Source organism: Ambystoma mexicanum, chromosome 10 (assembly GCF_040938575.1).
Source record: "Ambystoma mexicanum isolate Mex_15411 chromosome 10, UKY_AmexF1_1, whole genome shotgun sequence".
NCBI lineage: Eukaryota > Metazoa > Chordata > Amphibia > Caudata > Ambystomatidae > Ambystoma > Ambystoma mexicanum.
Genome location: NC_090932.1, coordinates 44,216,465 through 44,288,553, shown reverse-complemented (window position 1 = coordinate 44,288,553; position 72,089 = coordinate 44,216,465).

Here is a 72,089-nt window from a genome sequence, read left to right as displayed (position 1 = left end):
CTTGGGCATATGAGGCTAGCCAAGTAAGGTGATACTTGGGCATGTGAGGCTATCCAAGTAAGGTGGCACTTGGGCATGTGAGGCTAGCCAAGTAAGGCGATACTTGGGCATGTGAGGTTAGCCAAGTGAGGTGATACTTGGGCATGTGAGGCTAGCCAAGTAAGGCGATACTTGGGCATGTGAGGTTAGCCAAGTGAGGTGATACTTGGGCATGTGAGGCTAGCGAAGTAAGGCGACACTTGGGCATGTGAGGCTAGCCAAGTGAGGTAATACTTGGGCATGTGAGGCTAGCCAAGTAGGGTGATATTTGGGCATGTGAGGCTAGCCAATTAAGGTGATACTTGGGCATGTGAGGCGAGCCAAGTAAGGTAATACTTGGGCCTGTGAGGCTAGCTGAATAAGGTGATATTTGGACATGTGAGGCTAGCCAATTAAGGTGATACTTGGGCATGTGAGGCGAGCCAAGTAAGGTGATACTTGGCCATGTGAGGCTTGCCAAGTGAGGTGATACTTGGGCATGTGAAGCTACCTAAGTAAGGTTAAACTTGGGCATGTGAGACTTGCCAAGTAAGGTGACACTTGGGCATGTGAGGCTAGCCAAGTAAGGTGACACTTGGGCATGTGAGGCTAGCCAAGTAAGGTGACACTTGGGCATGTGAGGCTAGCCAAGTAAGGTGATACTTGGGCATGAGGCTAGCCGAGTAAGGTGATACCTGGGTATGTGAGTGTGCACTATCCAAGTGAGGTGATGCCTGGACATGTGAGGCTAGCCAAGTAAGGTGATACTTGGGCATGTGAGGCTAGCCAAGTAAGGTGATACTTGGGTATGTGAGTGTGCACTATCCAAGTAAGGTGAAACTTGGACAGGTGAGACTTGCCAAGTAAGGTGACACTTGGGCATGTGAGGCTAGCCAAGTAAGGTGATACTTGGGCATGTGAGGCTAGCCAAGTAAGGTGATACTTGGGCATGTGAGGCTATCCAAGTAAGGTGGCACTTGGGCATGTGAGGCTAGCCAAGAAAGGTGATACTTGGGTATGTGAGGCTAGCCAAGTAAGGTGATACTTGGGTATGTGAGTCTGCACTATCCAAGTAAGGTGATGCCTGGAAATGTGAGGCTAGCCAAGTAAGGTGATATTTGGGCATGTGAGGCTACCCAAGTAATGTGATACTTGGGCATGTGAGGCTAGATAAGTAATGTGATACTTGGGGCATGTGAAGATAGCCAAGTAAGGTGATACTTGGGCATTTAAGTCTGCACTATCCAAGTAAGGTGACACTTGGGCATGTGAGGCTAGCCAAGTAAGGTGATACTTTGGCATGTGAAGATAGCCAAGTAAGGTGATACTTGGGCATGTGAGGCTACCCAAGTAAGGTGATACTTGGGCATGTAAGTCTGCACTATCCAAGTAAGGTGACACTTGGGCATGTGAGGCTAGCCAAGTAAGGTGATACTTTGGCATGTGAGGCTATCCAAGTAAGGTGACACTTGGGCATGTGAGGCTAGCCAAGTAAGGTGATACTTTGGCATGTGAGGCTAGCCAAGTAAGGTGATGCTTTGGCATGTGAGGCTAGCCAAGTAAGGTGATACTTGGGCATGTGAGGCTAGCCAAGTAAGTTGATACTTGGGCATGTGAGGCTAGCCAAGTAAGGTGATACTTGGGCATGACGCTAGCCAAGTAAGGTGATACTTGGGTATGTGAGTGTGCACTATCCAAGTAAGGTGATGCCTGGACATGTGAGGCTAGCCAAGTAAGGTGACACTTGGGCATGTGAGGCTAGCCAAGTAAGGTGATACTTGGGCATGTGAGGCTAGCCAAGTAAGGTGATACTTGGGCATGTGAGTGTGCACTATCCAAGTAAGGTGAAACTTGCGCATGTGAGACTTGCCAAGTAAGGTGACACTTGGGCATGTGAGACTAGCCAAGTAAGGTGATACTTGGGCATGTGAGGCTATCCAAGTAAGGTGACACTTGGGCATGTGAGGCTAGCCAAGTAAGGTGACACTTGGGCATGTGAGGCTCGCCAAGTAAGGTGATACTTGGGCATGTGAGGCTAGCCAAGTAAGGTGATACTTGGGTATGTGAGTCTGCACTATCCAAGTAAGGTGATGCCTGGACATGTGAGGCTAGCCAAGTAAGGTGATATTTGGGCATGTGAGGCTACCCAAGTAATGTGATACTTGGGCATGTGAGGCTAGCCAAGTAATGTGATACTTGGGCATTTGAGGCTAGCCAAGTAAGGTGATACTTGGGGCATGTGAAGGTAGCCAAGTAAGGTGATACGTGGGCATGTGAGGCTAGCCAAGTAAGGTGATACTTGGGTATGTGAGTGTGCACTATCCAAGTAAGGTGATACTTGGGTTTGTGAGACTTGCCAAGTAAGGTGATACTTGGGCATGTGAGGCTAGCCAAGTAAGGTGATACTTGGGCATGTGAGGCTATCCAAGTAAGGTGACACTTGGGCATGTAAGGCTAGCCAAGTAAGATGACACTTGGGCATGTGAGGCTAGCCAAGTAAGGTGACACTTGGGCATGTGAGGCTAGCCACGTAAGGTGATACTTGGGTATGTGAGTCTGCACTATCCAAGTAAGGTGATGCCTGGACATGTGAGGCTAGCCAAGTAAGGTGATATTTGGGCATGTGAGGCTACCCAAGTAATGTGATACTTGGGCATGTGAGGCTAGCCAAGTAATGTGATACTTGGGCATGTGAGGCTAGCCAAGTAAGGTGATACTTGGGGCATGTGAAGCTAGCCGAGTAAGGTGATACCTGGGTATGTGAGTGTGCACTATCTAAGTGAGGTGATGCCTGGACATGTGAGGCTAGCCAAGTAAGGTGATACTTTGGCATGTGAGGCTAACCAAGTAAGGTGATACTTTGGCATGTGAGGCTAGCCAAGTAAGGTGATACTTGGGCATGACGCTAGCCAAGTAAGGTGATACTTGGGTATGTAAGTGTGCACTATCCAAGTAAGGTGATGCCTGGACATGTGAGGCTAGCCAAGTAAGGTGACACTTGGGCATGTGAGGCTAGCCAAGTAAGGTGACACTTGGGCATGTGAGACTAGCCAAGTAAGGTGATACTTGGGCATGTGAGGCTAGCCAAGTAAGGTGATACTTGGGCATGTGAGGCTATCCAAGTAAGGTGACACTTGGGCATGTGGGGCTAGCCAAGTAAGGTGACACTTGGGCATGTGAGGCTAGCCAAGTAAGGTGATACTTGGGCATGTGAGGCTAGCCAAGTAAGGTGATACTTGGGTATGTGAGTCTGCACTATCCAAGTAAGGTGATGCCTGGACATGTGAGGCTAGCCAAGTAAGGTGATATTTGGGCATGTGAGGCTACCCAAGTAATGTGATACTTGGGCATGTGAGGCTAGCCAAGTAATGTGATACTTGGGCATTTGAGGCTAGCCAAGTAAGGTGATACTTGGGGCATGTGAAGGTAGCCAAGTAAGGTGATACGAGGGCATGTGAGGCTAGCCAAGTAAGGTGATACTTTGGCATGTGAAGATAGCCAAGTAAGGTGATACTTGGGCATGTGAGGCTACCCAAGTAAGGTGATACTTGGGCATGTGAGGCTATCCAAGTAAGGTGACACTTGGGCATGTAAGGCTAGCCAAGTAAGATGACACTTGGGCATGTGAGGCTAGCCAAGTAAGGTGACACTTGGGCATGTGAGGCTAGCCAAGTAAGGTGATACTTGGGCATGTGAGGCTAGCCACGTAAGGTGATACTTGGGTATGTGAGTCTGCACTATCCAAGTAAGGTGATGCCTGGACATGTGAGGCTAGCCAAGTAAGGTGATATTTGGGCATGTGAGGCTACCCAAGTAATGTGATACTTGGGCATGTGAGGCTAGCCAAGTAAGGTGATACTTGGGGCATGTGAAGCTAGCCAAGTAAGGTGACACTTGGGCATGAGGCTAGCCGAGTAAGGTGATACCTGGGTATGTGAGTGTGCACTATCTAAGTGAGGTGATGCCTGGACATGTGAGGCTAGCCAAGTAAGGTGATACTTTGGCATGTGAGGCTAACCAAGTAAGGTGATACTTTGGCATGTGAGGCTAGCCAAGTAAGGTGATGCTTGGGCATGTGAGGCTAGCCAAGTAAGGTGATACTTGGGCATGTGAGGCTAGCCAAGTAAGGTGATACTTGGGCATGTGAGGCTAGCCAAGTAAGTTGATACTTGGGCTTGTGAGGCTAGCCAAGTAAGGTGATGCCTGGACATGTGAGGCTAGCCAAGTAAGGTGACACTTGGGCATGTGAGGCTAGCCAAGTAAGGTGATACTTGGGCATGTGAGGCTAGCCAAGTAAGGTGATACTTGGGCATGTGAGTGTGCACTATCCAAGTAAGGTGAAACTTGGGCATGTGAGACTTGCCAAGTAAGGTGATACTTGGGCATGTGAGGCTAGCCAAGTAAGGTTATACTTGGCCATGTGAGGCTATCCAAGTAAGGTGACACTTGGGCATGTGAGGCTAGCCAAGTAAGGTGATTCTTGGGCATGTGAGGCTAGCCAAGTAAGGTGATACTTGGACATGTGAGGCTAGCCAAGTAAGGTGATACTTGGGCATGAGGCTAGCCGAGTAAGGTGATACCAGGGTATGTGACTGTGCACTATCCAAGTGAGGTGATGCCTGGACATGTGAGCCTAGCCAAGTAAGGTGATACTTGGGGATGTGATTCTGCACTATCCAAGTAAGGTGATACTTGGGCATGTGATTCTGCACTATCCAAGTGAGGTGATACTTGGGCATGTGATTCTGCACTATCCAAATAAGGTGATACTTGGGCATGTGAGCCTAGCCAAGTACGGTGATACTTGGGGATGTGAGGCTAGCCAAGTAAGGCGATACCTGGGTATGTGAGTGTGCACTATCCAAGTGAGGTGATGCCTGGACATGTGAGCCTAGCCAAGTAAGGTGATACTTGGGCATGTGATTCTGCACTATCCAAGTAAGGTGATACTTGGGCATGTGATTCTGCACTATCCAAGTAAGGTGATACTTGGGCATGTGATTCTGCACTATCCAAGTAAGGTGATACTTGGGCATGTGAGCCTAGCCAAGTAAGGTGATACTTGGGGATGTGAGGCTAGCCAAGTAAGGTGATACTTGGGCATGTGAGGCTAGCCAAGTAAGGTGATACTTGGGCATGTGAAGCTACCTAAGTAAGGTGAAACTTGGGCATGTGAGACTTGCCAAGTAAGGTGATACTTGGGCATGTGAGGCTAGCCAAGTAAGGTGACACTTGGGCATGTGAGGCTAGCCAAGTAAGGTGATACTTGGGCATGTGAGGCTAGCCAAGTAAGGTGACACTTGGGCATGTGAGGCTTGCCAAGTAAGGTGATACTTGGGCATGTGAAGCTTCTTAAGTAAGGTGAAACTTGGGCATGTGAGACTTGCCAAGTAAGGTGACACTTGGGCATATGAGGCTAGCCAAGTAAGGTGATACTTGGGCATGTGAGGCTATCCAAGTAAGGTGATACTTGGGCATGTGAAGCTTCTTAAGTAAGGTGAAACTTGGGCATGTGAGACTTGCCAAGTAAGGTGACACTTGGGCATGTGAGGCTAGCCAAGTAAGGCGATACTTGGGCATGTGAGGTTAGCCAAGTGAGGTGATACTTGGGCATGTGAGGCTAGCCAAGTAAGGCGATACTTGGGCATGTGAGGTTAGCCAAGTGAGGTGATACTTGGGGATGTGAGGCTAGCCAAGTAAGGTGATACTTGAGCATGTGAGGCTAGCCAAGTAAGGTGATACTTGGGCATGTGAAGCTACCTAAGTAAGGTGAAACTTGGGCATGTGAGACTTGCCAAGTAAGGTGATACTTGGGCATGTGAGGCTAGCCAAGTAAGGTGACACTTGGGCATGTGAGGCTAGCCAAGTAAGGTGATACTTGGGCATGTGAGGCTAGCCAAGTAAGGTGACACTTGGGCATGTGAGGCTTGCCAAGTAAGGTGATACTTGGGCATGTGAGGCTATCCAAGTAAGGTGATACTTGGGCATGTGATTCTGCACTATCCAAGTAAGGTGATACTTGGGCATGTGCTTCTGCACTATCCAAGTAAGGTGATACTTGGGCATGTGAGCCTAGCCAAGTAAGGTGATACTTGGGGATGTGAGGCTAGCCAAGTAAGGTGATACTTGGGCATGTGAGGCTAGCCAAGTAAGGTGATACTTGGGCATGTGAAGCTACCTAAGTAAGGTGAAACTTGGGCATGTGAGACTTGCCAAGTAAGGTGATACTTGGGCATGTGAGGCTAGCCAAGTAAGGTGACACTTGGGCATGTGAGGCTAGCCAAGTAAGGTGATACTTGGGCATGTGAGGCTAGCCAAGTAAGGTGACACTTGGGCATGTGAGGCTTGCCAAGTAAGGTGATACTTGGGCATGTGAAGCTTCTTAAATAAGGTGAAACTTGGGCATGTGAGACTTGCCAAGTAAGGTGACACTTGGGCATATGAGGCTAGCCAAGTAAGGTGATACTTGAGCATGTGAGGCTATCCAAGTAAGGTGGCACTTGGGCATGTGAGGCTAGCCAAGTAAGGCGATACTTGGGCATGTGAGGTTAGCCAAGTGAGGTGATACTTGGGCATGTGAGGCTAGCCAAGTAAGGCGATACTTGGGCATGTGAGGTTAGCCAAGTGAGGTGATACTTGGCCATGTGAGGCTAGCGAAGTAAGGCGACACTTGGGCATGTGAGGCTAGCCAAGTGAGGTAATACTTGGGCATGTGAGGCTAGCCAAGTAGGGTGATATTTGGGCATGTGAAGCTACCTAAGTAAGGTTAAACTTGGGCATGTGAGACTTGCCAAGTAAGGTGACACTTGGGCATGTGAGGCTAGCCAAGTAAGGTGACACTTGGGCATGTGAGGCTAGCCAAGTAAGGTGACACTTGGGCATGTGAGGCTAGCCAAGTAAGGTGATACTTGGGCATGAGGCTAGCCGAGTAAGGTGATACCTGGGTATGTGAGTGTGCACTATCCAAGTGAGGTGATGCCTGGACATGTGAGGCTAGCCAAGTAAGGTGATACTTGGGCATGTGAGGCTAGCCAAGTAAGGTGATACTTGGGTATGTGAGTGTGCACTATCCAAGTAAGGTGAAACTTGGACAGGTGAGACTTGCCAAGTAAGGTGACACTTGGGCATGTGAGGCTAGCCAAGTAAGGTGATACTTGGGCATGTGAGGCTAGCCAAGTAAGGTGATACTTGGGCATGTGAGGCTATCCAAGTAAGGTGACACTTGGGCATGTGAGGCTAGCCAAGTAAGGTGACACTTGGGCATGTGAGGCTAGCCAAGTAAGGTGATGCTTTGGCATGTGAGGCTAGCCAAGTAAGGTGATACTTGGGCATGTGAGGCTAGCCAAGTAAGGTGATACTTGGGCATGACGCTAGCCAAGTAAGTTGATACTTGGGTATGTGAGTGTGCACTATCCAAGTAAGGTGATGCCTGGACATGTGAGGCTAGCCAAGTAAGGTGACACTTGGGCATGTGAGGCTAGCCAAGTAAGGTGATACTTGGGCATGTGAGGCTAGCCAAGTAAGGTGATACTTGGGCATGTGAGTGTGCACTATCCAAGTAAGGTGAAACTTGGGCATGTGAGACTTGCCAAGTAAGGTGACACTTGGGCATGTGAGACTAGCCAAGTAAGGTGATACTTGGGCATGTGAGGCTAGCCAAGTAAGGTGATACTTGGGCATGTGAGGCTATCCAAGTAAGGTGACACTTGGGCATGTGAGGCTAGCCAAGTAAGGTGACACTTGGGCATGTGAGGCTAGCCAAGTAAGGTGATACTTGGGCATGTGAGGCTAGCCAAGTAAGGTGATACTTGGGTATGTGAGTCTGCACTATCCAAGTAAGGTGATGCCTGGACATGTGAGGCTAGCCAAGTAAGGTGATATTTGGGCATGTGAGGCTACCCAAGTAATGTGATACTTGGGCATGTGAGGCTAGCCAAGTAATGTGATACTTGGGCATTTGAGGCTAGCCAAGTAAGGTGATACTTGGGGCATGTGAAGGTAGCCAAGTAAGGTGATACGTGGGCATGTGAGGCTAGCCAAGTAAGGTGATACTTGGGTATGTGAGTGTGCACTATCCAAGTAAGGTGATACTTGGGTTTGTGAGACTTGCCAAGTAAGGTGACACTTGGGCATGTGAGGCTAGCCAAGTAAGGTGATACTTGGGCATGTGAGGCTAGCCAAGTAAGGTGATACTTGGGCATGTGAGGCTATCCAAGTAAGGTGACACTTGGGCATGTAAGGCTAGCCAAGTAAGATGACACTTGGGCATGTGAGGCTAGCCAAGTAAGGTGACACTTGGGCATGTGAGGCTAGCCAAGTAAGGTGATACTTGGGCATGTGAGGCTAGCCACGTAAGGTGATACTTGGGTATGTGAGTCTGCACTATCCAAGTAAGGTGATGCCTGGACATGTGAGGCTAGCCAAGTAAGGTGATATTTGGGCATGTGAGGCTACCCAAGTAATGTGATACTTGGGCATGTGAGGCTAGCCAAGTAATGTGATACTTGGGCATGTGAGGCTAGCCAAGTAAGGTGATACTTGGGGCATGTGAAGCTAGCCAAGTAAGGTGACACTTGGGCATGAGGCTAGCCGAGTAAGGTGATACCTGGGTATGTGAGTGTGCACTATCTAAGTGAGGTGATGCCTGGACATGTGAGGCTAGCCAAGTAAGGTGATACTTTGGCATGTGAGGCTAACCAAGTAAGGTGATACTTTGGCATGTGAGGCTAGCCAAGTAAGGTGATGCTTGGGCATGTGAGGCTAGCCAAGTAAGGTGATACTTGGGCATGTGCGGCTAGCCAAGTAAGGTGATGCTTGGGCATGTGAGGCTAGCCAAGTAAGGTGATACTTGGGCATGTGAGGCTAGCCAATTAAGTTGATACTTGGGCTTGTGAGGCTAGCCAAGTAAGGTGATACTTGGGCATGACGCTAGCCAAGTAAGGTGATACTTGGGTATGTAAGTGTGCACTATCCAAGTAAGGTGATGCCTGGACATGTGAGGCTAGCCAAGTAAGGTGACACTTGGGCATGTGAGGCTAGCCAAGTAAGGTGATACTTGGGCATGTGAGGCTAGCCAAGTAAGGTGACACTTGGGCATGTGAGTGTGCACTATCCAAGTAAGGTGAAACTTGGGCATGTGAGACTTGCCAAGTAAGGTGACACTTGGGCATGTGAGGCTAGCCAAGTAAGGTGATACTTGGGCATGTGAGGCTAGCCAAGTAAGGTGATACTTGGGCATGTGAGGCTAGCCAAGTAAGGTGATACTTGGGCATGTGAGGCTATCCAAGTAAGGTGACACTTGGGCATGTGAGGCTAGCCAAGTAAGGTGACACTTGGGCATGTGAGGCTAGCCAAGTAAGGTGATACTTGGGCATGTGAGGCTAGCCAAGTAAGCTGATACTTGGGTATGTGAGTCTGCACTATCCAAGTAAGGTGATGCCTCGACATGTGAGGCTAGCCAAGTAAGGTGATATTTGGGCATGTGAGGCTACCCAAGTAATGTGATACTTGGGCATGTGAGGCTAGCCAAGTAACGTGATACTTGGGCATGTGAGGCTAGCCAAGTAAGGTGATACTTGGGGCATGTGAAGGTAGCCAAGTAAGGTGATACGTGGGCATGTGAGGCTAGCCAAGTAAGGTGATACTTGGGTATGTGAGTGTGCACTAGCCAAGTAAGGTGATACTTGGGGCATGTGAAGGTAGCCAAGTAAGGTGATACGTGGGCATGTGAGGCTAGCCAAGTAATGTGATACTTGGGCATGTGAGGCTAGCCAAGTAACGTGATACTTGGGCATGTGAGGCTAGCCAAGTAAGGTGACACTTGGGCATGTGAAGCTAGCCAAGTAAGGTGATAGTTGGGCATGCGAGGCTAGCCAAGTAAGGTGATAATTGGGCATGTGAGGCTATCCAAGTAAGGTGACAGTTGGGCATGTAAGGCTAGCCAAGTAAGGTGACACTTGGGCATGTGAGGCTAGCCAAGTAAGGTGACACTTGGGCATGTGAGGCTAGCCAAGTAAGGTGATACTTGGGCATGTGAGTCTAGCCAAGTAAGGTGATACTTGGGTATGTGAGTCTGCACTATCCAAGTAAGGTGATGCCTGGACATGTGAGGCTACCCAAGTAATGTGATACTTGGGCATGTGAGGCTACCCAAGTAATGTGATACTTGGGCATGTGAGGCTAGCCAAGTAATGTGATACTTGGGCATGTGAGGCTAGCCAAGTAAGGTGATACTTGGGGCATGTGAAGCTAGCCAAGTAAGGTGACACTTGGGCATGAGGCTAGCCAAGTAAGGTGATACCTGGGTATGTGAGTGTGCACTATCCAAGTGAGGTGATGCCTGGACATGTGAGGCTAGCCAAGTAAGGTGATACTTTGGCATGTGAGGCTAGCCAAGTAAGGTGATGCTTGGGCATGTGAGGCTAGCCAAGTAAGGTGATGCCTGGACATGTGAGGCTAGCCAAGTAAGGTGACACTTGGGCATGTGAGGCTAGCCAAGTAAGGTGATACTTGGGCATGTGAGGCTAGCCAAGTAAGGTGATACTTGGGTATGTGAATGTGCACTATCCAAGTAAGGTGAAACTTGGGCATGTGAGACTTGCCAAGTAAGGTGACACTTGGGCATGTGAGGCTAGCCAAGTAAGGTGATACTTGGGCATGTGAGGCTAGCCAAGTAAGGTGATACTTGGGCATGTGAGGCTATCCAAGTATGGTGACACTTGGGCATGTGAGGCTAGCCAAGTAAGGTGACACTTGGGCATGTGAGGCTAGCCAAGTAAGGTGATACTTGGGCATGTGAGGCTAGCCAAGTAAGGTGATACTTGGGTATGTGAGTCTGTACTATCCAAGTAAGGTGATGCCTGGACATGTGAGGCTAGCAAAGTAAGGTGATATTTGGGCATGTGAGGCTACCCAAGTAATGTGATACTTGGGCATGTGAGGCTAGCCAAGAAATTTGATACTTGGGCATGTGAGGCTAGCCAAGTAAGGTGATACTTGGGACATGTGAGGCTAGCCAAGTAAGGTGATACTTGGGCATGTGAGGCTAGCCAAGTAAGGTGACACTTGGGCATGTGAGGCTTGCCAAGTAAGGTGATACTTGGGCATGTGAAGCTTCTTAAGTAAGGTGAAACTTGGGCATGTGAGACTTGCCAAGTAAGGTGACACTTGGGCATATGAGGCTAGCCAAGTAAGGTGATACTTGGGCATGTGAGGCTATCCAAGTAAGGTGGCACTTGGGCATGTGAGGCTAGCCAAGTAAGGCGATACTTGGGCATGTGAGGTTAGCCAAGTGAGGTGATACTTGGGCATGTGAGGCTAGCCAAGTAAGGCGATACTTGGGCATGTGAGGTTAGCCAAGTGAGGTGATACTTGGGGATGTGAGGCTAGCCAAGTAAGGTGACACTTGGGCATGTGAGGCTAGCCAAGTAAGGTGATACTTGGGCATGTGAGGCTAGCCAAGTAAGGTGATACTTGGGTATGTGAGTCTGCACTATCCAAGTAAGGTGATGCCTGGACATGTGAGGCTAGCCAAGTAAGGTGATATTTGGGCATGTGAGGCTACCCAAGTAATGTGATACTTGGGCATGTGAGGCTAGCCAAGTAATGTGATACTTGGGCATGTGAGGCTAGCCAAGTAAGGTGATACTTGGGGCATGTGAAGCTAGCCAAGTAAGGTGACACTTGGGCATGAGGCTAGCCAAGTAAGGTGATACCTGGGTATGTGAGTGTGCACTATCCAAGTGAGGTGATGCCTGGACATGTGAGGCTAGCCAAGTAAGGTGATACTTTGGCATGTGAGGCTAGCCAAGTAAGGTGATGCTTGGGCATGTGAGGCTAGCCAAGTAAGGTGATACTTGGGCATGTGAGGCTAGCCAAGTAAGTTGATACTTGGGCATGTGAGGCTAGCCAAGTAAGGTGATACTTGGGAATGAGGCTAGCCAAGTAAGGTGATACTTGGGTATGTGAGTGTGCACTATCCAAGTAAGGTGATGCCTGGACATGTGAGGCTAGCCAAGTAAGGTGACACTTGGGCATGTGAGGCTAGCCAAGTAAGGTGATACTTGGGCATGTGAGGCTAGCCAAGTAAGGTGATACTTGGGTATGTGAATGTGCACTATCCAAGTAAGGTGAAACTTGGGCATGTGAGACTTGCCAAGTAAGGTGACACTTGGGCATGTGAGGCTAGCCAAGTAAGGTGATACTTGGGCATGTGAGGCTAGCCAAGTAAGGTGATACTTGGGCATGTGAGGCTATCCAAGTATGGTGACACTTGGGCATGTGAGGCTAGCCAAGTAAGGTGACACTTGGGCATGTGAGGCTAGCCAAGTAAGGTGATACTTGGGCATGTGAGGCTAGCCAAGTAAGGTGATACTTGGGTATGTGAGTCTGTACTATCCAAGTAAGGTGATGCCTGGACATGTGAGGCTAGCAAAGTAAGGTGATATTTGGGCATGTGAGGCTACCCAAGTAATGTGATACTTGGGCATGTGAGGCTAGCCAAGAAATTTGATACTTGGGCATGTGAGGCTAGCCAAGTAAGGTGATACTTGGGACATGTGAAGGTAGCCAAGTAAGGTGATACGTGGGCATGTGAGGCTAGCCAAGTAAGGTGATACTTGGGTATGTGAGTGTGCACTATCCAAGTAAGGTGAAACTTGGGCACGTGAGACTTGCCAAGTAAGGTGACACTTGGGCATGTGAGGCTAGCCAAGTAAGGTGATACTTGGGCATGTGAGGCTAGCCAAGTAAGGTGATACTTGGGCATGTGAGGCTATCCAAGTAAGGTGACACTTGGGCATGTGAGGCTAGCCAAGTTAGGTGACACTTGGGCATGTGAGGCTAGCCAAGTAAGGTGACACTTGGGCATGTGAGGCTAGCCAAGTAAGGTGATACTTGGGCATGTGAGGCTAGCTAAGTAAGGTGATACTTGGGTATGTGAGTCTGCACTATCCAAGTAAGGTGATGCCTGGACATGTGAGGCTAGCCAAGTAAGGTGATATTTGGGCATATGAGGCTACCCAAGTAATGTGATACTTGGGCATGTGAGGCTAGCCAAGTAATGTGATACTTGGGCATGTGAGGCTAGCCAAGTAAGGTGATACTTGGGGCATGTGAGGCTAGCCAAGTAAGGTGACACTTGGGCATGTGAGGCTAGCCAAGTAAGGTGATACTTGGGCATGTGAGGCTAGCCAAGTAAGGTGATATTTGGATATGTGAGTGTGCACTATCCAAGTAAGGTGAAACTTGGGAATGTGAGACTTTCCAAGTAAGGTGACACTTGGGCATGTGAGGCTAGCCTAGTAAGGTGATACTTGGGCATGTGAGGCTAGCCAAGTAAGGTGATACTTGGGCATGTGAGGCTATCCAAGTAAGGTGACACTTGGGCATGTGAGGCTAGCCAAGTAAGGTGACACTTGGCATGTGAGGCTAGCCAAGTAAGGTGATACTTGGGACATGTGAAGCTAGCCAAGTAAGGTGATACTTGGGCATGTGAGTCTGCACTATCCAAGTAAGGTGATACCTGGGCATGTGAGGCTAGCCAATTAAGGTGATACTTGGGCATGTGAGGCTAGCCAAGTAAGGTGATACTTGGGCATGTGAGGCTAGCCAAGTAAGGTGATACTTGGGAATGTGAGTGTGCACTATCCAAGCAAGGTGATACTTGGGCATGTGAGGCTGGCCAAGTAAGGTGATATTGGGCATGTGAGTCTGCACTATCCAAGTAAGGTGAAACTTGGGCATGTGAGGCTAGCCAAGTAAGGTAATACCTGGGCATGTGAGGCTAGCCAAGTAAGGTGATACTTGGGCATGTGAGGCTACCCAAGTAATGTGATACTTGGGCATGTGAGGCTAGCCAAGTAAGGTGATACTTGGGGCATGTGAGGCTAGCCAAATAAGGTGACACTTGGGCATGTGAGGCTAGCCAAGTAAGGTGATACTTGGGCATGTCAGGTAAGCCAAGTAAGGTGATACTTGGGTATGTGAGTGTGCACTATCCAAGTAAGGTGATACTTGGGTATGTGAGGCTGGCCAAGTAAGGTAATATTGGGCATGTGAGTCTGCACTATGCACGTAAGGTGATACTTGGGCATGTGAGGCTAGCCAAGTAAGGTGATGCCTGGACATGTGAGGCTAGCCAAGTAAGGTGATATATGGGCATGTGAGGCTACCCACGTAATGTGACACTTGGGCATGTGAGGCTAGTCAAATAAGGTGATACTTGGGGCATGTGAAGATAGCCAAGTAAGGTGATACTTGGGCATGTGAGGCTACCCAAGAAAGGTGATACTTGGGCATGTGAGTCTGCACTATCCAAGTAAGGTGACACTTGGGCATGTGAGTCTGCACTATCCAAGTAAGATGATACTTGGGCATGTGAGGCTAGCCAAGTAAGGTGATACTTGAGCATGTGAGGCTAGCCAAGTAAGGTGCTACTTGGGCATGTGAAGCTACCCAAGTAAAGTGATACTTGGGCATGTGAGGCTAGCCAAGTAAGGTGATATTTGGGCATGTGAGGCTAGCCAAGTAAGGTGATACTTGGGTATGTGAGTGTGCACTATCCTAGCAAGGTGATACTTGGGCATGTGAGGCTGGCCAAGTAAAGTGATGTTGGGCATGTGAGTCTGCACTATCCAAGTAAGGTGATGCTTGGGCATGTGAAGCTAGCCAAGTAAGGTAATACCTGGGCATGTGAAGCTAGCCAAGTAAGGTGATACTTGGGCATGTGAGGCTACCCAAGTAATGTGATACCTGGGCATGTGAGGCTAGCCAAGTAAGGTGATACGTGGGGCATGTGAGGCTAGCCAACTAAGGTGATACTTGGGCATGTGAGGCTGCCCAAGTAAGGTGATACTTGGGCATGTGAATCTGCACTATCCAAGTAAGGTGACACTTGGGCATGTGAGTCTGCACTATCCATGTAAGTTGATACTTGGGCATGTGAGGCTAGCCAAGTAATGTGATACTTGGGATTGTGAGGCTAGCCAAGTAAGGTCATACTTGAGCATGTGAGGCTAGCCAAGTAAGGTGCTACTTGGGCATGTGAAGCTACCCAAGTAAAGTGATACTTGGGCATGTGAGGCTAGCCAAGTAAGGTGATACTTGGGCATGTGAGGCTTGCCAAGTAAGGTGACACTTGGGCATGTGAAGCTACCCAAGTAAGGTGAAACTTGGGCATGTGAAGCTTGCCAAGTAAGGTGACACGTGGGCATGTGAGGTTAGCCAAGTAAGGTGATACTTGGGCATGTGATTCTGCACTATCCAAGTAAGGTGATACTTGGGCATGTGAGCCTAGCCAAGTAAGGTGATACTTGGGGATGTGAGGCGAGCCAAGTAAGGTGATACTTGGGCATGTGAGGCAAGCCAAGTAAGGTGATACTTGGCCATGTGTGGTTAGCCAAGTAAGGTGATACATGGGCATGTGAGGGTTGCCAAGTAAGGTGACACTTGGGCATGTGAGGCTATCCAAGTAAGGTGATACTTGGGCATGTGAGTCTGCACTGACCAAGTAAGGTGGTACTTGGGCATGTGAGTCTGCACTATCCAAGTAAGGTGATACCTGGGCATGTGAGGCTAGCCAAGTAAGGTGATACTTGGGTATGTGAGGCTAGCCAAGTAAGGTGATACTTGGGCATGTGAGGCTAGCCAAGTAAGGTGATACTTGGGTATGTGAGTGTGCACCGTCCAAGCAAGGTGATACTTGGGCATGTGAGGCTGGCCAAGTAAGGTGACACTTGGGCATGTGAAGCTACCCAAGTAAGGTGAAACCTGGGCATGTGAAGCTTGCCAAGTAAGGTGACATGTGGGCATGTGAGGCTAGCCAAGTAAGGTGATACTTAGCAATGTGAGCATAGCCAAGTAAGGTGATACTTGGGGATGTGAGACGAGCCAAGTAAGGTGATATTGGGCATGTGAGGCAAGCCAAGTAAGGTGATACTTGGGCATGTGCGGTTAGCCAAGTAAGGTGATACTTGGGCATGTGAGGCTACCCAAGTAAGGTGAAACTTGGGCATGTGAGGCTTGCCAAGTAAGGTGACACTTGGGCATGTGAGGCTATCCAAGTAAGGTGATACTTGGGCATGTGAGTCTGCACTGACCAAGTAAGGTGATACTTGGGCATGTGAGTCTGCACTATCCAAATAAGGTGATACCTGGGCATGTGAGGCTAGCCGAGTAAGGTGATACTTGGGCATGTGAGGCTAGCCAAGTAAGGTGATGCTTGGGCATGTGAGGCTAGCCAAGTAAGGTGATACTTGAGTTTGTGAGTGTGCACTATCCAAGCAAGGTGATAGTTGGGCATGTGAGGCTGACCAAGTAAGGTGATATTGGGCATGCGAGTCTGCACTATCCAAGTAAGGTGATACTTGGGCATGTGAGGCTAGCCAAGTAAGGTAATACCTGGGCTGTGAGGCTAGCCAAGTAAGAGGATACTTGGGCATGTGAGGCTACCCAAGTAATGTGATACTTGGGCATGTGAGGCTAGCCAAGTAAGGTGATACTTGGGGCATGTGAGGTCGCCAAATAAGGTGACACTTGGGCATGTGAGGCTAGCCAAGTAAGGTGATACTTGGGCATGTCAGGTTAGCCAAGTAAGGTGATACTTGGGTATGTGAGTGTGCACTATTCAAGTAAGGTAATATTGGGCATGTGAGTCTGCACTATCCACGTAAGGTGATACTTGGGCATGTGAGGCTAGCCAAGTAAGGTGATGCCTGGACATGTGAGGCTAGCCAAGTAAGGTGATATTTGGGCATGTGAGGCTACCCACGTAATGTGACACTTGGGCAGGTGAGGCTAGCCAAATAAGGTGATACTTGGGGCATGTGAAGATAGCCAAGTAAGGTGATACTTGGGCATGTGAGGCTACCCAAGTAAGGTGATACTTGGGCATGTGAGTCTGCACTATCCAAGTAAGGTGACACTTGGGCATGTGAGTCTGCACTATCCAAGTAAGATGATGATACTTGGGCATGTGAGGCTAGCCAAGTAAGGTGATACTTGAGCATGTGAGGCTAGCCAAGTAAGGTGCTACTTGGGCATGTGAAGCTACCCAAGTAAAGTGATACTTGGGCATGTGAGGCTAGCCAAGTAAGGTGATACTTGGGCATGTGAGGCTTGCCAAGTAAGGTGACACTTGGGCATGTGAAGCTACCCAAGTAAGGTGAAACTTGGGCATGTGAAGCTTGCCAAGTAAGGTGACACGTGGGCATGTGAGGTTAGCCAAGTAAGGTGATACTTGGGCATGTGATTCTGCACTATCCAAGTAAGGTGATACTTGGGCATGTGAGCCTAGCCAAGTAAGGTGATACTTGGGGATGTGAGGCGAGCCAAGTAAGGTGATACTTGGGCATGTGAGGCAAGCCAAGTAAGGTGATACTTGGGCATGTGCGGTTAGCCAAGTAAGGTGATACTTGGGCATGTGAGGCTACCCAAGTAAAGTGAAACTTGGGCATGTGAGGCATGCCAAGTAAGGTGACACTTGGGCATGTGAGGCTATCCAAGTAAGGTGATACTTGGGCATGTGAGTCTGCACTGACCAAGTAAGGTGATACTTGGGCATGTGAGTCTGCACTATCCAAGTAAGGTGATACCTGGGCATGTGAGGCTAGCCAAGTAAGGTGATACTTGGGCATGTGAGGCTAGCCAAGTAAGGTGATACTTGGGTATGTGAGTGTGCACTATCCAAGCAAGGTGATACTTGGGCATGTGAGGCTGGCCAAGTAAGGTGATATTGGGCATGTGAGTCTGCACTATCCAAGTAAGGTGATGCTTGGGCAATTTGAGGCTTGCCAAGTAAGGTGACACTTGGGCATGTGAAGCTACCCAAGTAAGGTGAAACTTGGGCATGTGAAGCTTGCCAAGTAAGGTGATATGTGGGCATGTGAGGCTAGCCAAGTAAGGTGATACTTGGCAATGTGATTCTGCACTATCCAAGTAAGGTGATACTTGGGCATGTGAGCCTAGCCAAGTAAGGTGATACTTGGGGATGTGAGGCGAGCCAAGTAAGGTGATACTTGGGCATGTGAGGCAAGCCAAGTAAGGTGATACTTGGGCATGTGCGGTTAGCCAAGTAAGGTAATACTTGAGCATGTGAGGCTACCCAAGTAAGGTGAAACTTGGGCATGTGAGGCTTGCCAAGTAAGGTGACACTTGGGCATGTGAGGCTATCCAAGTAAGGTGATACTTGTGCATGTGAGTCTGCACTGACCAAGTAAGGTGATACTTGGGCATGTGAGTCTGCACTATCCAAGTAAGGTGATACCTGGGCATGTGAGGCTAGCCAAGTAAGGTGATACTTGGGCATGTGAGGCTAGCCAAGTAAGGTGATACTTGGGCATGTGAGGCTAGCCAAGTAAGGTGATACTTGGGAATGTGAGTGTGCACTATCCAAGCAAGGTGATACTTGGGCATGTGAGGCTGGCAAAGTAGGGTGATATTGGGCATGTGAGTCTGCACTATCCAAGTCAGGTGATACTTGGGCATCTGAGGCTAGCCAAGTAAGGTAATACCTGGGCATGTGAGGCTAGCCAAGTAAGGTGATACTTGGGCATGTGAGGCCACCCAAGTAATGTGATACTTGGGCATGTGAGGCTAGCCAAGTAAGGTGATACTTGGGGCATGTGAGGCTAGCCAAATAAGGTGACACTTGGGCATGTGAGGCTAGCCAAGTAAGGTGATACTTGGGCATGTCAGGTTAGCCAAGTAAGGTGATATTGGGCATGTGAGTCTGCACTATCCACGCAAGGTGATACTTGGGCATGTGAGGCTAGCCAAGTAAGGTGATGCCTGGACATGTGAACTAGCCAAGTAAGGTGATATTTGGGCATGTGAGGCTACCCACGTAATGTGACACTTGGGCATGTGAGGCTAGCCAAATAAGGTGATACTTGGGGCATGTGAAGATAGCCAAGTAAGGTGATACTTGGGCATGTGAGGCAACCCAAGTAAGGTGATACTTGGGCATGTGAGTCTGCACTATCCAAGTAAGGTGACACTTGGGCATGTGAGTCTGCACTATCCAAGTAAGATGATACTTGGGCATGTGAGGCTAGCCAAGTAAGGTGATACTTGAGCATGTGAGGCTAGCCAAGTAAGGTGCTACTTGGGCATGTGAAGCTACCCAAGTAAAGTGATACTATGGCATGTGAGGCTAGCCAAGTAAGGTGATACTTGGGCATGTGAGGCTAGCCAATTAAGGTGATACTTGGGTATGTGAGTGTGTACTATCCAAGCAAGGTGATACTTGGGCATGTGAGGCTGGCCAAGTAAGGTGATGTTGGGCATGTGAGTCAGCACTATCCAAGTAAGGTGATGCTTGGGCATGTGAGGCTAGCCAAGTAAGGTAATACCGGGCATGTGAGGCTAGCCAAGTAAGGTGATACTTGGGCATGTGAGGCTACCCAAGTAATGTGATACTTGGGCATGTGAGGCTAGCCAAGTAAGGTGATACTTGGGGCATGTGAGGCTAGCCAACTAAGGTGATACTTGGGCATGTGAGGCTGCCCAAGTAAGGTGATACTTGGGCATGTGAATCTGCACTATCCAAGTAAGCTGACACTTGGGCATGTGAGTCTGCACTATCCATGTAAGTTGATACTTGGGCATGTTAGGCTAGCCAAGTAATGTGATACTTGGGATTGTGAGGCTAGCCAAGTAAGGTGTTACTTGGGGCATGTGAAGATAGCCAAGTAAGGTGATACTTGGGCATGTGAGACTACCCAAGTAAGGTGATACTTGGGCATGTGAGTCTGCACTACCCAAGTAAGATGATACTTGGCCATGTGAGGCTAGCCAAGTAAGGTGATACTTGAGCATGTGAGGCTAGCCAAGTAAGGTGCTACTTGGGCATGTGAAGCTACCCAAGTAAAGTGATACTTGGGCATGTGAGGCTAGCCAAGTAAGGTCATACTTGGGCATGTGAGGCTTGCCAAGTAAGGTGACACTTGGGCATGTGAAGCTACCCAAGTAAGGTGAAACTTGGGCATGTGAAGCTTGCCAACTAAGGTGACACTTGGGCATGTGAGTCTGCACTATCCAAGTAAGATGATACTTGGCCATGTGAGGCTAGCCAAGTAAGGTGATACTTGAGCATGTGAGGCTAGCCAAGTAAGGTGCTACTTGGGCATGTGAAGCTACCCAAGTAAAGTGATACTTGGGCATGTGCGGCTAGCCAAGTAAGGTGATACTTGGGCATGTGAGGCTTGCCAAGTAATGTGACACTTGGGCATGTGAAGCTACCCAAGTAAGGTGAAACTTGGGCATGTGAAGCTTGCCAAGTAAGGTGACACGTGGGCATGTGAGGTTAGCCAATTAAGGTGATACTTGGGCATGTGATTCTGCACTATCCAAGTAAGGTGATACTTGGGCATGTGAGCCTAGCCAAGTAAGGTGATACTTGGGGATGTGAGGCGAGCCAAGTAAGGTGATACTTGGGCTTGTGAGGCAAGCCAAGTAAGGTGATTCTTGGCCATGTGCGGTTAGCAAAGTAAGGTGATACTTGGGCATGTGAGGCTTGCCAAGTAAGGTGACACTTGGGCATGTGAGGCTATCCAAGTAAGGTGATACTTGGGCATGTGAGTCTGCACTATCCAAGTAAGGTAATACCTGGGCATGTGAGGCTAGCCAAGTAAGGTGATACTTGGGCATGTGAGGCTAGCCAAGTAAGGTGATACTTGGGCATGTGAGGCTAGCCAAGTAAGGTGATACTTGGGTATGTGAGTGTGCACTATCCAAGTAAGGTGATACTTGGGCATGTGAGTCTGCACTATCCAAGTAAGGTAATACCTGGGCATGTGAGGCTAGCCAAGTAAGGTGATACTTGGGGATGTGAGGCGAGCCAAGTAAGGTGATGCTTGGGCATGTGAGGCTTGCCAAGTAAGGTGACACTTGGGCATGTGAAGCTACCCAAGTAAGGTGAAACTTGGGCATGTGAAGCTTGCCAAGTAAGGTGACACTTGGGCATGTGAGGCTAGCCAAGTAAGGTGATACTTGGCAATGTGATTCTGCACTATCCAAGTAAGGTGATACTTGGGCATGTGAGCCTAGCCAAGTAAGGTGATACTTGGGGATGTGAGGCGAGCCAAGTAAGGTGATACTTGGGCATGTGAGGCAAGCCAAGTAAGGTGATACTTGGGCATGTGCGGTTAGCCAAGTAAGGTGATACTTGGGCATGTGAGGCTACCCAAGTAAGGTGAAACTTGGGCATGTGAGGCTTGCCAAGTAAGGTGACACTTGGGCATGTGAGGCTATCCAAGTAAGGTGATACTTGGGCATTTGAGTCTGCACTGACCAAGTAAGGTGATACTTGGGCATGTGAGTCTGCACTATTCAAGTAAGGTGATACCTGGGCATGTGAGGCTAGCCAAGTAAGGTGATACTTGGGCATGTGAGGCTAGCCAAGTAAGGTGATACTTGGGCATGTGTGTCTGCACTATCCAAGTAAGGTGATACTTGGGAATGTGAGGCTAGCCAAGTAAGGTAATACCTGGGCGTGTGAGGCTAGCCAAGTAAGGTGATACTTGGGCATGTGAGGCTACCCAAGTAAGGTGATACTTGGGAATGTGAGGCTAGCCAAGTAAGGTAATACCTGGGCGTGTGAGGCTAGCCAAGTAAGGTGATACTTGGGCATGTGAGGCTACCCAAGTAATGTGATACTTGGGCATGTGAGGCTAGCCAAGTAAGGTGATACTTGGGGCATGTCAGGCTAGCCAAATAAGGTGACACTTGGGCATGTGAGGCTAGCCAAGTAAGGTGATACTTGGGCATGTCAGGTTAGCCAAGTAAGGTGATACTTGGGTATGTGAGTGTGCACTATCCAAGTAAGGTGATACTTGGGTATGTGAGGCTGGCCAAGTAAGGTAATATTGGGCATGTGAGTCTGCACTATCCACGTAAGGTGATACTTGGGCATGTGAGGCTAGCCAAGTAAGGTGATGCCTGGACATGTGAGGCTAGCCAAGTAAGGTGATATTTGGGCATGTGAGGCTACCCACGTAATGTGACACTTGGGCATGTGAGGCTAGCCAAATAAGGTGATACTTGGGGCATGTGAAGATAGCTAAGTAAGGTGATACTTGGGCATGTGAGGCTACCCAAGTAAGGTGATACTTGGGCATGTGAGTCTGCACTATCCAAGTAAGGTGACACTTGGGCATGTGAGTCTGCACTATCCAAGTAAGATGATACTTGGGCATGTGAGGCTAGCCAAGTAAGGTGATACTTGAGCATGTGAGGCTAGCCAAGTAAGGTGCTACTTGGGCATGTGAAGCTACCCAAGTAAAGTGATACTTGGGCATGTGAGGCTAGCCAAGTAAGGTGATACTTGGGCATGTGAGGCTTGCCAAGTAAGGGGACACTTGGGCATGTGAAGCTACCCAAGTAAGGTGAAACCTGGGCATGTGAAGCTTGCCAAGTAAGGTGACACGTGGGCATGTGAGGTTAGCCAAGTAAGGTGATACTTGGGCATGTGATTCTGCACTATCCAAGTAAGGTGATACTTGGGCATGAGAGCCTAGCCAAGTAAGGTGATACTTGGGGATGTGAGGCGAGCCAAGTAAGGTGATACTTGGGCATGTGAGGCAAGCCAAGTAAGGTGATACTTGGGCATGTGCGGTTAGCCAAGTAAGGTGATACCTGGGCATGTGAGGCTACCCAAGTAAGGTGAAACGTGGGCATGTGAGGCTTGCCAAGTAAGGTGACACTTGGGCATGTGAGGTTATCCAAGTAAGGTGATACTTGGGCATGTGAGTCTGCACTGACCAAGTAAGGTGATACTTGTGCATGTGAGTCTGCACTATCCAAATAAGGTGATACCTGGGCATGTGAGGCTAGCCAAGTAAGGTGATACTTGGGCATGTGAGGCTAGCCAAGTAAGGTGATACTTGGGCATGTGAGGCTAGCCAAGTAAGGTGATACTTGGGTATGTGAGTGTGCACTATCCAAGCAAGGTGATACTTGGGCATGTGAGGCTGGCCAAGTAAGGTGATATTGGGCATGTGAGTCTGCACTATCCAAGTAAGGTGATGCTTGGGCATGTGAGGCTTGCCAAGTAAGGGGACACTTGGGCATGTGAAGCTACCCAAGTAAGGTGAAACTTGGGCATGTGAAGCTTGCCAAGTAAGGTGACACCTGGGCATGTGAGGCTAGCCAAGTAAGGTGATACTTGGCAATGTGATTCTGCACTATCCAAGTAAGGTGATACTTTGGCATTAGAGCCTAGCCAACTAAGGTGATACTTGGGCATGTGAGGCAAGCCAAGTAAGGTGATACTTGGGCATGTGCGGTTAGCCAAGTAAGTTGATACTTGGGCATGTGAGGCTACCCAAGTAAGGTGAAACTTGGGCATGTGAGGCTTGCCAAGTAAGGTGACACTTGGGCATGTGAGGCTATCCAAGTAAGGTGATACTTGGGCATGTGAGTCTGCACTGACCAAGTAAGGTGATACTTGGGCATGTGAGTCTGCACTATCCAAGTAAGGTAATACCTGGGCATGTGAGGCTAGCCAAATAAGGTGATAGCTGGGCATGTTAGGCTAGCCAAGTAAGGTGATACTTGGGCATGTGAGGCTAGCCAAGTAAGGTGATATTTGGGAATGTGAGTGTGCACTATCCAAGCAAGGTGATACTTGGGCATGTGAGGCTGGCCAAGTAAGGTGATATTGGGCATGTGAGTCTGCACTATCCAAGTAAGGTGATACCTGGGCATGTGAGGCTAGCCAAGTAAGGTAATACCTGGGCATGTGAGGCTAGCCAAGTAAGGTGATACTTGGGCATGTGAGGCTACCCAAGTAATGTGATACTTGGGCATGTGAGGCTAGCCAAGTAAGGTGATACTTGGGGCATGTGAGGCTAGCCAAATAAGGAGACACTTGGGCATGTGAGGCTAGCCAAGTAAGGTGATACTTGGGCATGTCAGGTTAGCCAAGTAAGGTGATACTTGGGTATGTGAGTGTGCACTATCCAAGTAAGGTGATACTTGGGTATGTGAGGCTGGCCAAGTAAGGTAATATTGGGCATGTGAGTCTGCACTATCCACGCAAGGTGATACTTGGGCATGTGAGGCTAGCCAAGTAAGGTGATGCCTGGACATGTGAGGCTAGCCAAGTAAGGTGATATTTGGGCATATGAGGCTACCCACGTAATGTGACACTTGGGCATGTGAGGCTAGCCAAATAAGGTGATACTTGGGGCATGTGAAGATAGCCAAGTAAGGTGATACTTGGGCATGTGAGGCTACCCAAGTAAGGTGATACTTGGGCATGTGAGTCTGCACTATCGAAGTAAGGTGACACTTGGGCATGTGAGTCTGCACTATCCAAGTAAGGTGATACTTGGGCATGTCAGCCTAGCCAAGTAAGGTGATACTTGGGGATGTGAGGCTAGCCAAGTAAGGTGACACTTGGGCATGTGAGGCTAGCCAAGTAAGGTGATACTTGGGCATGTGAGGCTAGCCAAGTAAGGTGATACTTGGGCATGTGAGTGTGCACTATCCAAGTAAGGTGAAACTTGGGCATGTGAGACTTGCCAAGTAAGGTGATACTTGGGCATGTGAGGCTAGCCAAGTAAGGTTATACTTGGCCATGTGAGGCTATCCAAGTAAGGTGACACTTGGGCATGTGAGGCTAGCCAAGTAAGGTGATTCTTGGGCATGTGAGGCTAGCCAAGTAAGGTGATACTTGGACATGTGAGGCTAGCCAAGTAAGGTGATACTTGGGCATGAGGCTAGCCGAGTAAGGTGATACCTGGGTATGTGACTGTGCACTATCCAAGTGAGGTGATGCCTGGACATGTGAGCCTAGCCAAGTAAGGTGATACTTGGGGATGTGATTCTGCACTATCCAAGTAAGGTGATACTTGGGCATGTGATTCTGCACTATCCAAGTGAGGTGATACTTGGGCATGTGATTCTGCACTATCCAAGTAAGGTGATACTTGGGCATGTGATTCTGCACTATCCAAGTAAGGCGATACTTGGGCATGTGAGCCTAGCCAAGTAAGGTGATACTTGGGGATGTGAGGCTAGCCAAGTAAGGTGATACTTGGGCATGTGAGGCTAGCCAAGTAAGGTGATACTTGGGCATGTGAAGCTACCTAAGTAAGGTGAAACTTGGGCATGTGAGACTTGCCAAGTAAGGTGATACTTGGGCATGTGAGGCTAGCCAAGTAAGGTGACACTTGGGCATGTGAGGCTAGCCAAGTATGGTGATACTTGGGCATGTGAGGCTAGCCAAGTAAGGTGACACTTGGGCATGTGAGGCTTGCCAAGTAAGGTGATATTTGGGCATGTGAAGCTTCTTAAGTAAGGTGAAACTTGGGCATGTGAGACTTGCCAAGTAAGGTGACACTTGGGCATATGAGGCTAGCCAAGTAAGGTGATACTTGGGCATGTGAGGCTATCCAAGTAAGGTGGCACTTGGGCATGTGAGGCTAGCCAAGTAAGGCGATACTTGGGCATGTGAGGTTAGCCAAGTGAGGTGATACTTGGGCATGTGAGGCTAGCCAAGTAAGGCGATACTTGGGCATGTGAGGTTAGCCAAGTGAGGTGATACTTGGGGATGTGAGGCTAGCCAAGTAAGGTGATACTTGGGCATGTGAGGCTAGCCAAGTAAGGTGATACTTGGGCATGTGAAGCTACCTAAGTAAGGTGAAACGTGGGCATGTGAGACTTGCCAAGTAAGGTGATACTTGGGCATGTGAGGCTAGCCAAGTAAGGTGACACTTGGGCATGTGAGGCTAGCCAAGTAAGGTGATACTTGGGCATGTGAGGCTAGCCAAGTAAGGTGACACTTGGGCATGTGAGGCTTGCCAAGTAAGGTGATACTTGGGCATGTGAGGCTATCCAAGTAAGGTGATACTTGGGCATGTGATTCTGCACTATCCAAGTAAGGTGATACTTGGGCATGTGCTTCTGCACTATCCAAGTAAGGTGATACTTGGGCATGTGAGCCTAGCCAAGTAAGGTGATACTTGGGGATGTGAGGCTAGCCAAGTAAGGTGATACTTGGGCATGTGAGGCTAGCCAAGTAAGGTGATACTTGGGCATGTGAAGCTACCTAAGTAAGGTGAAACTTGGGCATGTGAGACTTGCCAAGTAAGGTGATACTTGGGCATGTGAGGCTAGCCAAGTAAGGTGACACTTGGGCATGTGAGGCTAGCCAAGTAAGGTGATACTTGGGCATGTGAGGCTAGCCAAGTAAGGTGACACTTGGGCATGTGAGGCTTGCCAAGTAAGGTGATACTTGGGCATGTGAAGCTTCTTAAGTAAGGTGAAACTTGGGCATGTGAGACTTGCCAAGTAAGGTGACACTTGGGCATATGAGGCTAGCCAAGTAAGGTGATACTTGGGCATGTGAGGCTATCCAAGTAAGGTGGCACTTGGGCATGTGAGGCTAGCCAAGTAAGGCGATACTTGGGCATGTGAGGTTAGCCAAGTGAGGTGATACTTGGGCATGTGAGGCTAGCCAAGTAAGGCGATACTTGGGCATGTGAGGTTAGCCAAGTGAGGTGATACTTGGGCATGTGAGGCTGGCGAAGTAAGGCGACACTTGGGCATGTGAGGCTAGCCAAGTGAGGTAATACTTGGGCATGTGAGGCTAGCCAAGTAGGGTGATATTTGGGCATGTGAGGCTAGCCAATTAAGGTGATACTTGGGCATGTGAGGCGAGCCAAGTAAGGTAATACTTGGGCCTGTGAGGCTAGCCGAGTAAGGTGATATTTGGACATGTGAGGCTAGCCAATTAAGGTGATACTTGGGCATGTGAGGCGAGCCAAGTAAGGTGATACTTGGCCATGTGAGGCTTGCCAAGTGAGGTGATACTTGGGCATGTGAAGCTACCTAAGTAAGGTTAAACTTGGGCATGTGAGACTTGCCAAGTAAGGTGACACTTGGGCATGTGAGGCTAGCCAAGTAAGGTGACACTTGGGCATGTGAGGCTAGCCAAGTAAGGTGACACTTGGGCATGTGAGGCTAGCCAAGTAAGGTGATACTTGGGCATGAGGCTAGCCGAGTAAGGTGATACCTGGGTATGTGAGTGTGCACTATCCAAGTGAGGTGATGCCTGGACATGTGAGGCTATCCAAGTAAGGTGACACTTGGGCATGTGAGGCTAGCCAAGTAAGGTGATACTTGGGCATGAGGCTAGCCGAGTAAGGTGATACTTGGGTATGTGAGTGTGCACTATCCAAGTAAGGTGAAACTTGGGCATGTGAGGCTATCCAAGTAAGGTGACACTTGGGCATGTGAGGCTAGCCAAGTAAGGTGACACTTGGGCATGTGAGGCTAGCCAAGTAAGGTGATGCTTTGGCATGTGAGGCTAGCCAAGTAAGGTGAGACTTGGGCATGTGAGGCTAGCCAAGTAAGGTGATACTTGGGAATGATGCTAGCCAAGTAAGGTGATACTTGGGTATGTGAGTGTGCACTATCCAAGTAAGGTGATGCCTGGACATGTGAGGCTAGCCAAGTAAGGTGACACTTGGGCATGTGAGGCTAGCCAAGTAAGGTGATACTTGGGCATGTGAGGCTACCCAAGTAAGGTGATACTTGGGCATGTGAGTGTGCACTATCCAAGTAAGGTGAAACTTGGGCATGTGAGACTTGCCAAGTAAGGTGACACTTGGGCATGTGAGACTAGCCAAGTAAGGTGATACTTGGGCATGTGAGGCTAGCCAAGTAAGGTGATACTTGGGCATGTGAGGCTATCCAAGTAAGGTGACACTTGGGCATGTGAGGCTAGCCAAGTAAGGTGACACTTGGGCATGTGAGGCTAGCCAAGTAAGGTGATACTTGGGCATGTGAGGCTAGCCAAGTAAGGTGATACTTGGGCATGTGAGGCTAGCCAAGTAAGGTGATACTTGGGTATGTGAGTCTGCACTATCCAAGTAAGGTGATGCCTGGACATGTGAGGCTAGCCAAGTAAGGTGATATTTGGGCATGTGAGGCTACCCAAGTAATGTGATACTTGGGCATGATGCTAGCCAAGTAAGGTGATACTTGGGTATGTGAGTGTGCACTATCCAAGTAAGGTGATGCCTGGACATGTGAGGCTATCCAAGTAAGGTGACACTTGGGCATGTGAGGCTAGCCAAGTAAGGTGATACTTGGGCATGAGGCTAGCCGAGTAAGGTGATACTTGGGTATGTGAGGCTAGCCAAGTAAGGTGACACTTGGGCATGTGAGGCTAGCCAAGTAAGGTGATGCTTTGGCATGTGAGGCTAGCCAAGTAAGGTGATACTTGGGCATGTGAGGCTAGCCAAGTAAGGTGATACTTGGGCATGATGCTAGCCAAGTAAGGTGATACTTGGGTATGTGAGTGTGCACTATCCAAGTAAGGTGATGCCTGGACATGTGAGGCTAGCCAAGTAAGGTGATACTTGGGCATGAGGCTAGCCGAGTAAGGTGATACCTGGGTATGTGAGTGTGCACTATCCAAGTGAGGTGATGCCTGGATATGTGAGGCTATCCAAGTAAGGTGACACTTGGGCATGTGAGGCTAGCCAAGTAAGGTGATACTTGGGCATGAGGCTAGCCGAGTAAGGTGATACTTGGGTATGTGAGTGTGCACTATCCAAGTAAGGTGAAACTTGGGCATGTGAGGCTATCCAAGTAAGGTGACACTTGGGCATGTGAGGCTAGCCAAGTAAGGTGACACTTGGGCATGTGAGGCTAGCCAAGTAAGGTGATGCTTTGGCATGTGAGGCTAGCCAAGTAAGGTGATACTTGGGCATGTGAGGCTAGCCAAGTAAGGTGATACTTGGGCATGATGCTAGCCAAGTAAGGTGATACTTGGGTATGTGAGTGTGCACTATCCAAGTAAGGTGATGCCTGGACATGTGAGGCTAGCCAAGTAAGGTGACACTTGGGCATGTGAGGCTAGCCAAGTAAGGTGATACTTGGGCATGTGAGGCTACCCAAGTAAGGTGATACTTGGGCATGTGAGTGTGCACTATCCAAGTAAGGTGAAACTTGGGCATGTGAGACTTGCCAAGTAAGGTGACACTTGGGCATGTGAGACTAGCCAAGTAAGGTGATACTTGGGCATGTGAGGCTAGCCAAGTAAGGTGATACTTGGGCATGTGAGGCTATCCAAGTAAGGTGACACTTGGGCATGTGAGGCTAGCCAAGTAAGGTGACACTTGGGCATGTGAGGCTAGCCAAGTAAGGTGATACTTGGGCATGTGAGGCTAGCCAAGTAAGGTGATACTTGGGTATGTGAGTCTGCACTATCCAAGTAAGGTGATGCCTGGACATGTGAGGCTAGCCAAGTAAGGTGATATTTGGGCATGTGAGGCTACCCAAGTAATGTGATACTTGGGCATGTGAGGCTAGCCAAGTAATGTGATACTTGGGCATTTGAGGCTAGCCAAGTAAGGTGATACTTGGGGCATGTGAAGGTAGCCAAGTAAGGTGATACGTGGGCATGTGAGGCTAGCCAAGTAAGGTGATACTTGGGTATGTGAATGTGCACTATCCAAGTAAGGTGATACTTGGGTTTGTGAGACTTGCCAAGTAAGGTGACACTTGGGCATGTGAGGCTAGCCAAGTAAGGTGATACTTGGGCATATGAGGCTAGCCAAGTAAGGTGATACTTGGGCATGTGAGGCTATCCAAGTAAGGTGACACTTGGGCATGTAAGGCTAGCCAAGTAAGATGACACTTGGGCATGTGAGGCTAGCCAAGTAAGGTGACACTTGGGCATGTGAGGCTAGCCAAGTAAGGTGATACTTGGGCATGTGAGGCTAGCCATGTAAGGTGATACTTGGGTATGTGAGTCTGCACTATCCAAGTAAGGTGATGCCTGGACATGTGAGGCTAGCCAAGTAAGGTGATATTTGGGCATGTGAGGCTACCCAAGTAATGTGATACTTGGGCATGTGAGGCTAGCCAAGTAATGTGATACTTGGGCATGTGAGGCTAGCCAAGTAAGGTGATACTTGGGGCATGTGAAGCTAGCCAAGTAAGGTGACACTTGGGCATGAGGCTAGCCGAGTAAGGTGATACCTGGGTATGTGAGTGTGCACTATCTAAGTGAGGTGATGCCTGGACATGTGAGGCTAGCCAAGTAAGGTGATACTTTGGCATGTGAGGCTAACCAAGTAAGGTGATACTTTGGCATGTGAGGCTAGCCAAGTAAGGTGATGCTTGGGCATGTGAGGCTAGCCAAGTAAGGTGATACTTGGGCATGTGCGGCTAGCCAAGTAAGGTGATGCTTGGGCATGTGAGGCTAGCCAAGTAAGGTGATACTTGGGCATGTGAGGCTAGCCAAGTAAGTGGATACTTGGGCTTGTGAGGCTAGCCAAGTAAGGTGATACTTGGGCATGACGCTAGCCAAGTAAGGTGATACTTGGGTATGTAAGTGTGCACTATCCAAGTAAGGTGAAACTTGGGCATGTGAGACTTGCCAAGTAAGGTGACACTTGGGCATGTGAGGCTAGCCAAGTAAGGTGATACTTGGGCATGTGAGGCTAGCCAAGTAAGGTGATACTTGGGCATGTGAGGCTAGCCAAGTAAGGTGATACTTGGGCATGTGAGGCTAGCCAAGTAAGGTGACACTTGGGCATGTGAGGCTAGCCAAGTAAGGTGACACTTGGGCATGTGAGGCTAGCCAAGTAAGGTGATACTTGGGCATGTGAGGCTAGCAAGTAAGGTGATACTTGGGTATGTGAGTCTGCACTATCCAAGTAAGGTGATGCCTGGACATGTGAGGCTAGCCAAGTAAGGTGATATTTGGGCATGTGAGGCTACCCAAGTAATGTGATACTTGGGCATGTGAGGCTAGCCAAGTAACGTGATACTTGGGCATGTGAGGCTAGCCAAGTAAGGTGATACTTGGGCATGTGAGGCTAGCCAAGTAAGGTGACAGTTGGGCATGTAAGGCTAGCCAAGTAAGGTGACACTTGGGCATGTGAGGCTAGCCAAGTAAGGTGACACTTGGGCATGTGAGGCTAGCCAAGTAAGGTGATACTTGGGCATGTGAGGCTAGCCAAGTAAGGTGATACTTGGGTATGTGAGTCTGCACTATCCAAGTAAGGTGATGCCTGGACATGTGAGGCTAGCCAAGTAAGGTGATATTTGGGCATGTGAGGCTACCCAAGTAATGTGATACTTGGGCATGTGAGGCTAGCCAAGTAATGTGATACTTGGGCATGTGAGGCTAGCCAAGTAAGGTGATACTTGGGGCATGTGAAGCTAGCCAAGTAAGGTGACACTTGGGCATGAGGCTAGCCAAGTAAGGTGATACCTGGGTATGTGAGTGTGCACTATCCAAGTGAGGTGATGCCTGGACATGTGAGGCTAGCCACGTAAGGTGATACTTTGGCATGTGAGGCTAGCCAAGTAAGGTGATGCTTGGGCATGTGAGGCTAGCCAAGTAAGGTGATACTTGGGCATGTGAGGCTATCCAAGTAAGTTGATACTTGGGCATGTGAGGCTAGCCAAGTAAGGTGATACTTGGGAATGAGGCTAGCCAAGTAAGGTGATACTTGGGTATGTGAGTGTGCACTATCCAAGTAAGGTGATGCCTGGACATGTGAGGCTAGCCAAGTAAGGTGACACTTGGGCATGTGAGGCTAGCCAAGTAAGGTGATACTTGGGCATGTGAGGCTAGCCAAGTAAGGTGATACTTGGGTATGTGAATGTGCACTATCCAAGTAAGGTGAAACTTGGGCATGTGAGACTTGCCAAGTAAGGTGACACTTGGGCATGTGAGGCTAGCCAAGTAAGGTGATACTTGGGCATGTGAGGCTAGCCAAGTAAGGTGATACTTGGGCATGTGAGGCTATCCAAGTATGGTGACACTTGGGCATGTGAGGCTAGCCAAGTAAGGTGACACTTGGGCATGTGAGGCTAGCCAAGTAAGGTGATACTTGGGCATGTGAGGCTAGCCAAGTAAGGTGATACTTGGGTATGTGAGTCTGTACTATCCAAGTAAGGTGATGCCTGGACATGTGAGGCTAGCAAAGTAAGGTGATCTTTGGGCATGTGAGGCTACCCAAGTAATGTGATACTTGGGCATGTGAGGCTAGCCAAGAAATTTGATACTTGGGCATGTGAGGCTAGCCAAGTAAGGTGATACTTGGGACATGTGAAGGTAGCCAAGTAAGGTGATACGTGGGCATGTGAGGCTAGCCAAGTAAGGTGATACTTGGGTATGTGAGTGTGCACTATCCAAGTAAGGTGAAACTTGGGCACGTGAGACTTGCCAAGTAAGGTGACACTTGGGCATGTGAGGCTAGCCAAGTAAGGTGATACTTGGGCATGTGAGGCTAGCCAAGTAAGGTGATACTTGGGCATGTGAGGCTATCCAAGTAAGGTGACACTTGGGCATGTGAGGCTAGCCAAGTTAGGTGACACTTGGGCATGTGAGGCTAGCCAAGTAAGGTGACACTTGGGCATGTGAGGCTAGCCAAGTAAGGTGATACTTGGGCATGTGAGGCTAGCTAAGTAAGGTGATACTTGGGTATGTGAGTCTGCACTATCCAAGTAAGGTGATGCCTGGACATGTGAGGCTAGCCAAGTAAGGTGATATTTGGGCATATGAGGCCACCCAAGTAATGTGATACTTGGGCATGTGAGGCTAGCCAAGTAATGTGATACTTGGGCATGTGAGGCTAGCCAAGTAAGGTGATACTTGGGGCATGTGAGGCTAGCCAAGTAAGGTGACACTTCGGCATGTGAGGCTAGCCAAGTAAGGTGATACTTGGGCATGTGAGGCTAGCCAAGTAAGGTGATATTTGGATATGTGAGTGTGCACTATCCAAGTAAGGTGATGCCTGGACAAGTGAGGCTAGCCAAGTAAGGTGATATTTGGGCATGTGAGGCTACCCAAGTAATGTGATACTTGGACATGTGAGGCTAGCCAAGTAACGCGATACTTGGGCATGTGAGGCTAGCCAAGTAAGGTGATACTTGGGGCATGTGAAGGTAGCCAAGTAAGGTGATACGTGGGCATGTGAGGCTAGCCAAGTAAGGTGATACTTGGGTATGTGAGTGTGCACTATCCAAGTAAGGTGAAACTTGGGCATGTGAGACTTGCCAAGTAAGGTGACACTTGGGCATGTGAAGCTAGCCAAGTAAGGTGATACTTGGGTATGTGAGGCTAGCCAAGTAAGGTGATACTTGGGCATGTGAGGCTAGCCAAGTAAGGTGATACTTGGGCATGTGAGGCTAGCCAAGTAAGGTGATACTTGGGTATGTGAGTCTGCACTATCCAAGTAAGGTGATGCCTGGACATGTGAGGCTAGCCAAGTAAGGTGATATTTTGGCATGTGAGGCTACCCAAGTAATGTGATACTTGGGCATGTGAGGCTAGCCAAGTAATGTGATACTTGGGCATGTGAGGCTAGCCAAGTAAGGTGATACTTGGGGCATGTGAAGCTAGCCAAGTAAGGTGACACTTGGGCATGAGGCTAGCCAAGTAAGGTGATACCTGGGTATGTGAGTGTGCACTATACAAGTGAGGTGATGCCTGGACATGTGAGGCTAGCCAAGTAAGGTGATACTTTGGCATGTGAGGCTAGCCAAGTAAGGTGATGCTTGGGCATGTGAGGCTAGCCAAGTAAGGTGATACTTGGGCATGTGAGGCTAGCCAAGTAAGTTGATACTTGGGCATGTGAGGCTAGCCAAGTAAGGTGATACTTGGGAATGAGGCTAGCCAAGTAAGGTGATACTTGGGTATGTGAGTGTGCACTATCCAAGTAAGGTGATGCCTGGACATGTGAGGCTAGCCAAGTAAGGTGACACTTGGGCATGTGAGGCTAGCCAAGTAAGGTGATACTTGGGCATGTGAGGCTAGCCAAGTAAGGTGATACTTGGGTATGTGAATGTGCACTATCCAAGTAAGGTGAAACTTGGGCATGTGAGACTTGCCAAGTAAGGTGACACTTGGGCATGTGAGGCTAGCCAAGTAAGGTGATACTTGGGCATGTGAGGCTAGCCAAGTAAGGTGATACTTGGGCATGTGAGGCTATCCAAGTATGGTGACACTTGGGCATGTGAGGCTAGCCAAGTAAGGTGACACTTGGGCATGTGAGGCTAGCCAAGTAAGGTGATACTTGGGCATGTGAGGCTAGCCAAGTAAGGTGATACTTGGGTATGTGAGTCTGTACTATCCAAGTAAGGTGATGCCTGGACATGTGAGGCTAGCAAAGTAAGGTGATATTTGGGCATGTGAGGCTACCCAAGTAATGTGATACTTGGGCATGTGAGGCTAGCCAAGAAATTTGATACTTGGGCATGTGAGGCTAGCCAAGTAAGGTGATACTTGGGACATGTGAAGGTAGCCAAGTAAGGTGATACGTGGGCATGTGAGGCTAGCCAAGTAAGGTGATACTTGGGTATGTGAGTGTGCACTATCCAAGTAAGGTGAAACTTGGGCACGTGAGACTTGCCAAGTAAGGTGACACTTGGGCATGTGAGGCTAGCCAAGTAAGGTGATACTTGGGCATGTGAGGCTATCCAAGTAAGGTGACACTTGGGCATGTGAGGCTAGCCAAGTTAGGTGACACTTGGGCATGTGAGCTTAGCCAAGTAAGGTGACACTTGGGCATGTGAGGCTAGCCAAGTAAGGTGATACTTGGGCATGTGAGGCTAGCTAAGTAAGGTGATACTTGGGTATGTGAGTCTGCACTATCCAAGTAAGGTGATGCCTGGACATGTGAGGCTAGCCAAGTAAGGTGATATTTGGGCATATGAGGCTACCCAAGTAATGTGATACTTGGGCATGTGAGGCTAGCCAAGTAATGTGATACTTGGGCATGTGAGGCTAGCCAAGTAAGGTGATACTTGGGGCATGTGAGGCTAGCCAAGTAAGGTGACACTTGGGCATGTGAGGCTAGCCAAGTAAGGTGATACTTGGGCACGTGAGGCTAGCCAAGTAAGGTGATATTTGGATATGTGAGTGTGCACTATCCAAGTAAGGTGAAACTTGGGAATGTGAGACTTGCCAAGTAAGGTGACACTTGGGCATGTGAGGCTAGCCTAGTAAGGTGATACTTGGGCATGTGAGGCTAGCCAAGTAAGGTGATACTTGGGCATGTGAGGCTATCCAAGTAAGGTGACACTTGGGCATGTGAGGCTAGCCAAGTAAGGTGACACTTGGCATGTGAGGCTAGCCAAGTAAGGTGATACTTGGGACATGTGAAGCTAGCCAAGTAAGGTGATACTTGGGCATGTGAGTCTGCACTATCCAAGTAAGGTGATACCTGGGCATGTGAGGCTAGCCAATTAAGGTGATACTTGGGCATGTGAGGCTAGCCAAGTAAGGTGATACTTGGGCATGTGAGGCTAGCCAAGTAAGGTGATACTTGGGAATGTGAGTGTGCACTATCCAAGCAAGGTGATACTTGGGCATGTGAGGCTGGCCAAGTAAGGTGATATTGGGCATGTGAGTCTGCACTATCCAAGTAAGGTGAAACTTGGGCATGTGAGGCTAGCCAAGTAAGGTAATACCTGGGCATGTGAGGCTAGCCAAGTAAGGTGATACTTGGGCATGTGAGGCTACCCAAGTAATGTGATACTTGGGCATGTGAGGCTAGCCAAGTAAGGTGATACTTGGGGCATGTGAGGCTAGCCAAATAAGGTGACACTTGGGCATGTGAGGCTAGCCAAGTAAGGTGATACTTGGGCATGTCAGGTAAGCCAAGTAAGGTGATACTTGGGTATGTAAGTGTGCACTATCCAAGTAAGGTGATACTTGGGTATGTGAGGCTGGCCAAGTAAGGTAATATTGGGCTTGTGAGTCTGCACTATGCACGTAAGGTGATACTTGGGCATGTGAGGCTAGCCAAGTAAGGTGATGCCTGGACATGTGAGGCTAGCCAAGTAAGGTGATATATGGGCATGTGAGGCTACCCACGTAATGTGACACTTGGGCATGTGAGGCTAGTCAAATAAGGTGATACTTGGGGCATGTGAAGATAGCCAAGTAAGGTGATACTTGGGCATGTGAGGCTACCCAAGTAAGGTGATACTTGGGCATGTGAGTCTGCACTATCCAAGTAAGGTGACACTTGGGCATGTGAGTCTGCACTATCCAAGTAAGATGATACTTGGGCATGTGAGGCTAGCCAAGTAAGGTGATACTTGAGCATGTGAGGCTAGCCAAGTAAGGTGCTACTTGGGCATGTGAAGCTACCCAAGTAAAGTGATACTTGGGCATGTGAGGCTAGCCAAGTAAGGTGATATTTGGGCATGTGAGGCTAGCCAAGTAAGGTGATACTTGGGTATGTGAGTGTGCACTATCCTAGCAAGGTGATACTTGGGCATGTGAGGCTGGCCAAGTAAGGTGATGTTGGGCATGTGAGTCTGCACTATCCAAGTAAGGTGATGCTTGGGCATGTGAGGCTAGCCAAGTAAGGTAATACCTGGGCATGTGAGGCTAGCCAAGTAAGGTGATACTTGGGCATGTGAGGCTACCCAAGTAATGTGATACCTGGGCATGTGAGGCTAGCCAAGTAAGGTGATACGTGGGGCATGTGAGGCTAGACAACTAAGGTGATACTTGGGCATGTGAGGCTGCCCAAGTAAGGTGATACTTGGGCATGTGAATCTGCACTATCCAAGTAAGGTGACACTTGGGCATGTGAGTCTGCACTATCCATGTAAGTTGATACTTGGGCATGTGAGGCTAGCCAAGTAATGTGATACTTGGGATTGTGAGGCTAGCCAAGTAAGGTCATACTTGAGCATGTGAGGCTAGCCAAGTAAGGTGCTACTTGGGCATGTGAAGCTACCCAAGTAAAGTGATACTTGGGCATGTGAGGCTAGCCAAGTAAGGTGATACTTGGGCATGTGAGGCTTGCCAAGTAAGGTGACACTTGGGCATGTGAAGCTACCCAAGTAAGGTGAAACTTGGGCATGTGAAGCTTGCCAAGTAAGGTGACACGTGGGCATGTGAGGTTAGCCAAGTAAGGTGATACTTGGGCATGTGATTCTGCACTATCCAAGTAAGGTGATACTTGGGCATGTGAGCCTAGCCAAGTAAGGTGATACTTGGGGATGTGAGGCGAGCCAAGTAAGGTGATACTTGGGCATGTGAGGCAAGCCAAGTAAGGTGATACTTGGCCATGTGTGGTTAGCCAAGTAAGGTGATACATGGGCATGTGAGGCTTGCCAAGTAAGGTGACACTTGGGCATGTGAGGCTATCCAAGTAAGGTGATACTTGGGCATGTGAGTCTGCACTGACCAAGTAAGGTGGTACTTGGGCATGTGAGTCTGCACTATCCAAGTAAGGTGATACCTGGGCATGTGAGGCTAGCCAAGTAAGGTGATACTTGGGTATGTGAGGCTAGCCAAGTAAGGTGATACTTGGGCATGTGAGGCTAGCCAAGTAAGGTGATACTTGGGTATGTGAGTGTGCACCGTCCAAGCAAGGTGATACTTGGGCATGTGAGGCTGGCCAAGTAAGGTGATATTGGGCATGTGAGTCTGCACTATCCAAGTAAGGTGATGCTTGGGCATGTGAGGCTTGCCAAGTAAGGTGACACTTGGGCATGTGAAGCTACCCAAGTAAGGTGAAACCTGGGCATGTGAAGCTTGCCAAGTAAGGTGACACGTGGGCATGTGAGGCTAGCCAAGTAAGGTGATACTTGGCAATGTGATTCTGCACTATCCAAGTAAGGTGATACTTGGGCATGTGAGCATAGCCAAGTAAGGTGATACTTGGGGATGTGAGACGAGCCAAGTAAGGTGATATTGGGCATGTGAGGCAAGCCAAGTAAGGTGATACTTGGGCAAGTGCGGTTAGCCAAGTAAGGTGATACTTGGACATGTGAGGCTACCCAAGTAAGGTGAAACTTGGGCATGTGAGGCTTGCCAAGTAAGGTGACACTTGGGCATGTGAGGCTATCCAAGTAAGGTGATACTTGGGCATGTGAGTCTGCACTGACCAAGTAAGGTGATACTTGGGCATGTGAGTCTGCACTATCCAAATAAGGTGATACCTGGGCATGTGAGGCTAGCCGAGTAAGGTGATACTTGGGCATGTGAGGCTAGCCAAGTAAGGTGATGCTTGGGCATGTGAGGCTAGCCAAGTAAGGTGATACTTGAGTTTGTGAGTGTGCACTATCCAAGCAAGGTGATAGTTGGGCATGTGAGGCTGGCCAAGTAAGGTGATATTGGGCATGCGAGTCTGCACTATCCAAGTAAGGTGATACTTGGGCATGTGAGGCTAGCCAAGTAAGGTAATACCTGGGCTGTGAGGCTAGCCAAGTAAGATGATACTTGGGCATGTGAGGCTACCCAAGTAATGTGATACTTGGGCATGTGAGGCTAGCCAAGTAAGGTGATACTTGGGGCATGTGAGGTCGCCAAATAAGGTGACACTTGGGCATGTGAGGCTAGCCAAGTAAGGTGATACTTGGGCATGTCAGGTTAGCCAAGTAAGGTGATACTTGGGTATGTGAGTGTGCCCTATTCAAGTAAGGTAATATTGGGCATGTGAGTCTGCACTATCCACGTAAGGTGATACTTGGGCATGTGAGGCTAGCCAAGTAAGGTGATGGCTGGACATGTGAGGCTAGCCAAGTAAGGTCATATTTGGGCATGTGAGGCTACCCACGTAATGTGACACTTGGGCATGTGAGGCTAGCCAAATAAGGTGATACTTGGGCATGTGAGGCTAGCCAAGTAAGGTGATACTTGGGCATGTGAGGCTAGCCAAGTAAGGTGATACTTGGGAATGTGAGTGTGCACTATCCAAGCAAGGTGATACTTGGGCATGTGAGGCTGGCCAAGTAAGGTGATATTGGGCATGTGAGTCTGCACTATCCAAGTAAGGTGAAACTTGGGCATGTGAGGCTAGCCAAGTAAGGTAATACCTGGGCATGTGAGGCTAGCCAAGTAAGGTGATACTTGGGCATGTGAGGCTACCCAAGTAATGTGATACTTGGGCATGTGAGGCTAGCCAAGTAAGGTGATACTTGGGGCATGTGAGGCTAGCCAAATAAGGTGACACTTGGGCATGTGAGGCTAGCCAAGTAAGGTGATACTTGGGCATGTCAGGTAAGCCAAGTAAGGTGATACTTGGGTATGTGAGTGTGCACTATCCAAGTAAGGTGATACTTGGGTATGTGAGGCTGGCCAAGTAAGGTAATATTGGGCATGTGAGTCTGCACTATGCACGTAAGGTGATACTTGGGCATGTGAGGCTAGCCAAGTAAGGTGATGCCTGGACATGTGAGGCTAGCCAAGTAAGGTGATATATGGGCATGTGAGGCTACCCACGTAATGTGACACTTGGGCATGTGAGGCTAGTCAAATAAGGTGATACTTGGGGCATGTGAAGATAGCCAAGTAAGGTGATACTTGGGCATGTGAGGCTACCCAAGTAAGGTGATACTTGGGCATGTGAGTCTGCACTATCCAAGTAAGGTGACACTTGGGCATGTGAGTCTGCACTATCCAAGTAAAATGATACTTGGGCATGTGAGGCTAGCCAAGTAAGGTGATACTTGAGCATGTGAGGCTAGCCACGTAAGGTGCTACTTGGGCATGTGAAGCTACCCAAGTAAAGTGATACTTGGGCATGTGAGGCTAGCCAAGTAAGGTGATATTTGGGCATGTGAGGCTAGCCAAGTAAGGTGATACTTGGGTATGTGAGTGTGCACTATCCTAGCAAGGTGATACTTGGGCATGTGAGGCTGGCCAAGTAAGGTGATGTTGGGCATGTGAGTCTGCACTATCCAAGTAAGGTGATGCTTGGGCATGTGAGGCTAGCCAAGTAAGGTAATACCTGGGCATGTGAGGCTAGCCAAGTAAGGTGATACTTGGGCATGTGAGGCTACCCAAGTAATGTGATACCTGGGCATGTGAGGCTAGCCAAGTAAGGTGATACGTGGGGCATGTGAGGCTAGCCAACTAAGGTGATACTTGGGCATGTGAGGCTGCCCAAGTAAGGTGATACTTGGGCATGTGAATCTGCACTATCCAAGTAAGGTGACACTTGGGCATGTGAGTCTGCACTATCCATGTAAGTTGATACTTGGGCATGTGAGGCTAGCCAAGTACTGTGATACTTGGGATTGTGAGGCTAGCCAAGTAAGGTCATACTTGAGCATGTGAGGCTAGCCAAGTAAGGTGCTACTTGGGCATGTGAAGCTACCCAAGTAAAGTGATACTTGGGCATGTGAGGCTAGCCAAGTAAGGTGATACTTGGGCATGTGAGGCTTGCCAAGTAAGGTGACACTTGGGCATGGGAAGCTACCCAAGTAAGGTGAAACTTGGGCATGTGAAGCTTGCGAAGTAAGGTGACACGTGGGCATGTGAGGTTAGCCAAGTAAGGTGATACTTGGGCATGTGATTCTGCACTATCCAAGTAAGGTGATACTTGGGCATGTGAGCCTAGCCAAGTAAGGTGATACTTGGGGATGTGAGGCGAGCCAAGTAAGGTGATACTTGGGCATGTGAGGCAAGCCAAGTAAGGTGATACTTGGCCATGTGTTGTTAGCCAAGTAAGGTGATACATGGGCATGTGAGGCTTGCCAAGTAAGGTGACACTTGGGCATGTGAGGCTATCCAAGTAAGGTGATACTTGGGCATGTGAGTCTGCACTGACCAAGTAAGGTGGTACTTGGGCATGTGAGTCTGCACTATCCAAGTAAGGTGATACCTGGGCATGTGAGGCTAGCCAAGTAAGGTGATACTTGGGTATGTGAGGCTAGCCAAGTAAGGTGATACTTGGGCATGTGAGGCTAGCCAAGTAAGGTGATACTTGGGTATGTGAGTGTGCACCGTCCAAGCAAGGTGATACTTGGGCATGTGAGGCTGGCCAAGTAAGGTGATATTGGGCATGTGAGTCTGCACTATCCAAGTAAGGTGATGCTTGGGCATGTGAGGCTAGCCAAGTAAGGTGACACTTGGGCATGTGAAGCTACCCAAGTAAGGTGAAACCTGGGCATGTGAAGCTTGCCAAGTAAGGGTACACTTGGGCATGTGAGGCTATCCAAGTAAGGTGATACTTGGGCATGTGAGTCTGCACTGACCAAGTAAGGTGATACTTGGGCATGTGAGTCTGCACTATCCAAGTAAGGTGATACTTGGGCATGTGAGCATAGCCAAGTAAGGTGATACTTGGGGATGTGAGACGAGCCAAGTAAGGTGATATTGGGCATGTGAGGCAAGCCAAGTAAGGTGATACTTGGGCATGTGCGGTTAGCCAAGTAAGGTGATACTTGGACATGTGAGGCTACCCAAGTAAGGTGAAACTTGGGCATGTGAGGCTTGCCAAGTAAGGTGACACTTGGGCATGTGAGGCTATCCAAGTAAGGTGATACTTGGGCATGTGAGTCTGCACTGACCAAGTAAGGTGATACTTGGGCATGTGAGTCTGCACTATCCAAATAAGGAGATACCTGGGCATGTGAGGCTAGCCGAGTAAGGTGATACTTGGGCATGTGAGGCTAGCCAAGTAAGGTGATGCTTGGGCATGTGAGGCTAGCCAAGTAAGGTGATACTTGAGTTTGTGAGTGTGCACTATCCAAGCAAGGTGATAGTTGGGCATGTGAGGCTGGCCAAGTAAGGTGATATTGGGCATGCGAGTCTGCACTATCCAAGTAAGGTGATACTTGGGCATGTGAGGCTAGCCAAGTAAGGTAATACCTGGGCTGTGAGGCTAGCCAAGTAAGATGATACTTGGGCATGTGAGGCTACCCAAGTAATGTGATACTTGGGCATGTGAGGCTAGCCAAGTAAGGTGATACTTGGGGCATGTGAGGTCGCCAAATAAGGTGACACTTGGGCATGTGAGGCTAGCCAAGTAAGGTGATACTTGGGCATGTCAGGTTAGCCAAGTAAGGTGATACTTGGGTATGTGAGTGTGCCCTATTCAAGTAAGGTAATATTGGGCATGTGAGTCTGCACTATCCACGTAAGGTGATACTTGGGCATGTGAGGCTAGCCAAGTAAGGTGATGCCTGGACATTTGAGGCTAGCCAAGTAAGGTGATATTTGGGCATGTGAGGCTACCCACGTAATGTGACACTTGGGCATGTGAGGCTAGCCAAATAAGGTGATACTTGGGGCATGTGAAGATAGCCAAGTAAGGTGATACTTGGGCATGTGAGGCTACCCAAGTAAGGTGATACTTGGGCATGTGAGTCTGCACTATCCAAGTAAGGTGACACTTGGGCATGTGAGTCTGCACTATCCAAGTAAGATGATGATACTTGGGCATGTGAGGCTAGCCAAGTAAGGTGATACTTGAGCATGTGAGGCTAGCCAAGTAAGGTGCTACTTGGGCATGTGAAGCTACCCAAGTAAAGTGATACTTGGGCATGTGAGGCTAGCCAAGTAAGGTGATACTTGGGCATGTGAGGCTTGCCAAGTAAGGTGACACTTGGGCATGTGAAGCTACCCAAGTAAGGTGAAACTTGGGCATGTGAAGCTTGCCAAGTAAGGTGACACGTGGGCATGTGAGGTTAGCCAAGTAAGGTGATACTTGGGCATGTGATTCTGCACTATCCAAGTAAGGTGATACTTGGGCATGTGAGCCTAGCCAAGTAAGGTGATACTTGGGGATGTGAGGCGAGCCAAGTAAGGTGATACTTGGGCATGTGAGGCAAGCCAAGTAAGGTGATACTTGGGCATGTGCGGTTAGCCAAGTAAGGTGATACTTGGGCATGTGAGGCTACCCAAGTAAGGTGAAACTTGGGCATGTGAGGCATGCCAAGTAAGGTGACACTTGGGCATGTGAGGCTATCCAAGTAAGGTGATACTTGGGCATGTGAGTCTGCACTGACCAAGTAAGGTGATACTTGGGCATGTGAGTCTGCACTATCCAAGTAAGGTGATACCTGGGCATGTGAGGCTAGCCAAGTAAGGTGACACTTGGGCATGTGAGGGTAGCCAAGTAAGGTGATACTTGGGTATGTGAGTGTGCACTATCCAAGCAAGGTGATACTTGGGCATGTGAGGCTGGCCAAGTAAGGTGATATTGGGCATGTGAGTCTGCACTATCCAAGTAAGGTGATGCTTGGGCAATTTGAGGCTTGCCAAGTAAGGTGACACTTGGGCATGTGAAGCTACCCAAGTAAGGTGAAACTTGGGCATGTGAAGCTTGCCAAGTAAGGTGATATGTGGGCATGTGAGGCTAGCCAAGTAAGGTGATACTTGGCAATGTGATTCTGCACTATCCAAGTATGGTGATACTTGGGCATGTGAGCCTAGCCAAGTAAGGTGATACTTGGGGATGTGAGGCGAGCCAAGTAAGGTGATACTTGGGCATGTGAGGCAAGCCAAGTAAGGTGATACTTGGGCATGTGCGGTTAGCCAAGTAAGGTAATACTTGAGCATGTGAGGCTACCCAAGTAAGGTGAAACTTGGGCATGTGAGGCTTGCCAAGTAAGGTGACACTTGGGCATGTGAGGCTATCCAAGTAAGGTGATACTTGTGCATGTGAGTCTGCACTGACCAAGTAAGGTGATACTTGGGCATGTGAGTCTGCACTATCCAAGTAAGGTGATACCTGGGCATGTGAGGCTAGCCAAGTAAGGTGATACTTGGGCATGTGAGGCTAGCCAAGTAAGGTGATACTTGGGCATGTGAGGCTAGCCAAGTAAGGTGATACTTGGGAATGTGAGTGTGCACTATCCAAGCAAGGTGATACTTGGGCATGTGAGGCTGGCAAAGTAAGGTGATATTGGGCATGTGAGTCTGCACTATCCAAGTCAGGTGATACTTGGACATCTGAGGCTAGCCAAGTAAGGTAATACCTGGGCATGTGAGGCTAGCCAAGTAAGGTGATACTTGGGCATGTGAGGCTACCCAAGTAATGTGATACTTGGGCATGTGAGGCTAGCCAAGTAAGGTGATACTTGGGGCATGTGAGGCTAGCCAAATAAGGTGACACTTGGGCATGTGAGGCTAGCCAAGTAAGGTGATACTTGGGCATGTCAGGTTAGCCAAGTAAGGTGATATTGGGCATGTGAGTCTGCACTATCCACGCAAGGTGATACTTGGGCATGTGAGGCTAGCCAAGTAAGGTGATGCCTGGACATGTGAACTAGCCAAGTAAGGTGATATTTGGGCATGTGAGGCTACCCACGTAATGTGACACTTGGGCATGTGAGGCTAGCCAAATAAGGTGATACTTGGGGCATGTGAAGATAGCCAAGTAAGGTGATACTTGGGCATGTGAGGCTAGCCAAGTAAGGTGATACTTGAGCATGTGAGGCTAGCCAAGTAAGGTGCTACTTGGGCATGTGAAGCTACCCAAGTAAAGTGATACTATGGCATGTGAGGCTAGCCAAGTAAGGTGATACTTGGGCATGTGAGGCTAGCCAATTAAGGTGATACTTGGGTATGTGAGTGTGTACTATCCAAGCAAGGTGATACTTGGGCATGTGAGGCTGGCCAAGTAAGGTGATGTTGGGCATGTGAGTCAGCACTATCCAAGTAAGGTGATGCTTGGGCATGTGAGGCTAGCCAAGTAAGGTAATACCTGGGCATGTGAGGCTAGCCAAGTAAGGTGATACTTGGGCATGTGAGGCTGCCCAAGTAAGGTGATACTTGGGCATGTGAATCTGCACTATCCAAGTAAGCTGACACTTGGGCATGTGAGTCTGCACTATCCATGTAAGTTGATACTTGGGCATGTTAGGCTAGCCAAGTAATGTGATACTTGGGATTGTGAGGCTAGCCAAGTAAGGTGTTACTTGGGGCATGTGAAGATAGCCAAGTAAGGTGATACTTGGGCATGTGAGACTACCCAAGTAAGGTGATACTTGGGCATGTGAGTCTGCACTACCCAAGTAAGATGATACTTGGCCATGTGAGGCTAGCCAAGTAAGGTGATACTTGAGCATGTGAGGCTAGCCAAGTAAGGTGCTACTTGGGCATGTGAAGCTACCCAAGTAAAGTGATACTTGGGCATGTGAGGCTAGCCAAGTAAGGTGATACTTGGGCATGTGAGGCTTGCCAAGTAAGGTGACACTTGGGCATGTGAAGCTACCCAAGTAAGGTGAAACTTGGGCATGTGAAGCTTGCCAACTAAGGTGACACTTGGGCATGTGAGTCTGCACTATCCAAGTAAGATGATACTTGGCCATGTGAGGCTAGCCAAGTAAGGTGATACTTGAGCATGTGAGGCTAGCCAAGTAAGGTGCTACTTGGGCATGTGAAGCTACCCAAGTAAAGTGATACTTGGGCATGTGAGGCTAGCCAAGTAAGGTGATACTTGGGCATGTGAGGCTTGCCAAGTAAGGTGACACTTGGGCATGTGAAGCTACCCAAGTAAGGTGAAACTTGGGCATGTGAAGCTTGCCAAGTAAGGTGACACGTGGGCATGTGAGGTTAGCCAATTAAGGTGATACTTGGGCATGTGATTCTGCACTATCCAAGTAAGGTGATACTTGGGCATGTGAGCCTAGCCAAGTAAGGTGATACTTGGGGATGTGAGGCGAGCCAAGTAAGGTGATACTTGGGCATGTGAGGCAAGCCAAGTAAGGTGATACTTGGCCATGTGCGGTTAGCCAAGTATGGTGATACTTGGGCATGTGAGGCTTGCCAAGTAAGGTGACACTTGGGCATGTGAGGCTATCCAAGTAAGGTGATACTTGGGCATGTGAGTCTGCACTATCCAAGTAAGGTAATACCTGGGCATGTGAGGCTAGCCAAGTAAGGTGATACTTGGGCATGTGAGGCTAGCCAAGTAAGGTGATACTTGGGCATGTGAGGCTAGCCAAGTAAGGTGATACTTGGGTATGTGAGTGTGCACTATCCAAGTAAGGTGATACTTGGGCATGTGAGTCTGCACTATCCAAGTAAGGTAATACCTGGGCATGTGAGGCTAGCCAAGTAAGGTGATACTTGGGGATGTGAGGCGAGCCAAGTAAGGTGATGCTTGGGCATGTGAGGCTTGCCAAGTAAGGTGACACTTGGGCATGTGAAGCTACCCAAGTAAGGTGAAACTTGGGCATGTGAAGCTTGCCAAGTAAGGTGACACTTGGGCATGTGAGGCTAGCCAAGTAAGGTGATACTTGGCAATGTGATTCTGCACTATCCAAGTAAGGTGATACTTGGGCATGTGAGCCTAGCCAAGTAAGGTGATACTTGGGGATGTGAGGCGAGCCAAGTAAGGTGATACTTGGGCATGTGAGGCAAGCCAAGTAAGGTGATACTTGGGCATGTGCGGTTAGCCAAGTAAGGTGATACTTGGGCATGTGAGGCTACCCAAGTAAGGTGAAACTTGGGCATGTGAGGCTTGCCAAGTAAGGTGACACTTGGGCATGTGAGGCTATCCAAGTAAGGTGATACTTGGGCATTTGAGTCTGCACTGACCAAGTAAGGTGATACTTGGGCATGTGAGTCTGCACTATTCAAGTAAGGTGATACCTGGGCATGTGAGGCTAGCCAAGTAAGGTGATACTTGGGCATGTGAGGCTAGCCAGGTAAGGTGATACTTGGGCATGTGAGGCTAGCCAAGTAAGGTGATACTTGGGTATGTGAGTGTGCACTATCCAAGCAAGGTGATACTTGGGCATGTGAGGCTGGCCAAGTAAGGTGATATTGGGCATGTGTGTCTGCACTATCCAAGTAAGGTGATACTTGGGCATGTGAGGCTAGCCAAGTAAGGTAATACCTGGGCGTGTGAGGCTAGCCAAGTAAGGTGATACTTGGGCATGTGAGGCTACCCAAGTAATGTGATACTTGGGCATGTGAGGCAAGCCAAGTAAGGTGATACTTGGGGCATGTCAGGCTAGCCAAATAAGGTGACACTTGGGCATGTGAGGCTAGCCAAGTAAGGTGATACTTGGGCATGTCAGGTTAGCCAGGTAAGGTGATACTTGGGTATGTGAGTGTGCACTATCCAAGTAAGGTGATACTTGGGTATGTGAGGCTGGCCAAGTAAGGTAATATTGGGCATGTGAGTCTGCACTATCCACGTAAGGTGATACTTGGGCATGTGAGGCTAGCCAAGTAAGGTGATGCCTGGACATGTGAGGCTAGCCAAATAAGGTGATATTTGGGCATGTGAGGCTACCCACGTAATGTGACACTTGGGCATGTGAGGCTAGCCAAATAAGGTGATACTTGGGGCATGTGAAGATAGCTAAGTAAGGTGATACTTGGGCATGTGAGGCTACCCAAGTAAGGTGATACTTGGGCATGTGAGTCTGCACTATCCAAGTAAGGTGACACTTGGGCATGTGAGTCTGCACTATCCAAGTAAGATGATACTTGGGCATGTGAGGCTAGCCAAGTAAGGTGATACTTGAGCATGTGAGGCTAGCCAAGTAAGGTGCTACTTGGGCATGTGAAGCTACCCAAGTAAAGTGATACTTGGGCATGTGAGGCTAGCCAAGTAAGGTGATACTTGGGCATGTGAGGCTTGCCAAGTAAGGGGACACTTGGGCATGTGAAGCTACCCAAGTAAGGTGAAACCTGGGCATGTGAAGCTTGCCAAGTAAGGTGACACGTCGGCATGTGAGGTTAGCCAAGTAAGGTGATACTTGGGCATGTGATTCTGCACTATCCAAGTAAGGTGATACTTGGGCATGAGAGCCTAGCCAAGTAAGGTGATACTTGGGGATGTGAGGCGAGCCAAGTAAGGTGATACTTGGGCATGTGAGGCAAGCCAAGTAAGGTGATACTTGGGCATGTGCGGTTAGCCAAGTAAGGTGATACCTGGGCATGTGAGGCTACCCAAGTAAGGTGAAACGTGGGCATGTGAGGCTTGCCAAGTAAGGTGACACTTGGGCATGTGAGGTTATCCAAGTAAGGTGATACTTGGGCATGTGAGTCTGCACTGACCAAGTAAGGTGATACTTGTGCATGTGAGTCTGCACTATCCAAATAAGGTGATACCTGGGCATGTGAGGCTAGCCAAGTAAGGTGATACTTGGGCATGTGAGGCTAGCCAAGTAAGGTGATACTTGGGCATGTGAGGCTAGCCAAGTAAGGTGATACTTGGGTATGTGAGTGTGCACTATCCAAGCAAGGTGATACTTGGGCATGTGAGGCTGGCCAAGTAAGGTGATATTGGGCATGTGAGTCTGCACTATCCAAGTAAGGTGATGCTTGGGCATGTGAGGCTTGCCAAGTAAGGGGACACTTGGGCATGTGAAGCTACCCAAGTAAGGTGAAACTTGGGCATGTGAAGCTTGCCAAGTAAGGTGACACCTGGGCATGTGAGGCTAGCCAAGTAAGGTGATACTTGGCAATGTGATTCTGCACTATCCAAGTAAGGTGATACTTGGGCATGAGAGCCTAGCCAAGTAAGGTGATACTTGGGCATGTGAGGCAAGCCAAGTAAGGTGATACTTGGGCATGTGCGGTTAGCCAAGTAAGTTGATACTTGGGCATGTGAGGCTACCCAAGTAAGGTGAAACTTGGGCATGTGAGGCTTGCCAAGTAAGGTGACACTTGGGCATGTGAGGCTATCCAAGTAAGGTGATACTTGGGCATGTGAGTCTGCACTGACCAAGTAAGGTGATACTTGGGCATGTGAGTCTGCACTATCCAAGTAAGGTAATACCTGGGCATGTGAGGCTAGCCAAGTAAGGTGATACCTGGGCATGTGAGGCTAGCCAAGTAAGGTGATACTTGGGCATGTGAGGCTAGCCAAGTAAGGTGATACTTGGGAATGTGAGTGTGCACTATCCAAGCAAGGTGATACTTGGGCATGTGAGGCTGGCCAAGTAAGGTGATATTGGGCATGTGAGTCTGCACTATCCAAGTAAGGTGACACTTGGGCATGTGAGGCTATCCAAGTAAGGTGATACTTGGGCATGTGAGTCTGCACTGACCAAGTAAGGTGATACTTGGGCATGTGAGTCTGCACTATCCAAGTAAGGTAATACCTGGGCATGTGAGGCTAGCCAAGTAAGGTGATACCTGGGCATGTGAGGCTAGCCAAGTAAGGTGATACTTGGGCATGTGAGGCTAGCCAAGTAAGGTGATACTTGGGAATGTGAGTGTGCACTATCCAAGCAAGGTGATACTTGGGCATGTGAGGCTGGCCAAGTAAGGTGATATTGGGCATGTGAGTCTGCACTATCCAAGTAAGGTGATACCTGGGCATGTGAGGCTAGCCAAGTAAGGTAATACCTGGGCATGTGAGGCTAGCCAAGTAAGGTGATACTTGGGCATGTGAGGCTACCCAAGTAATGTGATACTTGGGCATGTGAGGCTAGCCAAGTAAGGTGATACTTGGGGCATGTGAGGCTAGCCAAAAAAGGTGACACTTGGGCATGTGAGGCTAGCCAAGTAAGGTGATACTTGGGCATGCCAGGTTAGCCAAGTAAGGTGATACTTGGGTATGTGAGTGTGCACTATCCAAGTAAGGTGATACTTGGGTATGTGAGGCTGGCCAAGTAAGGTAATATTGGGCATGTGAGTCTGCACTATCCACGCAAGGTGATACTTGGGCATGTGAGGCTAGCCAAGTAAGGCGATGCCTGGACATGTGAGGCTAGCCAAGTAAGGTGATATTTGGGCATATGAGGCTACCCACGTAATGTGACACTTGGGCATGTGAGGCTAGCCAAATAAGGTGATACTTGGGGCATGTGAAGATAGCCAAGTAAGGTGATACTTGGGCATGTGAGGCTACCCAAGTAAGGTGATACTTGGGCATATGAGTCTGCACTATCGAAGTAAGGTGACACTTGGGCATGTGAGTCTGCACTATCCAAGTAAGATGATACTTGGGCATGCGAGGCTAGCCAAGTAAGGTGCTACTTGGGCATGTGAAGCTACACAAGTAAAGTGATACTTGGGCATGTGAGGCTAGCCAAGTAAGGTGATACTTGGGCATGTGAGGGTAGCCAAGTAAGGTGATACTTGGGTATGTGAGTGTGTACTATCCAAGCAAGGTGATACTTGGGCATGTGAGGCTGGCCATGTAAGGTGATGTTGGGCATGTGAGTCTGCACTATCCAAGTAAGGTGATGCTTGGGCATGTGAAGCTAGCCAAGTAAGGTAATACCTGGGCATGTGAGGCTAGCCAAGTAAGGTGATACTTGGGCATGTGAGGCTACCCAAGTAATGTGATACTTGGGCATGTGAGGCTAGCCAAGTAAGGTGATACTTGGGGCATGTGAGGCTAGCCAACTAAGGTGATACTTGGGCATGTGAGGCTGCCCAAGTAAGGTGATACTTGGGCATGTGAATCTGCACTATCCAAGTAAGGTGACACTTGGGCATGTGAGTCTGCACTATCCATGTAAGGTGATACTTGGCCATGTGAGGCTAGCCAAGTAAGGTGATACTTGAGCATGTGAGGCTAGCCAAGTAAGGTGCTACTTGGGCATGTGAAGCTACCCAAGTAAAGGGATACTTGGGCATGTGAAGCTACCCAAGTAAGGTGAAACTTGGGCATGTGAAGCTTGCCAGGTAAGGTGACACGTGGGCATGTGAGGTTAGCCAAGTAAGGTGATACTTGGGCATGTGATTCTGCACTATCCAAGTAAGGTGATACTTGGGCATGTGAGCCTAGCCAAGTAAGGTGATACTTGGAGATGAGAGGCGAGCCAAGTAAGGTGATACTTGGGCATGTGAGGCAAGCCAAGTAAGGTGATACGTGGGCATGTGCGGTTAGCCAAGTAAGGTGATACTTGGGCATGTGAGGCTACCCAAGTAAGGTGAAACTTGCGCATGTGAGGCTTGCCAAGTAAGGTGACACTTGGGCATGCGAGGCTATCCAAGTAAGGTGATACTTGGGCATGTGAGTCTGCACTGACCAAGTAAGGTGATACTTGGGCATGTGAGTCTGCACTATCCAAGTAAGGTGATAGCTGGGCATGTGAGGCTAGCCAAGTAAGGTGATACTCGGGCATGTGAGGCTAGCCAAGTAAGGTGATGCTTGGGTATGTGAGTGTGCACTATCCAAGCAAGGTGATACTTGGGCATGTGAGACTGGCCAAGTAAGGTGATTTTGGGCATATGAGTCTGTACTATCCAAGTAAGGTGATGCTTGGGCATGTGAGGCTTGCCAAGTAAGGTGACACTTGGGCATGTGACGCTACCCAAGTAAGGTGAAACTTGGGCATGTGAAGCTTGCCAAGTAAGGTGACACGTGGGCATGTGAGGCTAGCCAAGTAAGGTGATACTTGGCAATGTGATTCTGCACTATCCAAGTAAGGTGATACTTGGGCATGTGAGTCTGCACTACCCAAGCAAGATGATACTTGGCCATGTGAGGTTAGCCAAGTAAGGTGATACTTGAGCATGTGAGGCTAGCCAAGTAAGGTGCTACTTGGGCATGTGAAGCTACCCAAGTAAAGTGATACTTGGGCATGTGAGGCTAGCCAAGTAAGGTGATACTTGGGCATGTGAGGCTTGCCAAGTAAGGTGACACTTGGGCATGTGAAGCTACCCAAGTAAGGTGAAACTTGGGCATGTGAAGCTTGCCAACTAAGGTGACACTTGGGCATGTGAGTCTGCACTATCCAAGTAAGATGATACTTGGCCATGTGAGGCTAGCCAAGTAAGGTGATACTTGAGCATGTGAGGCTAGCCAAGTAAGGTGCTACTTGGGCATGTGAAGCTACCCAAGTAAAGTGATACTTGGGCATGTGAGGCTAGCCAAGTAAGGTGATACTTGGGCATGTGAGGCTTGCCAAGTAAGGTGACACTTGGGCATGTGAAGCTACCCAAGTAAGGTGAAACTTGGGCATGTGAAGCTTGCCAAGTAAGGTGACACGTGGGCATGTGAGGTTAGCCAATTAAGGTGATACTTGGGCATGTGATTCTGCACTATCCAAGTAAGGTGATACTTGGGCATGTGAGCCTAGCCAAGTAAGGTGATACTTGGGGATGTGAGGCGAGCCAAGTAAGGTGATACTTGGGCATGTGAGGCAAGCCAAGTAAGGTGATACTTGGCCATGTGCGGTTAGCCAAGTATGGTGATACTTGGGCATGTGAGGCTTGCCAAGTAAGGTGACACTTGGGCATGTGAGGCTATCCAAGTAAGGTGATACTTGGGCATGTGAGTCTGCACTATCCAAGTAAGGTAATACCTGGGCATGTGAGGCTAGCCAAGTAAGGTGATACTTGGGCATGTGAGGCTAGCCAAGTAAGGTGATACTTGGGCATGTGAGGCTAGCCAAGTAAGGTGATACTTGGGTATGTGAGTGTGCACTATCCAAGAAAGGTGATACTTGGGCATGTGAGTCTGCACTATCCAAGTAAGGTAATACCTGGGCATGTGAGGCTAGCCAAGTAAGGTGATACTTGGGGATGTGAGGCGAGCCAAGTAAGGTGATGCTTGGGCATGTGAGGCTTGCCAAGTAAGGTGACACTTGGGCATGTGAAGCTACCCAAGTAAGGTGAAACTTGGGCATGTGAAGCTTGCCAAGTAAGGTGACACTTGGGCATGTGAGGCTAGCCAAGTAAGGTGATACTTGGCAATGTGATTCTGCACTATCCAAGTAAGGTGATACTTGGGCATGTGAGCCTAGCCAAGTAAGGTGATACTTGGGGATGTGAGGCGAGCCAAGTAAGGTGATACTTGGGCATGTGAGGCAAGCCAAGTAAGGTGATACTTGGGCATGTGCGGTTAGCCAAGTAAGGTGATACTTGGGCATGTGAGGCTACCCAAGTAAGGTGAAACTTGGGCATGTGAGGCTTGCCAAGTAAGGTGACACTTGGGCATGTGAGGCTATCCAAGTAAGGTGATACTTGGGCATTTGAGTCTGCACTGACCAAGTAAGGTGATACTTGGGCATGTGAGTCTGCACTATTCAAGTAAGGTGATACCTGGGCATGTGAGGCTAGCCAAGTAAGGTGATACTTGGGCATGTGAGGCTAGCCAGGTAAGGTGATACTTGGGCATGTGAGGCTAGCCAAGTAAGGTGATACTTGGGTATGTGAGTGTGCACTATCCAAGCAAGGTGATACTTGGGCATGTGAGGCTGGCCAAGTAAGGTGATATTGGGCATGTGTGTCTGCACTATCCAAGTAAGGTGATACTTGGGCATGTGAGGCTAGCCAAGTAAGGTAATACTTGGGCGTGTGAGGCTAGCCAAGTAAGGTGATACTTGGGCATGTGAGGCTACCCAAGTAATGTGATACTTGGGCATGTGAGGCAAGCCAAGTAAGGTGATACTAGGGGCATGTCAGGCTAGCCAAATAAGGTGACACTTGGGCATGTGAGGCTAGCCAAGTAAGGTGATACTTGGGCATGTCAGGTTAGCCAGGTAAGGTGATACTTGGGTATGTGAGTGTGCACTATCCAAGTAAGGTGATACTTGGGTATGTGAGGCTGGCCAAGTAAGGTAATATTGGGCATGTGAGTCTGCACTATCCACGTAAGGTGATACTTGGGCATGTGAGGCTAGCCAAGTAAGGTGATGCCAGGACATGTGAGGCTAGCCAAGTAAGGTGATATTTGGGCATGTGAGGCTACCCACGTAATGTGACACTTGGGCATGTGAGGCTAGCCAAATAAGGTGATACTTGGGGCATGTGAAGATAGCTAAGTAAGGTGATACTTGGGCATGTGAGGCTACCCAAGTAAGGTGATACTTGGGCATGTGAGTCTGCACTATCCAAGTAAGGTGACACTTGGGCATGTGAGTCTGCACTATCCAAGTAAGATGATACTTGGGCATGTGAGGCTAGCCAAGTAAGGTGATACTTGAGCATGTGAGGCTAGCCAAGTAAGGTGCTACTTGGGCATGTGAAGCTACCCAAGTAAAGTGATACTTGGGCATGTGAGGCTAGCCAAGTAAGGTGATACCTGGGCATGTGAGGCTTGCCAAGTAAGGGGACACTTGGGCATGTGAAGCTACCCAAGTAAGGTGAAACCTGGGCATGTGAAGCTTGCCAAGTAAGGTGACACGTGGGCATGTGAGGTTAGCCAAGTAAGGTGATACTTGGGCATGTGATTCTGCACTATCCAAGTAAGGTGATACTTGGGCATGAGAGCCTAGCCAAGTAAGGTGATACTTGGGGATGTGAGGCGAGCCAAGTAAGGTGATACTTGGGCATGTGAGGCAAGCCAAGTAAGGTGATACTTGGGCATGTGCGGTTAGCCAAGTAAGGTGATACCTGGGCATGTGAGGCTACCCAAGTAAGGTGAAACATGGGCATGTGAGGCTTGCCAAGTAAGGTGACACTTGGGCATGTGAGGTTATCCAAGTAAGGTGATACTTGGGCATGTGAGTCTGCACTGACCAAGTAAGGTGATACTTGTGCATGTGAGTCTGCACTATCCAAATAAGGTGATACCTGGGCATGTGAGGCTAGCCAAGTAAGGTGATACTTGGGCATGTGAGGCTAGCCAAGTAAGGTGATACTTGGGCATGTGAGGCTAGCCAAGTAAGGTGATACTTGGGTATGTGAGTGTGCACTATCCAAGCAAGGTGATACTTGGGCATGTGAGGCTGGCCAAGTAAGGTGATATTGGGCATGTGAGTCTGCACTATCCAAGTAAGGTGATGCTTGGGCATGTGAGGCTTGCCAAGTAAGGGGACACTTGGGCATGTGAAGCTACCCAAGTAAGGTGAAACTTGGGCATGTGAAGCTTGCCAAGTAAGGTGACACCTGGGCATGTGAGGCTAGCCAAGTAAGGTGATACTTGGCAATGTGATTCTGCACTATCCAAGTAAGGTGATACTTGGGCATGAGAGCCTAGCCAAGTAAGGTGATACTTGGGCATGTGAGGCAAGCCAAGTAAGGTGATACTTGGGCATGTGCGGTTAGCCAAGTAAGTTGATACTTGGGCATGTGAGGCTACCCAAGTAAGGTGAAACTTGGGCATGTGAGGCTTGCCAAGTAAGGTGACACTTGGGCATGTGAGGCTATCCAAGTAAGGTGATACTTGGGCATGTGAGTCTGCACTGACCAAGTAAGGTGATACTTGGGCATGTGAGTCTGCACTATCCAAGTAAGGTAATACCTGGGCATGTGAGGCTAGCCAAGTAAGGTGATACCTGGGCATGTGAGGCTAGCCAAGTAAGGTGATACTTGGGCATGTGAGGCTAGCCAAGTAAGGTGATACTTGGGAATGTGAGTGTGCACTATCCAAGCAAGGTGATACTTGGGCATGTGAGGCTGGCCAAGTAAGGTGATATTGGGCATGTGAGTCTGCACTATCCAAGTAAGGTGATACCTGGGCATGTGAGGCTAGCCAAGTAAGGTAATACCTGGGCATGTGAGGCTAGCCAAGTAAGGTGATACTTGGGCATGTGAGGCTACCCAAGTAATGTGATACTTGGGCATGTGAGGCTAGCCAAGTAAGGTGATACTTGGGGCATGTGAGGCTAGCCAAATAAGGTGACACTTGGGCATGTGAGGCTAGCCAAGTAAGGTGATACTTGGGCATGTCAGGTTAGCCAAGTAAGGTGATACTTGGGTATGTGAGTGTGCACTATCCAAGTAAGGTGATACTTGGGTATGTGAGGCTGGCCAAGTAAGGTAATATTGGGCATGTGAGTCTGCACTATCCAAGTAAGGTGACACTTGGGCATGTGAGGCTATCCAAGTAAGGTGATACTTGGGCATGTGAGTCTGCACTGACCAAGTAAGGTGATACTTGGGCATGTGAGTCTGCACTATCCAAGTAAGGTAATACCTGGGCATGTGAGGCTAGCCAAGTAAGGTGATACCTGGGCATGTGAGGCTAGCCAAGTAAGGTGATACTTGGGTATGTGAGTGTGCACTATCCAAGTAAGGTGATACTTGGGCATGTGAGTCTGCACTATCCAAGTAAGGTAATACCTGGGCATGTGAGGCTAGCCAAGTAAGGTGATACTTGGGGATGTGAGGCGAGCCAAGTAAGGTGATGCTTGGGCATGTGAGGCTTGCCAAGTAAGGTGACACTTGGGCATGTGAAGCTACCCAAGTAAGGTGAAACTTGGGCATGTGAAGCTTGCCAAGTAAGGTGACACTTGGGCATGTGAGGCTAGCCAAGTAAGGTGATACTTGGCAATGTGATTCTGCACTATCCAAGTAAGGTGATACTTGGGCATGTGAGCCTAGCCAAGTAAGGTGATACTTGGGGATGTGAGGCGAGCCAAGTAAGGTGATACTTGGGCATGTGAGGCAAGCCAAGTAAGGTGATACTTGGGCATGTGCGGTTAGCCAAGTAAGGTGATACTTGGGCATGTGAGGCTACCCAAGTAAGGTGAAACTTGGGCATGTGAGGCTTGCCAAGTAAGGTGACACTTGGGCATGTGAGGCTATCCAAGTAAGGTGATACTTGGGCATTTGAGTCTGCACTGACCAAGTAAGGTGATACTTGGGCATGTGAGTCTGCACTATTCAAGTAAGGTGATACCTGGGCATGTGAGGCTAGCCAAGTAAGGTGATACTTGGGCATGTGAGGCTAGCCAGGTAAGGTGATACTTGGGCATGTGAGGCTAGCCAAGTAAGGTGATACTTGGGTATGTGAGTGTGCACTATCCAAGCAAGGTGATACTTGGGCATGTGAGGCTGGCCAAGTAAGGTGATATTGGGCATGTGTGTCTGCACTATCCAAGTAAGGTGATACTTGGGCATGTGAGGCTAGCCAAGTAAGGTAATACTTGGGCGTGTGAGGCTAGCCAAGTAAGGTGATACTTGGGCATGTGAGGCTACCCAAGTAATGTGATACTTGGGCATGTGAGGCAAGCCAAGTAAGGTGATACTTGGGGCATGTCAGGCTAACCAAATAAGGTGACACTTGGGCATGTGAGGCTAGCCAAGTAAGGTGATACTTGGGCATGTCAGGTTAGCCAGGTAAGGTGATACTTGGGTATGTGAGTGTGCACTATCCAAGTAAGGTGATACTTGGGTATGTGAGGCTGGCCAAGTAAGGTAATATTGGGCATGTGAGTCTGCACTATCCACGTAAGGTGATACTTGGGCATGTGAGGCTAGCCAAGTAAGGTGATGCCAGGACATGTGAGGCTAGCCAAGTAAGGTGATATTTGGGCATGTGAGGCTACCCACGTAATGTGACACTTGGGCATGTGAGGCTAGCCAAATAAGGTGATACTTGGGGCATGTGAAGATAGCTAAGTAAGGTGATACTTGGGCATGTGAGGCTACCCAAGTAAGGTGATACTTGGGCATGTGAGTCTGCACTATCCAAGTAAGGTGACACTTGGGCATGTGAGTCTGCACTATCCAAGTAAGATGATACTTGGGCATGTGAGGCTAGCCAAGTAAGGTGATACTTGAGCATGTGAGGCTAGCCAAGTAAGGTGCTACTTGGGCATGTGAAGCTACCCAAGTAAAGTGATACTTGGGCATGTGAGGCTAGCCAAGTAAGGTGATACCTGGGCATGTGAGGCTTGCCAAGTAAGGGGACACTTGGGCATGTGAAGCTACCCAAGTAAGGTGAAACCTGGGCATGTGAAGCTTGCCAAGTAAGGTGACACGTGGGCATGTGAGGTTAGCCAAGTAAGGTGATACTTGGGCATGTGATTCTGCACTATCCAAGTAAGGTGATACTTGGGCATGAGAGCCTAGCCAAGTAAGGTGATACTTGGGGATGTGAGGCGAGCCAAGTAAGGTGATACTTGGGCATGTGAGGCAAGCCAAGTAAGGTGATACTTGGGCATGTGCGGTTAGCCAAGTAAGGTGATACCTGGGCATGTGAGGCTACCCAAGTAAGGTGAAACATGGGCATGTGAGGCTTGCCAAGTAAGGTGACACTTGGGCATGTGAGGTTATCCAAGTAAGGTGATACTTGGGCATGTGAGTCTGCACTGACCAAGTAAGGTGATACTTGTGCATGTGAGTCTGCACTATCCAAATAAGGTGATACCTGGGCATGTGAGGCTAGCCAAGTAAGGTGATACTTGGGCATGTGAGGCTAGCCAAGTAAGGTGATACTTGGGCATGTGAGGCTAGCCAAGTAAGGTGATACTTGGGTATGTGAGTGTGCACTATCCAAGCAAGGTGATACTTGGGCATGTGAGGCTGGCCAAGTAAGGTGATATTGGGCATGTGAGTCTGCACTATCCAAGTAAGGTGATGCTTGGGCATGTGAGGCTTGCCAAGTAAGGGGACACTTGGGCATGTGAAGCTACCCAAGTAAGGTGAAACTTGGGCATGTGAAGCTTGCCAAGTAAGGTGACACCTGGGCATGTGAGGCTAGCCAAGTAAGGTGATACTTGGCAATGTGATTCTGCACTATCCAAGTAAGGTGATACTTGGGCATGAGAGCCTAGCAGAGTAAGGTGATACTTGGGCATGTGAGGCAAGCCAAGTAAGGTGATACTTGGGCATGTGCGGTTAGCCAAGTAAGTTGATACTTGGGCATGTGAGGCTACCCAAGTAAGGTGAAACGTGGGCATGTGAGGCTTGCCAAGTAAGGTGACACTTGGGCATGTGAGGCTATCCAAGTAAGGTGATACTTGGGCATGTGAGTCTGCACTGACCAAGTAAGGTGATACTTGGGCATGTGAGTCTGCACTATCCAAGTAAGGTAATACCTGGGCATGTGAGGCTAGCCAAGTAAGGTGATACCTGGGCATGTGAGGCTAGCCAAGTAAGGTGATACTTGGGCATGTGAGGCTAGCCAAGTAAGGTGATACTTGGGAATGTGAGTGTGCACTATCCAAGCAAGGTGATACTTGGGCATGTGAGGCTGGCCAAGTAAGGTGATATTGGGCATGTGAGTCTGCACTATCCAAGTAAGGTGATACCTGGGCATGTGAGGCTAGCCAAGTAAGGTAATACCTGGGCATGTGAGGCTAGCCAAGTAAGGTGATACTTGGGCATGTGAGGCTACCCAAGTAATGTGATACTTGGGCATGTGAGGCTAGCCAAGTAAGGTGATACTTGGGGCATGTGAGGCTAGCCAAATAAGGTGACACTTGGGCATGTGAGGCTAGCCAAGTAAGGTGATACTTGGGCATGTCAGGTTAGCCAAGTAAGGTGATACTTGGGTATGTGAGTGTGCACTATCCAAGTAAGGTGATACTTGGGTATGTCAGGCTGGCCAAGTAAGGTAATATTGGGCATGTGAGTCTGCACTATCCAAGTAAGGTGACACTTGGGCATGTGAGGCTATCCAAGTAAGGTGATACTTGGGCATGTGAGTCTGCACTGACCAAGTAAGGTGATACTTGGGCATGTGAGTCTGCACTATCCAAGTAAGGTAATACCTGGGCATGTGAGGCTAGCCAAGTAAGGTGATACCTGGGCATGTGAGGCTAGCCAAGTAAGGTGATACTTGGGCATGTGAGGCTAGCCAAGTAAGGTGATACTTGGGAATGTGAGTGTGCACTATCCAAGCAAGGTGATACTTGGGCATGTGAGGCTGGCCAAGTAAGGTGATATTGGGCATGTGAGTCTGCACTATCCAAGTAAGGTGATACCTGGGCATGTGAGGCTAGCCAAGTAAGGTAATACCTGGGCATGTGAGGCTAGCCAAGTAAGGTGATACTTGGGCATGTGAGGCTACCCAAGTAATGTGATACTTGGGCATGTGAGGCTAGCCAAGTAAGGTGATACTTGGGGCATGTGAGGCTAGCCAAATAAGGTGACACTTGGGCATGTGAGGCTAGCCAAGTAAGGTGATACTTGGGCATGTCAGGTTAGCCAAGTAAGGTGATACTTGGGTATGTGAGTGTGCACTATCCAAGTAAGGTGATACTTGGGTATGTGAGGCTGGCCAAGTAAGGTAATATTGGGCATGTGAGTCTGCACTATCCACGCAAGGTGATACTTGGGCATGTGAGGCTAGCCAAGTAAGGTGATGCCTGGACATGTGAGGCTAGCCAAGTAAGGTGATATTTGGGCATATGAGGCTACCCACGTAATGTGACACTTGGGCATGTGAGGCTAGCCAAATAAGGTGATACTTGGGGCATGTGAAGATAGCCAAGTAAGGTGATACTTGGGCATGTGAGGCTACCCAAGTAAGGTGATACTTGGGCATATGAGTCTGCACTATCGAAGTAAGGTGACACTTGGGCATGTGAGTCTGCACTATCCAAGTAAGATGATACTTGGGCATGCGAGGCTAGCCAAGTAAGGTGCTACTTGGGCATGTGAAGCTACACAAGTAAAGTGATACTTGGGCATGTGAGGCTAGCCAAGTAAGGTGATACTTGGGCATGTGAGGCTAGCCAAGTAAGGTGATACTTGGGTATGTGAGTGTGTACTATCCAAGCAAGGTGATACTTGGGCATGTGAGGCTGGCCATGTAAGGTGATGTTGGGCATGTGAGTCTGCACTATCCAAGTAAGGTGATGCTTGGGCATGTGAGGCTAGCCAAGTAAGGTAATACCTGGGCATGTGAGGCTAGCCAAGTAAGGTGATACTTGGGCATGTGAGGCTACCCAAGTAATGTGATACTTGGGCATGTGAGGCTAGCCAAGTAAGGTGATACTTGGGGCATGTGAGGCTAGCCAACTAAGGTGATACTTGGGCATGTGAGGCTGCCCAAGTAAGGTGATACTTGGGCATGTGAATCTGCACTATCCAAGTAAGGTGACACTTGGGCATGTGAGTCTGCACTATCCATGTAAGGTGATACTTGGCCATGTGAGGCTAGCCAAGTAAGGTGATACTTGAGCATGTGAGGCTAGCCAAGTAAGGTGCTACTTGGGCATGTGAAGCTACCCAAGTAAAGGGATACTTGGGCATGTGAAGCTACCCAAGTAAGGTGAAACTTGGGCATGTGAAGCTTGCCAGGTAAGGTGACACGTGGGCATGTGAGGTTAGCCAAGTAAGGTGATACTTGGGCATGTGATTCTGCACTATCCAAGTAAGGTGATACTTGGGCATGTGAGCCTAGCCAAGTAAGGTGATACTTGGAGATGAGAGGCGAGCCAAGTAAGGTGATACTTGGGCATGTGAGGCAAGCCAAGTAAGGTGATACGTGGGCATGTGCGGTTAGCCAAGTAAGGTGATACTTGGGCATGTGAGGCTACCCAAGTAAGGTGAAACTTGCGCATGTGAGGCTTGCCAAGTAAGGTGACACTTGGGCATGCGAGGCTATCCAAGTAAGGTGATACTTGGGCATGTGAGTCTGCACTGACCAAGTAAGGTGATACTTGGGCATGTGAGTCTGCACTATCCAAGTAAGGTGATAGCTGGGCATGTGAGGCTAGCCAAGTAAGGTGATACTTGGGCATGTGAGGCTAGCCAAGTAAGGTGATGCTTGGGTATGTGAGTGTGCACTATCCAAGCAAGGTGATACTTGGGCATGTGAGACTGGCCAAGTAAGGTGATTTTGGGCATATGAGTCTGTACTATCCAAGTAAGGTGATGCTTGGGCATGTGAGGCTTGCCAAGTAAGGTGACACTTGGGCATGTGACGCTACCCAAGTAAGGTGAAACTTGGGCATGTGAAGCTTGCCAAGTAAGGTGACACGTGGGCATGTGAGGCTAGCCAAGTAAGGTGATACTTGGCAATGTGATTCTGCACTATCCAAGTAAGGTGATACTTGGGCATGTGAGCCTAGCCAAGTAAGGTGATACTTGGGGATGTGAGGCGAGCCAAGTAAGGTGATTCTTGGGCATGTGAGGCAAGCCAAGTAAGGTGATACTTAGGCATGTGCGGTTAGCCAAGTAAGGTGATACTTGGGCATGTGAGGCTACCCAAGTAAGGTGAAACTTGGGCATGTGAGGCTTGCCAAGTAAGGTGACACTTGGGCATGTGAGGCTATCCAAGTAAGGTGATACTTGGGCATGTGAGTGTGCACTATCCAAGCAAGGTGATACTTGGGCATGTGAGGCTAGCCAAGTAAGGTGATATTGGGCATGTGAGTCTGCACTATCCAAGTAAGGTGATACTTGGGCATGTGAGGCTAGCCAAGTAAGGTAATACCTGGGCATGTGAGGCTAGCCAGTAAGGTGATACTTGGGAATGTGAGGCTACCCAAGTAATGTGATACTTGGGCATGTGAGGCTAGCCAAGTAAGGTGATACTTGGGGCATGTGGGGCTAGCCAAATAAGGTGACACTTGGGCATGTGAGGCTAGCCAAGTAAGGTGATACTTGGGCATGTCAGGTTAGCCAAGTAAGGTGATACTTGGGTATGTGAGTGTGCACTATCCAAGTAAGGTGATACTTGGGTATGTGAGGCTGGCCAAGTAAGGTAATATTGGGCATGTGAGTCTGCACTATCCACGTAAGGTGATACTGGGCATGTGAGGCTAGCCAAGGAAGGTGATGCCTGGACATGTGAGGCTAGCCAAGTAAGGTGATACTTGGGGCATGTGAAGATAGCCAAGTAAGGTGATACTTGGGCATGTGAGGCTAGCCAAGTAAGGTGATACTTGTTCATGTGAGTCTGCACTATCCAAGTAAGGTGACACTTGGGCATGTGAGTCTGCACTATCCAAGTAAGATGATACTTGAGCATGTGAGGCTAGCCAAGTAAGGTGCTACTTGGGCATGTGAAGCTACCCAAGTAAAGTTATACTTGGGCATGTGAAGCTACCCAAGTAAAGTTATACTTGGGCATGTGAGGCTAGCCAAGTAAGGTGATTCTTGGGCATGTGAGGCTTGCCAAGTAAGGTGACACTTGGGCATGTGAAGCTACCCAAGTAAGGTGAAACTTGGGCATGTGAAGCTTGCCAAGTAAGGTGACACGTGGGCATGTGAGGTTAGCCAAGTAAGGTGATACTTGGGCATGTGATTCTGCACTATCCAAGTAAGGTGATACTTGGGCTTGTGAGTCTGCACTATCCAAGTAAGGTGATACCTGGGCATCTGAGGCTAGCCAAGAAAGGTGATACTTGGGCATGTGAGGCTAGCCAAGTCAGGTGATACTTGGGGATGTGAGGCTAGCCAAGTCAGGTGATACTTGGGGATGTGAGGCGAGCCAAGTAAGGTGATACTTGGGCATGTGAGGCAAGCAAAGCAAGGTGATACTTGGGCATGTGCGGTTATCCAAGTAAGGTGATACTTGGGCATGTGAGGCTTGCCCAAGTAAGGTGAAACCTGGGCATGTGAGGCTTGCCAAGTAAGGTGACACTTGGGCATGTGAGGCTATCCAAGTAAGGTGATACTTGGGCATGTGAGTCTGCACTGACCAGGTAAGGTGATACTTGGGCTTGTGAGTCTGCACTATCCAAGTAAGGTGATACCTGGGCATGTGAGGCTAGCCAAGAAAGGTGATACTTGGGCATGTGAGGCTAGCCAAGTAAGGTGATACTTGGGCATGTGAGGCTAGCCAAGTAAGGTGATACTTGGGTATGTGAGTGTGCACTATCCAAGCAAGGTGATACTTGGGCATGTGAGGCTGGCCAAGTAAGGTGATAATGGGCATGTGAGTCTGCACTATCCAAGTAAGGTGATGCTTGGGCATGTGGGCTAGCCAAGTAAGGTAATACCTGGGCATGTGAGGCTAGCCAAGTAAGGTGATACTTGGGCATGTGAGGCTACCCAAGTAATGTGATACTTGGGCATGTGAGGCTAGCCAAGTAAGGTGATACTTGGGGCATGTGAGGCTAGCCAACTAAGGTGATACTTGGGCATGTGAGGCTGCCAAAGTAATTGATACTTGGGCATGTGAATCTGCACTATCCAAGTAAGGTGACACTTGGGCATGTGAGTCTGCACTATCCATGTAAGTTGATACTTGGGCATGTGAGGCTAGCCAAGTAATGTGATACTTGGGATTGTGAGGCTAGCCAAGTAAGGTGCTACTTGGGCATGTGAAGCTACCCAAGTAATTTGATAATTGGGCATGTGAGGTTAGCCAAGTAAGGTGATACTTGGGCATGTGCCGCTAGCCAAGTAAGGTGACACTTGGGCATGTGAGGTTAGCCAAGTAAGGTGATACTTGGGCATGTGATTCTGCACTATCCAAGTAAGGTGATACTTGGGCATGTGAGCCTAGCCAAGTAAGGTGATACTTGGGGATGTGAGGCGAGCCAAGTAAGGTGATACTTGGGCATGTGAGGCAAGCCAAGTAAGGTGATACTTGGGCATGTGCGGTTAGCCAAGTAAGGTGATACTTGGGCATGTGAGGCTAGCCATGTAAGGTGATACCTGGGCATGTGAGGCTAGCCAAGTAAGGTGATACCTGGGCATGTGAGGCTAGCCAAATAAGGTGATACTTGGGGATGTGAGGCAAGCCAAGTAAGGTGATACTTGGGCATGTGAGGCAAGCCAAGTAAGGTGATACTTGGGCATGTGCTGTTAGCCAAGTAAGGTGATACTTGGGCATGTGAGGCTACCCAAGTGAGGTGAAACTTGGGCATGTGAGGCTTGCCAAGTAAGGTGACACTTGGGCATGTGAGGCTATCCAAGTAAGGTGATACTTGGGCATGTGAGTCTGCACTGACCAAGTAAGGTGATACTTGGTCATGTGAGTCAGCACTATCCAAGTATGGTGATAACTGGGCATGTGAGGCTAGCCAAGTAAGGTGATACTTGGGCATGTGAGGCTAGCCAAGTAAGGTGATACTTGGGCATGTGAGGCTAGCCAAGTAAGGTGATACTTGGGTATGTGAGTGTGCACTATCAAAGCAAGGTGATAGTTGGGCATGTGAGGCTGGCCAAGTAAGGTGATATTGGGCATGTGAGCCTGCACTATCCAAGTAAGGTGATGCTTGGGCATGTGAGGCTAGCAAAGTAAGGTAATACCTGGTCATGTGAGGCTAGCCAAGTAAGGTGATACTTGGGCATGTGAGGCTACCCAAGTAATGTGATACTTGGGCATGTGAGGCTAGCCAAGTAACGTGATACTTGGGGCATGTGAGGCTAGCCAACTAAGGTGATACTTGGGCATGTGAGGCTGCCCAAGTAAGGTGATACTTGGGCATGTGAATCTGCACTATCCAAGTAAGGTGACACTTGGGCATGTGAGTCTGCACTATCCATGTTAGTTGATACTTGGGCATGTGAGGCTAGACAAGTAATGTGATACTTGGGCATGTGAGGCTAGCCAAGTAAGGTGATACTTGGGGCATGTGAGGCTAGCCAAATAAGGTGACACTTGGGCATGTGAGGCTAGCCAAGTAAGGTGATACTTGGGCATGTGAGGCTAGCCAAGTAAGGTGATACTTGGGGCATGTGAGGCTAGCCAAATAAGGTGACACTTGGGCATGTGAGGCTAGCCAAGTAAGGTGATACTTGGGCATGTCAGGTTAGCCAAGTAAGGTGATACTTGGGTATGTGAGTGTGCACTATCCAAGTAAGGTGATACTTGGGTATGTGAGGCTGGCCAAGTAAGGTAATATTGGGCATGTGAGTCTGCACTATCCACGCAAGGTGATACTTGGGCATGTGAGGCTAGCCAAGTAAGGTGATGCCTGGACATGTGAGGCTAGCCAAGTAAGGTGATATTTGGGCATATGAGGCTACCCACGTAATGTGACACTTGGGCATGTGAGGCTAGCCAAATAAGGTGATACTTGGGGCATGTGAAGATAGCCAAGTAAGGTGATACTTGGGCATGTGAGGCTACCCAAGTAAGGTGATACTTGGGCATATGAGTCTGCACTATCGAAGTAAGGTGACACTTGGGCATGTGAGTCTGCACTATCCAAGTAAGATGATACTTGGGCATGCGAGGCTAGCCAAGTAAGGTGCTACTTGGGCATGTGAAGCTACACAAGTAAAGTGATACTTGGGCATGTGAGGCTAGCCAAGTAAGGTGATACTTGGGCATGTGAGGCTAGCCAAGTAAGGTGATACTTGGGTATGTGAGTGTGTACTATCCAAGCAAGGTGATACTTGGGCATGTGAGGCTGGCCATGTAAGGTGATGTTGGGCATGTGAGTCTGCACTATCCAAGTAAGGTGATGCTTGGGCATGTGAGGCTAGCCAAGTAAGGTAATACCTGGGCATGTGAGGCTAGCCAAGTAAGGTGATACTTGGGCATGTGAGGCTACCCAAGTAATGTGATACTTGGGCATGTGAGGCTAGCCAAGTAAGGTGATACTTGGGGCATGTGAGGCTAGCCAACTAAGGTGATACTTGGGCATGTGAGGCTGCCCAAGTAAGGTGATACTTGGGCATGTGAATCTGCACTATCCAAGTAAGGTGACACTTGGGCATGTGAGTCTGCACTATCCATGTAAGGTGATACTTGGCCATGTGAGGCTAGCCAAGTAAGGTGATACTTGAGCATGTGAGGCTAGCCAAGTAAGGTGCTACTTGGGCATGTGAAGCTACCCAAGTAAAGGGATACTTGGGCATGTGAAGCTACCCAAGTAAGGTGAAACTTGGGCATGTGAAGCTTGCCAGGTAAGGTGACACGTGGGCATGTGAGGTTAGCCAAGTAAGGTGATACTTGGGCATGTGATTCTGCACTATCCAAGTAAGGTGATACTTGGGCATGTGAGCCTAGCCAAGTAAGGTGATACTTGGAGATGAGAGGCGAGCCAAGTAAGGTGATACTTGGGCATGTGAGGCAAGCCAAGTAAGGTGATACGTGGGCATGTGCGGTTAGCCAAGTAAGGTGATACTTGGGCATGTGAGGCTACCCAAGTAAGGTGAAACTTGCGCATGTGAGGCTTGCCAAGTAAGGTGACACTTGGGCATGCGAGGCTATCCAAGTAAGGTGATACTTGGGCATGTGAGTCTGCACTGACCAAGTAAGGTGATACTTGGGCATGTGAGTCTGCACTATCCAAGTAAGGTGATAGCTGGGCATGTGAGGCTAGCCAAGTAAGGTGATACTTGGGCATGTGAGGCTAGCCAAGTAAGGTGATGCTTGGGTATGTGAGTGTGCACTATCCAAGCAAGGTGATACTTGGGCATGTGAGACTGGCCAAGTAAGGTGATTTTGGGCATATGAGTCTGTACTATCCAAGTAAGGTGATGCTTGGGCATGTGAGGCTTGCCAAGTAAGGTGACACTTGGGCATGTGACGCTACCCAAGTAAGGTGAAACTTGGGCATGTGAAGCTTGCCAAGTAAGGTGACACGTGGGCATGTGAGGCTAGCCAAGTAAGGTGATACTTGGCAATGTGATTCTGCACTATCCAAGTAAGGTGATACTTGGGCATGTGAGCCTAGCCAAGTAAGGTGATACTTGGGGATGTGAGGCGAGCCAAGTAAGGTGATTCTTGGGCATGTGAGGCAAGCCAAGTAAGGTGATACTTAGGCATGTGCGGTTAGCCAAGTAAGGTGATACTTGGGCATGTGAGGCTACCCAAGTAAGGTGAAACTTGGGCATGTGAGGCTTGCCAAGTAAGGTGACACTTGGGCATGTGAGGCTATCCAAGTAAGGTGATACTTGGGCATGTGAGTGTGCACTATCCAAGCAAGGTGATACTTGGGCATGTGAGGCTAGCCAAGTAAGGTGATATTGGGCATGTGAGTCTGCACTATCCAAGTAAGGTGATACTTGGGCATGTGAGGCTAGCCAAGTAAGGTAATACCTGGGCATGTGAGGCTAGCCAGTAAGGTGATACTTGGGAATGTGAGGCTACCCAAGTAATGTGATACTTGGGCATGTGAGGCTAGCCAAGTAAGGTGATACTTGGGGCATGTGGGGCTAGCCAAATAAGGTGACACTTGGGCATGTGAGGCTAGCCAAGTAAGGTGATACTTGGGCATGTCAGGTTAGCCAAGTAAGGTGATACTTGGGTATGTGAGTGTGCACTATCCAAGTAAGGTGATACTTGGGTATGTGAGGCTGGCCAAGTAAGGTAATATTGGGCATGTGAGTCTGCACTATCCACGTAAGGTGATACTGGGCATGTGAGGCTAGCCAAGGAAGGTGATGCCTGGACATGTGAGGCTAGCCAAGTAAGGTGATACTTGGGGCATGTGAAGATAGCCAAGTAAGGTGATACTTGGGCATGTGAGGCTAGCCAAGTAAGGTGATACTTGTTCATGTGAGTCTGCACTATCCAAGTAAGGTGACACTTGGGCATGTGAGTCTGCACTATCCAAGTAAGATGATACTTGAGCATGTGAGGCTAGCCAAGTAAGGTGCTACTTGGGCATGTGAAGCTACCCAAGTAAAGTTATACTTGGGCATGTGAAGCTACCCAAGTAAAGTTATACTTGGGCATGTGAGGCTAGCCAAGTAAGGTGATTCTTGGGCATGTGAGGCTTGCCAAGTAAGGTGACACTTGGGCATGTGAAGCTACCCAAGTAAGGTGAAACTTGGGCATGTGAAGCTTGCCAAGTAAGGTGACACGTGGGCATGTGAGGTTAGCCAAGTAAGGTGATACTTGGGCATGTGATTCTGCACTATCCAAGTAAGGTGATACTTGGGCTTGTGAGTCTGCACTATCCAAGTAAGGTGATACCTGGGCATCTGAGGCTAGCCAAGAAAGGTGATACTTGGGCATGTGAGGCTAGCCAAGTCAGGTGATACTTGGGGATGTGAGGCTAGCCAAGTCAGGTGATACTTGGGGATGTGAGGCGAGCCAAGTAAGGTGATACTTGGGCATGTGAGGCAAGCAAAGCAAGGTGATACTTGGGCATGTGCGGTTATCCAAGTAAGGTGATACTTGGGCATGTGAGGCTTGCCCAAGTAAGGTGAAACCTGGGCATGTGAGGCTTGCCAAGTAAGGTGACACTTGGGCATGTGAGGCTATCCAAGTAAGGTGATACTTGGGCATGTGAGTCTGCACTGACCAGGTAAGGTGATACTTGGGCTTGTGAGTCTGCACTATCCAAGTAAGGTGATACCTGGGCATGTGAGGCTAGCCAAGAAAGGTGATACTTGGGCATGTGAGGCTAGCCAAGTAAGGTGATACTTGGGCATGTGAGGCTAGCCAAGTAAGGTGATACTTGGGTATGTGAGTGTGCACTATCCAAGCAAGGTGATACTTGGGCATGTGAGGCTGGCCAAGTAAGGTGATAATGGGCATGTGAGTCTGCACTATCCAAGTAAGGTGATGCTTGGGCATGTGGGCTAGCCAAGTAAGGTAATACCTGGGCATGTGAGGCTAGCCAAGTAAGGTGATACTTGGGCATGTGAGGCTACCCAAGTAATGTGATACTTGGGCATGTGAGGCTAGCCAAGTAAGGTGATACTTGGGGCATGTGAGGCTAGCCAACTAAGGTGATACTTGGGCATGTGAGGCTGCCAAAGTAATTGATACTTGGGCATGTGAATCTGCACTATCCAAGTAAGGTGACACTTGGGCATGTGAGTCTGCACTATCCATGTAAGTTGATACTTGGGCATGTGAGGCTAGCCAAGTAATGTGATACTTGGGATTGTGAGGCTAGCCAAGTAAGGTGCTACTTGGGCATGTGAAGCTACCCAAGTAATTTGATAATTGGGCATGTGAGGTTAGCCAAGTAAGGTGATACTTGGGCATGTGCCGCTAGCCAAGTAAGGTGACACTTGGGCATGTGAGGTTAGCCAAGTAAGGTGATACTTGGGCATGTGATTCTGCACTATCCAAGTAAGGTGATACTTGGGCATGTGAGCCTAGCCAAGTAAGGTGATACTTGGGGATGTGAGGCGAGCCAAGTAAGGTGATACTTGGGCATGTGAGGCAAGCCAAGTAAGGTGATACTTGGGCATGTGCGGTTAGCCAAGTAAGGTGATACTTGGGCATGTGAGGCTAGCCATGTAAGGTGATACCTGGGCATGTGAGGCTAGCCAAGTAAGGTGATACCTGGGCATGTGAGGCTAGCCAAATAAGGTGATACTTGGGGATGTGAGGCAAGCCAAGTAAGGTGATACTTGGGCATGTGAGGCAAGCCAAGTAAGGTGATACTTGGGCATGTGCTGTTAGCCAAGTAAGGTGATACTTGGGCATGTGAGGCTACCCAAGTGAGGTGAAACTTGGGCATGTGAGGCTTGCCAAGTAAGGTGACACTTGGGCATGTGAGGCTATCCAAGTAAGGTGATACTTGGGCATGTGAGTCTGCACTGACCAAGTAAGGTGATACTTGGTCATGTGAGTCAGCACTATCCAAGTATGGTGATAACTGGGCATGTGAGGCTAGCCAAGTAAGGTGATACTTGGGCATGTGAGGCTAGCCAAGTAAGGTGATACTTGGGCATGTGAGGCTAGCCAAGTAAGGTGATACTTGGGTATGTGAGTGTGCACTATCAAAGCAAGGTGATAGTTGGGCATGTGAGGCTGGCCAAGTAAGGTGATATTGGGCATGTGAGCCTGCACTATCCAAGTAAGGTGATGCTTGGGCATGTGAGGCTAGCAAAGTAAGGTAATACCTGGTCATGTGAGGCTAGCCAAGTAAGGTGATACTTGGGCATGTGAGGCTACCCAAGTAATGTGATACTTGGGCATGTGAGGCTAGCCAAGTAACGTGATACTTGGGGCATGTGAGGCTAGCCAACTAAGGTGATACTTGGGCATGTGAGGCTGCCCAAGTAAGGTGATACTTGGGCATGTGAATCTGCACTATCCAAGTAAGGTGACACTTGGGCATGTGAGTCTGCACTATCCATGTTAGTTGATACTTGGGCATGTGAGGCTAGACAAGTAATGTGATACTTTGGATTGTGAGGCTAGCCAAGTAAGGTGCTACTTTTGCATGTGAAGCTACCCAAGTAATTTCTTAATTGGGCATGTGAGGCTAGCCAAGTAAGGTAATACTTGGGCATGTGCCGCTAGCCAAGTAAGGTGACACTTGGGCATGTGAGGCTAGCCAAGTAAGGTGATGTTTGGGCATGTGCGGCTAGGCAAGTAAGGTGACACTTGGGCATGTGAGGCTAGCGAAGTAAGGTGATACTTGGGCATGTGAGTGTGCACTATCCAAGTAAGGTGATACTTGGGCATGTGAGTCTGCACTGACTAAGTAAAGTGATACTTGGGCATGTGAGTCTGCACTATCCAAGTAAGGTGATACCTGGGCATGTGAGGCTAGCCAGGTAAGGTGATACCTGGGCATGTGAGGCTAGCCAAGTAAGATGAAACTTGGCCACGTGAGGCTGGCCAAGTAATGTGATACTTGGGCATGTGAGGCTAGTCAAGTAAGGCGATACTTGGGCATGTGAGGCTACCCAAGTATTGAGATACTTGGGCATGTGAGTCTGCACTAGCCAGGTAAGGTGATACTTGGGCATGTGAGTCTACCCAAGTAATGTGATGCTTGGGCATGTTAGGCTAGCCAAGTAAGGTGATACTTGGGCATGTGTGACTAGCCAAGTAAGGTGACACTTGGGCATGTGAGGCTAGCCAAGTAATGTGATACGTTGGCATGTGAGGCTACCCAAGTAATGTGATACTTGGGAATGTGAGGGTAGCCAAGTAAGGTGATACTTGGGCATGTGAGTCTGCAGTATCCAAGTAAGGCAATACTTGGGCATGTGAGGCTAGCCAGGTAAGGTGATACTTGGGTATGTGAGGCTACCCAATTAAGGTGACACTTGGGCATGTGAGGCTAGCCAAGAAAGGTCATACTTGGGCATGTGATTCTACACTATCCAAGTAAGGTGATATTTGGGCATCTGAGGCTAGCCAAGTACGCTGATACTTGGGCATGTGATTCTGCACGATCCAAGTAAAGTGACACTTGGGCATGTGAGGCTAGCCAAGTACAGTGACACTTGGGGATGTGAGGCTAGCCAAGTAAGGTGATACTTCGTCATGTGAGGCTAGCCAAGTAAGGTGATACTTGGGCGTGTGAGGCTAGCCAAGTAAGGTGATACTTGAGCATGTGTGGTTAGCCAAGTAAGGTGATACTTGGGCATGTGAGGCTACACAAGTAAGGTGAAACGTGGGCATGTGAGACTAGCCAAGTAAGGTGATACTTGGGCATGTGAGGCTAGCCAAGTAAGGTAATACTTGGGCATGTGAGGCTACCCAAGTAATGTGATACTTGGGCATGTGAGGCTACTCAAGTAAGGTGATACTTGGGCATGTGAGGCTACCCAAGTAAGGTGACACTTGGGCATGTGAGGCTAGCCAAGTAATGTGATACTTGAGCTTGTGAGGCTAGCCAAGTAAGATGATACTTGGGCATGTGAGTCTGCACTATCCAAGTAAGGTGTTACTTGGGCAGGTGAGGCTAGCCAAGTAAGGTGATACTTGGTCATGTGAGGCCATCCAAGTAAGGTGACACTTGGGCATGTGAGGCCAGCCAAGTAAGGTGATACTTGGGCATGTGAGTCTGCACCATCCAAGTAAGGTGATACTTGGGCATGTGAGGCTAGCCAAGTAAGGTGATACTTGGCAATGTGATTCTGCACTATCCAAGTAAGGTGATACTTGGGCATGTGAGCCTAGCCAAGTAAGGTGATACTTGGGGATGTGAGGCGAGCCAAGTAAGGTGATTCTTGGGCATGTGAGGCAAGCCAAGTA